General features: G+C 45.7%; 1 long non-coding RNA gene across 1 annotated transcript; it reads right to left on the bottom strand.

Annotated features, from left to right (window-relative positions):
- Positions 1 to 4,303: 4,303 nt before the first annotated feature.
- On the bottom strand, positions 4,304 to 33,371 carry LOC121846112. Its single transcript, XR_006083021.1, has 2 exons — positions 32,648 to 33,371; positions 4,304 to 6,997 (listed from the first exon to the last, which is right to left on the bottom strand). It is a non-coding gene; the product is annotated as an uncharacterized LOC121846112 (long non-coding RNA).
- Between the last annotated feature and the right edge of the window lie 26,629 nt (positions 33,372 to 60,000).

The raw sequence follows: 60,000 nt of genomic DNA, 5'->3' as shown, positions 1-60,000 counted from the left end.
AGCTCGGTCTCTCTCTCTCTCTCTCGTTATGTCTGTCTCGCTCTCTCGTTATGTCTGTCTCTCTCTCTCTCTCTCTCGTTATGTCTGTCTCTCTCTCTCTCGTTATGTCTGTCTCTCTCTCTCGTTATGTCTGTCTCGGTCGGTCTCTCTCTCTCTCGTTATGTCTGTCTCGCTCTCTCGTTATGTCTGTCTCTCTCTCTCGTTATGTCTGTCTCGGTCGGTCTCTCTCTCTCTCGTTATGTCTGTCTCGCTCTCTCGTTATGTCTGTCTCTCTCTCTCTCGTTATGTCTGTCTCGCTCTGTCTCTCTCTCTCTCTCTCTCTCTCGTTATGTCTGTCTCGGTCTGTCTCTCTCTCTCTCGTTATGTCTGTCTCGCTCTGTCTCTCTCTCTCGTTATGTCTGTCTCACTCTGTCTCTCTCGTTATGTCTGTCTCTCTCTCTCTCTCTCTCTCATTATGTCTGTCTCGCTCTGTCTCTCTCTCTCTCGTTATGTCTGTCTCGCTCTGTCTCTCTCGTTATGTCTGTCTCGGTCTGTCTCGTTATGTCTGTCTCGCTCTGTCTCTCTCTCGTTATGTCTGTCTCGCTCTGTCTCTCTCATTATGTCTGTCTCTCTCTCTCTCTCTCATTATGTCTGTCTCGCTCTGTCTCTCTCGTTATGTCTGTCTCTCTCTCTCTCTCTCATTATGTCTGTCTGCTCTGTCTCTCTCTCTCTCGTTATGTCTGTCTCGCTCTGTCTCTCTCGTTATGTCTGTCTCGGTCTGTCTCTCTCTCTCTCGCTCTGTCTCTCTCTCGTTATGTCTGTCTCGCTCTGTCTCTCTCTCGTTATGTCTGTCTCGCTCTGTCTCTCTCGTTATGTCTGTCTCTCTCTCTCTCTCTCTATCATTATGTCTGTCTCGCTCTGTCTCTCTCTCTCTCTCTCTCGTTATGTCTGTCTCGCTCTGTCTCTGTCTCTCTCTCTCTCGTTATGTCTGTCTCGCTCTGTCTCTCTCTCTCGTTATGTCTGTCTCGCTCTGTCTTTCTCTCTCCCGTTATGTCTGTCTCGCTCTGTCTCTCTCTCTCTCTCTTATGTCTGTCTCGCTCTGTCTCTCTCTCTCTCTTATGTCTGTCTCGCTCTGTCTCTCTCTCTCTCGTTATGTCTGTCTCGCTCTGTCTCTCTCTCTCTCTCATTATGTCTGTCTCGCTCTGTCTCTCGTTATGTCTGTCTCTCTCTCGTTATGTCTGTCTCTCTCTCGTTATGTCTGTATCGCTCTGTCTCTCTCTCGTTATGTCTGTCTCGCTCTGTCTCTCTCTCTCTCTCGTTATGTCTGTCTCGCTCTGTCTCTCTCTCTCTCGTTATGTCTGTCTCTCTCTGTCTCTCTCTCGTTATGTCTGTCTCGCTCGGTCTCTCTCGTTATGTCTGTCTCTCTCGTTATGTCTGTATCGCTCTGTCTCTCTCTCTCTCGTTATGTCTGTCTCTCTCTGTCTCTCTCTCGTTATGTCTGTCTCTCTCTGTCTCTCTCGTTATGTCTGTCTCGCTCTGTCTCTCTCTCTCTCGTTATGTCTGTCTCTGTCTCTCTCGTTATGTCTGTCTCTCTCTGTCTCTCTCTCGTTATGTCTGTCTCGCTCTGTCTCTCTCTCGTTATGTCTGTTTCGCTCTGTCTCTCTCTCTCGTTATGTCTGTATCGCTCTGTCTCTCTCTCGTTATGTCTGTATCGCTCTGTCTCTCTCGTTATGTCTGTCTCGCTCTGACTGTCTTTCTCTCGTTATGTCGGTCTCTCTCGTTATGTCGGTCTCTCTCTGTCTCTCTCTGTCTTATGTCTGTCTCTCTCTGTCTCTCTCTCTCTCTCTCTGTCTCTCTCGTTATGTCGGTCTCTCTCTCTCCGTCTCTCGTTATGTCTGTCTCTCTCTGTCTCTCTCTCGTTATGTCTGTATCGCTCTGTCTCTCTCGTTATGTCTGTCTCGCTCTGACTGTCTTTCTCTCGCAATGTCGGTCTCTCTCGTTATGTCGGTCTCTCTCTGTCTCTCGTTATGTCTGTCTCTCTCTGTCTCTCTCTCTCTCTCTCTGTCTCTCTCGTTATGTCGGTCTCTCTCTCTCCGTCTCTCGTTATGTCTGTCTCTCTCTGTCTCTCTCTGTCTCTCTCTCGTTAGGTCTGTCTCTGTCTCTCTCTCTCTCTCGTTATGTCTGTCTCTCTCTCTCTCTCGTTATGTCTGTCTCGCTCTGTCTCTCTCTCTCTCGTTATGTCTGTCTCTCTCTGTCTCTCTCTCGTTATGTCTGTATCGCTCTGTCTCTCTCTCGTTATGTCTGTATCGCTCTGTCTCTCTCGTTATGTCTGTCTCACTCTGACTGTCTCTCTCTCGTTATGTCAGTCTCTGTCTCTCTCGTTATGTCTGTCTCGCTCTGACTGTCTTTCTCTCGTTATGTCGGTCTCTCTCGTTATGTCGGTCTCTCTCTGTCTCTCGTTATGTCTGTCTCTCTCTGTCTCTCTCTCTCTCTCTCTCTCTCTGTCTCTCTCGTTATGTCGGTCTCTCTCTCTCCGTCTCTCGTTATGTCTGTCTCTCTCTGTCTCTCTCTGTCTCTCTCTCGTTAGGTCTGTCTCTGTCTCTCTCTCGTTATGTCTGTCTCTCTCTCTCTCTCGTTATGTCTGTCTCGCTCTGTCTCTCTCTCTCTCGTTATGTCTGTCTCTCTCTGTCTCTCTCTCGTTATGTCTGTCTCGCTCGGTCTCTCTCGTTATGTCTGTCTCGCTCTGTCTCTCTCGTTATGTCTGTATCGCTCTGTCTGTCTCACTCTGACTGTCTCTCTCTCGTTATGTCAGTCTCTGTCTCTCTCGTTATGTCTGTCTCGCTCTGACTGTCTTTCTCTCGTTATGTCGGTCTCTCTCGTTATGTCGGTCTCTCTCTCTCGTTATGTCTGTCTCTCTCGTTATGTCGGTCTCTCTCTGTCTCTCGTTATGTCTGTCTCTGACAATGAATGCAGCCTCCGGATCTCTCTCTCTCTCTGTCTCTCTCGTTATGTCGGTCTCTCTCTCTCCGTCTCTCGTTATGTCTGTCTCTCTCTGTCTCTCTCTCGTTAGGTCTGTCTCTGTCTCTCTCTCTCTCTCGTTATGTCTGTCTCTCTCTCTCTCTCGTTATGTCTGTCTCGCTCTGTCTCTCTCTCTCTCGTTATGTCTGTCTCGCTCGGTCTCTCTCGTTATGTCTGTCTCGCTCTGTCTCTCTCGTTATGTCTGTCTCGCTCGGTCTCTCTCGTTATGTCTGTATCGCTCTGTCTCTCTCTCTCGTTATGTCTGTCTCTCTCTGTCTCTCTCGTTATGTCTGTCTCGCTCTGTCTCTCTCTCTCTCTCGTTATGTCTGTCTCTGTCTCTCTCGTTATGTCTGTCTCTGTCTCTCTCTCGTTATGTCTGTCTCGCTCTGTCTCTCTCTCGTTATGTCTGTTTCGCTCTGTCTCTCTCTCTCGTTAGGTCTGTCTCTGTCTCTCTCTCTCTCTCGTTATGTCTGTCTCTCTCTCTCTCTCGTTATGTCTGTCTCTCTCGTTATGTCGGTCTCTCTCTGTCTCTCGTTATGTCTGTCTCTCTCTGTCTCTCTCTCTCTCTCTCTCTGTCTCTCTCGTTATGTCGGTCTCTCTCTCTCCGTCTCTCGTTATGTCTGTCTCTCTCTGTCTCTCTCGTTAGGTCTGTCTCTCTCTCTCTCTCTCTCTCGTTATGTCTGTCTCGCTCTCTGTCTCTCTCTCTCGTTATGTCGGTCTCGCTCTGTCTGTCTCTCATTATGTCTGTCTCGCTCTCTGTCTCTCTCTCGTTATGTCGGTCTCGCTCTCTGTCTCTCTCTCGTTATGTCGGTCTTGCTCTCGTTATGTCGGTCTCGCTCTGTCTGTCTCTCTGTCTCTCTCTCGTTATGTCGGTCTCGCTCTGTCTGTCTCTCTCTCTCTGTCTCTCTCTCGTTATGTCGGTCTCGCTCTGTCTCTCTCTCGTTACGGCGGTCTCGCTCTGTCTGTCTCTCGTTATGTCGGTCTCACGCTGTCTGTCTCTCTCTCTCTGTCTCTCTCTCTCTCCATCGTTATGTCGGTCTCTCTCTGTCTCTCTCTGTCTCGTTATATCTGTCTCTCTCTGTGTCTTGTTATGTCTGTCTCTGTCTCTCTCTTGTTTGGTCTGTCTCTCTCTCGTTATGTGTCTCTTTCTCTCTCGTTATGTCTCTCTCTCTCGTTATGTCTGTCTCGCTCTCCGTTTCTCTCTCTCTCTCGTTATGTCTCTCTCGTTATGTCCATTTCTCTCTCGTTATGTCTGTCTCTCTCTCGTTATGTCTGTCTCTCTCTCGTTATGTCTGTCTCTCTCTCGTTATGTCCATTTCTCTCTCTCTCATTATGTCTGTCTCTCTCTCGGTTTCTCTCTCTCTCGTTATGTCTGAAGTGCATACGCGGGCCAACAGTAAGCTGGATGCGGGCCAACAGTAAGCCATGCAGAGTTCCCTATTTTCCATGTGTTCCAGCAGGGCACAGAAAATATCCTGCTTCCAACAGACCCAACCTGACTGATCCTGTGCCACAGAAAAATACCCTGCTTCCAACAGACCCAACCTGACTGATCATGTGCCACAGAAAAATACCCTGTTTCCAACAGACCCAACCTGACTGATCCTGTGCCACAGAAAAATACCCTGTTTCCAACAGACCCAACCTGACTGATCCTGTGCCACAGAAAAATACCCTGTTTCCAACAGACCCAACCTGACTGATCCTGTGCCACAGAAAAATACCCTGCTTCCAACAGACCCAACCTGACTGATCTGTGCGACCACACTCACATCCATCTATACCTCTCACCATAGGAGCTGTCTATACAGCACAAACACATCTGGGAGCAGATTATGGCAGAATGGCATTAGTCTCTATAGACAGGAATGATATGAAGCTGACACCGTGACAGATGTACAGAGTGGTAGACTTTATTGTAGTTCACTTGTAGGTTGTGTGTTATCTGTGTGGGTCGGTACACACAGAGGCAGACTACTGCTTTGATCTTCAAAGAGAGATGGGCTTCAACAAAGGGCAATAACAAGATAATAATGATCACCTAGGGTTGTTCTAAATGGCACACTATTCCCTACACTGGCCTATGGGCCCTGGTCACATGGTAGTGCACTACATAGGGAACAGGGCGACTTTTTGAAAAAATACAATGCCAATCTAGAGCCATTACTCCACAGATCACAGAGTTGCGCTGGCCTTATAGCAACGGCAATATCTTACCCTGCCAGAGTGGGTGTTATATCTATTCCATGGTGCCACATTGCCCCCTGGTGGTGAAGCTTGAGATTGTATTGTCGTTTCATAGGAGCGGGTGTGTGAGCACCGAGTAGCTACCTAGTAGTAGCAGTAACTACCTCTCAGAAATACCACATCAGCTAACCACCAAGCTGAGCTCATGTAACTCCAGCTGTTGATAGTCGTTTCTGTAGTTCTCATAACACATTCCTAATGTCTGATCATGTTATGACAACGTCAGTAAAGAGCCTTGGTTTGTTGGAGCCGGGGAGCAGCTTATAGGAGCTGGAGCCCATCTCCTGTTTCTGTAGTGTGAGGCAGCTGTACAGGTTCACCCCTTGGACAGGATGCTAATCTATTGCAGGGCAATGTAAGTAGGTTACAAGTTTTTGGTTAACAATAGAGGTTTGGACATGAAGGAGTGAAGGACTCCAACTGAACATGTTTCCACATGTTGTCACTGTAAACTGTGACAAGATGTATGTCAATAGGTGTGATAAAACATCACAATATCTTATCAACCTGGGTTTTCAGAGGGCTCATCTATGAGAACACGTCAAAGAACACTGTTTCAGAGCAGGGCTCTTTTCTCCAAAATCACGGCTACAGATTGTGAGAAGTCTTAGACAACAGCGCCACCATGTGGTGGAGGTGACACACTTCAACATTCCTGGGTTCTCATGAAATGACTCCACTTGGCTTTGTCTCAATTGCACACACAAAATAAGAAATTGCTGCATTTATAGACTTAATTTCTGTAATACAATTGCAACGATGAAGTAAGTATGTCTGTACCACCTGTAAAAACAGTATGGTGGAAGCTCATCATTACACTTTTACCTGTTCATTGTTTTAGATCAGTGAAATGAAGGAGAGGAGGTGAGGAGGGGACAGAAAACATAGACAGGTGACAAATAGTGATCTTACATTGATCCAATATAACTAGTATAACTAGTATAAAACACATGCAAAGATGTGGCCTATTGTTAACAGTTGTGGCCACGTCCTAAGTGGAGAAGCAAATAAGAGAAGCATTAGACAGCAGAAGTCTCCAGACAACTCTCTATGGAACATGACACAATAGTAGTTAGCAAGCTTCTAGAACTATGGGAAGCAAAAACATTGTGTAATTACATTCCATTCCCAATCAGGTCATGTTAAAAGCACAGTGGTGAAATAGTCGTTGGGTAATATACCTTGTAAAGAACGAGATGTAATTATGCCCCTAGCGGCTGTACCTCGTAAACAACGTCAAAACAGTGTAAACAATGTATTTCACCAGAGGGGGCGCCAAAAACAAGGACACAATGTTGTTCTCATCAATGGCACAAATCATTATACAGTGTCTGGAGAAAGATATGTCATAACCACAAAAATTATGTAGATTAAAAACAGAAACTAAATACGTTCTAAAGCTTTATGGTCAGGCTTAGTATTGCTACACCCGCAATAACATCTGCTCAACATGTGCATGTGACCAATAACAGTTGATTTCATTTGAGATCATTCCAGAATAATTCAACAGGTGTTGAATAAATGTACCATTGTGCTGTCGTTGCAACTGATCAAACATCTGATGGAACAAAGATCCTACTGCTTCGAGATGATCATGCTCTTTCATGTAACCTGCAACGGTAAAGTCCTTAATGAATGCAGTGCTACATACAATCAGTTTCTAGGCTGCGCTGCATTCCAACGTTGTCCCATCCCTTCTGGGAGGCAGGCAACTGGTCGGGTAGGGGTGTGTCCAAACAATATCTCCTTCCTCCTGCCAATCAGCAGATGAAACAATTGCTCAGCATATGTGGGAACTTCAAGACTGTTGGAAAAGCATTCCAAATGAAACTGGTTGAGAGAATGGCAAGTGTGCAAAGCTGTCATCAAGGCAAAGGGTGGCTACTTTGAAGAATCTAAAATATATGTTGATTTGTTTAACACTTTTTTGCTTACTACATGAATCCATACGTGTTATTTCATCGTGTTGATATCCTTACTATTATTCAACAATGTAGAAAATAGTACAACTAAAGAAAAACCCTTGAATAAGTAGGTGTCCAAACTTTAGACTGGTACTGTGGATCCTTCTACCAGTCATTTTCCAGCCCTGTTTACATGTATATTCTACTACCAGTCATTTTCCAGCCCTGTTTACATGTATATTCTACTACCAGTCATTTTCCAGCCCTGTTTACATGTATATTCTACTACCAGTCATTTTCCAGCCCTGTTTACATGTATATTCTACTACCAGTCATTTTCCAGCCCTGTTTACATGTATATTCTACTACCAGTCATTTTCCAGCCCTGTTTACATGTATATTCTACTACCAGTCACTTTCCAGCCCTGTTTACATGTATATTCTACTACCAGTCACTTTCCAGCCCTGTTTACATGTAAATTCTACTACCAGTCATTATCCAGCCCTGTTTACATGTACATTCTACTACCAGTCATTATCCAGCCCTGTTTACATGTATATCCTATTAGTCATATGTACATATCTACCTCAAACTACTCCAATATCACTGCACATTGTACATCTGGTATCAGCACAGACCCTGTATATAGCTTCCTCTCTCTGATTTCTCATTTTCCTTTATTATATATATATATATATATATATATATATATATATATATATATATATATATATATATATTATATATATATACACAGTGCCTTGCAAAAGTATTCGGCCCCCTTGAACTTTGCGACCTTTTGCCACATTTCTTTGCGACCTTTTGCCACATTTCAGGCTTCAAACATAAAGATATAAAATTGTATTTTTTGTGAAGAATCAACAACAAGTGGGACACAATCATGAAGTGGAACAACATTTATTGGATATTTCAAACTTTTTTAACAGATCAAAAACTGAAAAATTGGGCGTGCAAAATTATTCAGCCCCTTTACTTTCAGTGCAGCAAACTCTCTCCAGAAGTTCAGTGAGGATCTCTGAATGATCCAATGTTGACCTAAATGACTAATGATGATAAATACAATCCACCTGTGTGTAATCAAGTCTCCGTATAAATGCACCTGCACTGTGATAGTCTCAGAGGTCCGTTAAAAGCGCAGAGAGCATCATGAAGAACAAGGAACACACCAGGCAGGTCCGAGATACTGTTGTGAAGAAGTTTAAAGCCGGATTTGGATACAAAAAGATTTCCCAAGCTTTAAACATCCGAAGGAGCACTGTGCAAGCGATAATATTGAAATGGAAGGAGTATCAGACCACTGCAAATCTACCAAGACCTGGCCGTCCCTCTAAACTTTCAGCTCATACAAGGAGAAGACTGATCAGAGATGCAGCCAAGAGGCCCATGATCACTCTGGATGAACTGCAGAGATCTACAGCTGAGGTGGGAGACTCTGTCCATAGGACAACAATCAGTCGTATATTGCACAAATCTGGCCTTTATGGAAGAGTGGCAAGAAGAAAGCCATTTCTTAAAGATATCCATAAAAAGTGTTGTTTAAAGTTTGCCACAAGCTACCTGGGAGACACACCAAACATGTGGAAGAAGGTGCTCTGGTCAAATGAAACCAAAATTGAACTTTTTGGCAACAATGCAAAACGTTATGTTTGGTGTAAAAGCAACACAGCTCATCACCCTGAACACACTGTCAAACATGGTGGTGGCAGCATCATGGTTTGGGCCTGCTTTTCTTCAGCAGGGACAGGGAAGATGGTTAAAATTGATGGGAAGATGGATGGAGCCAAATACAGGACCATTCTGGAAGAAAACCTGATGGAGTCTGCAAAAGACCTGAGACTGGGACGGAGATTTGTCTTCCAACAAGACAATGATCCAAAACATAAAGCAAAATCTACAATGGAATGGTTCAAAAATAAACATATCCAGATGTTAGAATGGCCAAGTCAAAGTCCAGACCTGAATCCAATCGAGAATCTGTGGAAAGAACTGAAAACTGATGTTCACAAATGCTCTCCATCCAACCTCACTGAGTTCGAGCTGTTTTGCAAGGAGGAATGGGAAAAAATGTCAGTCTCTCGATGTGCAAAACTGATAGAGACATACCCCAAGCGACTAACAGCTGTAATCGCAGCAAAAGGTGGCGCTACAAAGTATTAACTTAAGGGGGCTGAATAATTTTGCACGCCCAATTTTTCAGTTTTGATTTGTTAAAAAAGTTTGAAAAATCCAATAAATGTCGTTCCACTTTATGATTGTGTCCCACTTGTTGTTGATTCTTCACAAAAAAATACAGTTTTATATCTTTATGTTTGAAGCCTGAAATGTGGCAAAAGGTCGCAAAGTTCAAGGGGGCCGAATACTTTCGCAAGGCACTGTATATATATATATATATACACACACACACACACACACACACACACCATAATAATTATTACTTAAACTATTTTGATATTGATTACTGCACTGTTGTGTACAGCTTGGAAGTTAAGTATTTCACTGTACTTGTGGATGAGATAATTACATTATAACTTCAAATCAAATGTATTTATAAAGCCCTTCGTACATCAGCTGATATCTCAAAGTGCTGTACAGAAATCCAGCCTAAAACCCCAAACAGCAAGCAATGCAGGTGTAGAGGCACAAACTTAATCTTGAACACTACATAAATGCTTAACGAATCATATAAGCCTATGTCACACTCCATAAATGCTTAACGAATCATATAAGCCTATGTCACACTCCATAAATGCTTAACGAATCATATAAGCCTATGTCACACTCCATAAATGGTGTATGAACATACATAGTGCACCTTGTCACTTCTGGGATTTCACCCTACAGTGGACATTGTTGTCAAGCTTTACAAACCGTTTGTATAAATACGCTTACAGAATTGTAAAGAAATGTATGTAGTGCTTATGAAGCTATATGAAGAATTTATAAGTCGTAATTTGTTGAAAGTGGGACTGAAAAAATAATATATTAAATTAATCAGACGCTGAAATGAATCAGATCCAAAAGTGACTTAAAGTTACAAAAACATACATGCGGGTGGAGGCAGAAAGTTAACCCACTATTCATGTGTTGCAAGTGGCATGTTCTACCAACTGGTCTACAGAGGACCATGTTCTACCAACTGATCTACAGAGGACCATGCTCTACCAACTGGTCTACAGAGGACCATGCTCTACCAACTGGTCTACAGAGGACCATGCTCTACCAACTGGTCTACAGAGGACCATGCTCTACCAAATGATCTACAGAGGACCATGTTCTACCAACTGATCTACAGAGGACCATGCTCTACCAACTGATCTACAGAGGACCATGTTCTACCAACTGATCTACAGAGGACCATGTTCTACCAACTGATCTACAGAGGACCATGCTCTACCAACTGATCTACAGAGGACCATGCTCTACCAACTGATCTACAGAGGAGCATGTTCTACCAACTGATCTACAGAGGAGCATGTTCTACCAACTGATCTACAGAGGACCATGCTCTACCAACTGGTCTACAGAGGACCATGCTCTACCAACTGGTCTACAGAGGACCATGCTCTACCAACTGATCTACAGATGACCATGCTCTACCAACTGATCTACAGATGACCATGCTCTACCAACTGATCTACAGAGGACCATGCTCTACCAACTGGTCTACAGAGGACCATGCTCTACCAACTGGTCTACAGAGGACCATGCTCTACCAACTGGTCTACAGAGGACCATGCTCTACCAACTGGTCTCAGAGGACCATGCTCTACCAACTGGTCTACAGAGGACCATGCTCTACCACCACTGGTCTACAGAGGACCATGCTCTACCAACTGGTCTACAGAGGACCATGCTCTACCAACTGGTCTACAGAGGACCATGCTCTACCAACTGGTCTACAGAGGACCATGTTCTACCAACTGATCTACAGAGGACCATGCTCTACCAACTGATCTACAGAGGACCATGTTCTACCAACTGATCTACAGAGGACCATGTTCTACCAACTGATCTACAGAGGACCATGCTCTACCAACTGATCTACAGAGGACCATGTTCTACCAACTGATCTACAGAGGACCATGTTCTACCAACTGATCTACAGAGGACCATGTTCTACCAACTGATGAGGACCATGTTCTACCAACTGAGGACCATGTTCTACCAACTGATCTACAGAGGACCATGCTCTACCAACTGGTCTACAGAGGACCATGTTCTACCAACTGATCTACAGAGGACCATGCCAAACTGGTCTACAGAGGACCATGCTCTACCAACTGGTCTACAGAGGACCATGCTCTACCAACTGGTCTACAGAGGACCATGCCCTACCAACTGGTCTACAGAGGACCATGCTCTACCAACTGGTCTACAGAGGACCATGCTCTACCAACTGGTCTACAGAGGACCATGTTCTACCAACTGATCTACAGAGGACCATGCTCTACCAACTGATCTACAGAGGACCATGTTCTACCAACTGATCTACAGAGGACCATGTTCTACCAACTGATCTACAGAGGACCATGCTCTACCAACTGATCTACAGAGGACCATGTTCTAACAACTGATCTACAGAGGACCATGTTCTACCAACTGATCTACAGAGGACCATGTTCTACCAACTGATCTACAGAGGACCATGCTCTACCAACTGGTCTACAGAGGAGCATGCTCTACCAACTGATCTACAGAGGAGCATGTTCTACCAACTGATCTACAGATGACCATGCTCTACCAACTGATGTACAGAGGACCATGCTCTACCAACTGGTCTACAGAGGACCATGCTCTACCAACTGATCTACAGAGGACCATGTTCTACCAACTGGTCTACAGAGGACCATGCTCTACCAAATGGTCTACAGAGGACCATGTTCTACCAACTGATCTACAGAGGACCATGTTCTACCAACTGGTCTACAGAGGACCATGCTCTACCAACTGATCTAAGGAGGACCATGCTCTACCAACTGGTCTACAGAGGACCATGTTCTACCAACTGATCTACAGAGGACCATGCTCTACCAACTGATCTACAGAGGACCATGTTCTACCAACTGATCTACAGAGGACCATGCTCTACCAACTGGTCTACAGAGGACCATGCTCTACCAACTGGTCTACAGAGGACCATGCTCTACCAACTGGTCTACAGAGGACCATGCTCTACCAACTGATCTACAGAGGACCATGCTCTACCAACTGATCTACAGAGGCCCATGCTCTACCAACTGATCTACAGAGGACCATGCTCTACCAACTGATCTACAGAGGACCATGTTCTACCAACTGGTCTACAGAGGACCATGCTCTACTGACTAAGGAGGACCATGTTCTACCAACTGATCTACAGAGGACCATGTTCTACCAACTGATCTACAGAGGACCATGTTCTACCAACTGATCTACAGAGGACCATGCTCTACCAACTGGTCTACAGAGGACCATGCTCTACCAACTGATCTACAGAGGAGCATGTTCTACCAACTGATCTACAGAGGACCATGCTCTACCAACTGATCTACAGAGGACCATGCTCTACCAACTGGTCTACAGAGGACCATGCTCTACCAACTGATCTACAGAGGACCATGTTCTACCAAGAGGACCATGCTCTACCAACTGGTCTACAGAGGACCATGTTCTACCAACTGATCTACAGAGGACCATGTTCTACCAACTGGTCTACAGAGGACCATGCTCTACCAACTGATCTAAGGAGGACCATGCTCTACCAACTGGTCTACAGAGGACCATGTTCTACCAACTGATCTACAGAGGACCATGCTCTACCAACTGATCTACAGAGGACCATGTTCTACCAACTGATCTACATAGGACCATGCTCTACCAACTGGTCTACAGAGGACCATGCTCTACCAACTGGTCTACAGAGGACCATGCTCTACCAACTGGTCTACAGAGGACCATGCTCTACCAACTGATCTACAGAGGACCATGCTCTACCAACTGATCTACAGAGGCCCATGCTCTACCAACTGATCTACAGAGGACCATGCTCTACCAACTGATCTACAGAGGGCCATGTTCTACCAACTGGTCTACAGAGGACCATGCTCTACCAACTGATCTAAGGAGGACCATGTTCTACCAACTGATCTACAGAGGACCATGTTCTACCAACTGATCTACAGAGGACCATGTTCTACCAACTGATCTACAGAGGACCATGCTCTACCAACTGGTCTACAGAGGAGCATGCTCTACCAACTGATCTACAGAGGAGCATGTTCTACCAACTGATCTACAGATGACCATGCTCTACCAACTGATGTACAGAGGACCATGCTCTACCAACTGGTCTACAGAGGACCATGCTCTACCAACTGATCTACAGAGGACCATGTTCTACCAACTGGTCTACAGAGGACCATGCTCTACCAACTGGTCTACAGAGGACCATGTTCTACCAACTGATCTACAGAGGACCATGTTCTACCAACTGGTCTACAGAGGACCATGCTCTACCAACTGATCTACAGAGGACCATGCTCTACCAACTGGTCTACAGAGGACCATGTTCTACCAACTGATCTACAGAGGACCATGCTCTACCAACTGATCTACAGAGGACCATGTTCTACCAACTGATCTACAGAGGACCATGCTCTACCAACTGGTCTACAGAGGACCATGCTCTACCAACTGGTCTACAGAGGACCATGCTCTACCAACTGGTCTACAGAGGACCATGCTCTACCAACTGATCTACAGAGGACCATGCTCTACCAACTGATCTACAGAGGACCATGCTCTACCAACTGATCTACAGAGGACCATGCTCTACCAACTGATCTACAGAGGACCATGCTCTACCAACTGGTCTACAGAGGACCATGCTCTACCAACTGGTCTACATAGGACCATGCTCTACCAACTGGTCTACAGAGGACCATGCTCTACCAACTGATCTACAGGAGGACCATGCTCTACCAACTGGTCTACAGAGGACCATGCTCTACCAACTGGTCTACAGAGGACCATGCTCTACCAACTGATCTACAGAGGACCATGCTCTACCAACTGATCTACAGAGGCCATGCTCTACCAACTGATCTACAGAGGACCATGCTCTACCAACTGATCTACAGAGGGCCATGTTCTACCAACTGGTCTACAGAGGACCATGCTCTACCAACTGATCTAAGGAGGACCATGCTCTACCAACTGGTCTACAGAGGACCATGCTCTACCAACTGGTCTACAGAGGACCATGTTCTACCAACTGATCTACAGAGGACCATGTTCTACCAACTGATCTACAGAGGACCATGCTCTACCAACTGATCTACAGAGGACCATGTTCTACCAACTGATCTACAGAGGACCATGTTCTACCAACTGATCTACAGAGGACCATGTTCTACCAACTGATCTACAGAGGACCATGTTCTACCAACTGATCTACAGAGGACCATGCTCTACCAACTGATCTACAGAGGACCATGCTCTACCAACTGATCTACAGAGGACCATGCTCTACCAACTGATCTACAGAGGACCATGCTCTACCAACTGGTCTACCATGTTCTACTGATCTACAGAGGACCATGCTCTACCAACTGATCTACAGAGGACCATGCTCTACCAACTGATCTACAGAGGACCATGCTCTACCAACTGGTCTACAGAGGACCATGTTCTACCAACTGATCTACAGAGGACCATGTTCTACCAACTGGTCTACAGAGGACCCTGCTCTACCAACTGATCTAAGGAGGACCATGCTCTACCAACTGGTCTACAGAGGACCATGTTCTACCAACTGATCTACAGAGGACCATGCTCTACCAACTGATCTACAGAGGACCATGTTCTACCAACTGATCTACAGAGGACCATGCTCTACCAACTGATCTACAGAGGACCATGTTCTACCAACTGATCTACAGAGGACCATGTTCTACCAACTGATCTACAGAGGACCATGTTCTACCAACTGATCTACAGAGGACCATGTTCTACCAACTGATCTACAGAGGACCATGCTCTACCAACTGGTCTACAGAGGACCATGCTCTACCAACTGGTCTACAGAGGACCATGCTCTACCAACTGATCTACAGAGGACCATGCTCTACCAACTGATGTACAGAGGACCATGTTCTACCAACTGATGTACAGAGGACCATGTTCTACCAACTGATGTACAGAGGACCATGTTCTACCAACTGATGTACAGAGGACCATGTTCTACCAACTGATGTACAGAGGACCATGTTCTACCAACTGATGTACAGAGGACCATGTTCTACCAACTGATGTACAGAGGACCATGTTCTACCAACTGGTCTACAGAGGACCATGCTCTACCAACTGGTCTACAGAGGACCATGCTCTACCAACAGGTCTACAGAGGACCATGCTCTACCAACTGGTCTACAGAGGACCATGCTCTACCAACTGGTCTACAGAGGACCATGCTCTACCAACTGGTCTACAGAGGACCATGCTCTACCAACTGGTCTACAGAGGACCATGCTCTACCAACTGGTCTACAGAGGACCATGCTCTACCAACTGGTCTACAGAGGACCATGCTCTACCAACTGGTCTACAGAGGACCATGCTCTACCAACTGGTCTACAGAGGACCATGCTCTACCAACTGGTCTACAGAGGACCATGCTCTACCAACTGGTCTACAGAGGACCATGCTCTACCAACTGGTCTACAGAGGACCATGCTCTACCAACTGGTCTACAGAGGTCCATGCTCTACCAACTGAGCTACAGAGGACCATGCTCTTCTAACTGATCTACAGAGGACCATGCTCTACTAACTGATCTACAGAGGACCATGCTCTACCAACTGGTCTACAGAGGGTCACTCAGTAAACCCTGGCCTAAGACATAGGACCCACTCCTGTCATGTCTGTGGAGGGGAGTGAATGACGGAGGACAGAAGGGAGGGAACAACGTTCTGGAGAGAAAAATACATCTGGCCCCAGTGGCCATCACAGCTAATACATGCCAATAAGACCCTGGAGTATAATCAATGGCTAGTTACACTAGAGGGCGGCAGAGACTAACCCAGTAATGCCATGGAAGGACCGACTCCCCTAGTCAGTTGTACAACTGAATGCATTCAACTGAAGTGTGTCTTCCACATTTAACCAAACCCCTCTGAATCAGAGAGGTGTGGGGGGTGCTGCCTTAATCCACTGAATCGACATCCAGTTGATTCAACTGGTTAGGGCTCCAGCCTGGTCACAGATTGTGTGGTCTTGTCAACTCTTATGGTCATAGCAACAGCAAACTACTGGATTCTATGACAGTCACTTGATACATAACACATTGATAATATGCCAATACATGGCCCTGCAAAATATAGTCAACACCTTCTCTTTCCAACATCACGAGTTGCTATAATAACTAACTTTTATTCAGGATATGTTTAAGAGAACAACCTTTGGGATGTGGCCATCTCTACCCCGTGCTGACACTGCAGTCGGAGTAGCTTCACCAGCTGGTGTTGGAGGGGATACAGGACAAAGCAATACAAACGCAATTCACAGACTGCTGGCTGTGGAGACTGCTCACCAAAAGGTCACGCATCCACCCAGTGTCCTCCCCTCTGTCTCTGAGCAGGACCCCTCTCCAACTACAGATTCCACAGCACTTGTGGCTATAACAACCTGAAGAAGTCTGAAAAGGCCAGTTTAACAATCTCAGTCTGTTCAATACACATCCCACACACACACACAGAACTACAGACACACGGATCTAACACACCTCATTGGTGATGTGGCTGCCGTGGTGGTCTGCTCTGTCTCTGGGGGGGGTCACACAGGACATTACACGCTCCTCTTCACACTGAAAATGTCTCCTTTATTCACCCCCAGAAAGAATGAAAAGGAGAGAGAGACGGAGAGGGGGACAGAGAACGAGGGAGCAATTGAGAAAAGGACCTCCCTGAGTGGACATGGGCACTTCTTTATCTAGCTAGGTAATACACACAGACATTGAAATGTGGCCTCAAACACACACACACGTGGCCCCACACACACACATGATCCCGAGGAGTGAAAGAGAGCTAGTTAGTCGGAGGTGGTCACAGGTTTGGTGGAATGTGACATCCTGAAAATGGAACACAATGACACAAAGAGAAGGAGTTTTCCCTCCAAAAAAGGAGGATGAAAAGAGAGGCCACAGAGTGTGAGAGAGAGAGAGATATTGAGAGAGAGAGAGAGGGATCGAGAGAGAGAGAGAGAGAGAGAGGGATCGAGAGAGAGAGAGAGGGAGAGAGAGAGGGATCAAGAGAGATCGAGAGAGAGAGAGGGATCGAGAGAGAGAGGGATCGAGAGAGAGAGAGAGAGATCGAGAGAGAGAGATCGAGAGAGAGAGAGGGATCATGAGGGTGGTCCTTACTTGTGTGCTAATTCTCACCTAATATGACACACACAAAGAGAGACAGACATATGCATACAGACACACAGGGACCTACACACACACAAAAGCATATAAACAGATGTACAGGTGCACACACAGACCTGCCTGAAAAACAACTATTCACACAGACCTCCCTGAAAAACAACTATTCACACAGACCTCCCCGAAAAACAACTATTCACACACAGACCTGCCTGAAAAACAACTATGCACACACAGACCTGCCTGAAAAACAACTATTCACACAGACCTCCCTGAAAAACAACTATTCACACACAGACTTGTCTGAAAAACAACTATTCACACACAGACTTGTCTGAAAAACAACTATTCACACACAGACTTGTCTGAAAAATAACTATTCACACACAGACCTTTCTGAAAAAAACTATTTTGCAGAGCCTCCTAGCTCAAGACATCCAGTCACTCAGATACAACAGTCACTCACTGTTCCAGACTGTCTCTTTCTTCGCTCTCCTCCTGCCCTTGGGACAGCATCTCCCATTGACCAGTGTGTTAGGATCCATAGTATCCCTGTGTGGTGGTGGGAGGTGGGTCCTAGTGGGTGGTGCAGTCTGGCCTTCCTGTTGCTCTGAGCGGATAAAGCAGAGCCTCTGTCCTGACAGAGATGCCCCTGTACTCCACTGGGAGAGTCTATTTGCTCTGTGTGTCTAACTGACTGACTGACTGTGCAGGGGGAGGGAGAGGAGGGAGCTAGACTGGACACATGCCCTCAGGCAACAACTTTACCTCCCTCTAGTCTACTTTCTCTCATTCACCCTTCTCCCTCGTCTCCCTCTTCTCATTCATCTCACTCATCTCTACCCTCTCACTCATCTCTACCCTCTGTCCTCTCACTCATCTCTACCCTCTGTCCTCTCACTCATCTCTACCCTCTCACTCATCTCTATCCTCTCACTCATCTCTATCCTCTCACTCATCTCTATCCTCTCACTCATCTCTATCCTCTCACTCATCTCTACCCTCTCACTCATCTCTACCCTCTCACTCATCTCTACCCTCTCACTCATCTCTACCCTCTCACTCATCTCTACCCTCTCACTCATCTCTACCCTCTCACTCATCTCTACCCTCTCACTCATCTCTACCCTCTCACTCATCTCTACCCTCTCACTCATCTCTACCCTCTCACTCATCTCTACCCTCTCACTCATCTCTACCCTCTCACTCATCTCTACCCTCTGTCCTCTCACTCATCTCTACCCTCTGTCCTCTCACTCATCTCTACCCTCTGTCCTCTCACTTATCTCTATCCTCTCACTCATCTCTATCCTCTCTCTCATCTCTATCCTCTCTCTCATCTCTACCCTCTCTCTCATCTCTCTACCCTCTCTCTCATATCTCTACCCTCTCTCTCATCTCTACCCTCTCTCTCATCTCTACCCTCTCTCTCATCTCTACCCTCTCTCTCATCTCTACCCTCTCTCTCATCTCTACCCTCTCTCTCATCTCTACCCTTTGTCCTGTATCAGAGAGAAATTACCTGTATTGAATACAACAGGTGTAGACCTTACTGTGAAATGCTTACTTACAAGCCCTTAACCAACAATGCAGTTAAGAAAATAGAGTTAGAAAACATTTACTTAATAAACTAAAGTAAAAAAATATATCTATATATAAAAAATAACTATAATGAAGCTATATAGAGAGGGTACTGGTACCGAGTCAGTGTGTAGGGGGTACAGGTTAGTCGAGGTCATTTGTGCATGTAGGGCTAAAGATAATAAACAGTAAGTAGCAGCACTGTAAAAACAAGTGGGGGTCAATGCAAATAGTCTGGGTGGCCATTTGATTAATTGGTCAGCCGTCATGGCTTGGGGGTAGAAGCTGTTAAGGAGCCTTTTGGACATAGACTTAGTTCTCCGGTACCGCTTGCCATGTGGTAGCAGAGAGAACAGTCTAGGACTTGGGTGACTGGAGTCTTTAAGAATTTGTTGGGCCTTCCTCTGACACCGACTAGTATTGAGGTCCTGGATGGCAGGAAGCTTGGCCCCAGTGATGTACTGGGCTGTACGTGGACACCAAAGAACTTCAAACTCTCGACACGCTCCATTACAGCCACGTTGATGTGAATGGGGGCGTGTTCAGCCCTCCTTTTCTTGTAGTCCACAATCATCTCCTATGACCTGTATCTGAGAGATATGACCTGTATCTGAGAGATATCTGAGAGATATGACCTGTATCTGAGAGATATCTGAGAGATATGACCTGCATCTGAGAGATATGACCTGCATCTGAGAGATATGACCTGTATCTGAGAGATATGACCTGTATCTGAGAGATATCTGAGAGATATGACCTGTATCTGAGAGATATGAACTGCATCAAAGAGATATGACCTGTATCTGAGAGATATGACCTGTATCTGAGAGATATGACCTGTATCTGAGAGATATGACCTGTATCTGAGAGATATGACCTGTATCTGAGAGATATCTGAGAGATATGACCTGTATCTGAGAGATATGACCTGTATCTGAGAGATATCTGAGAGATATCTGAGAGATATGACCTGTATCTGAGAGATATGACCTGTATCTGAGAGATATGACCTGTATCTGAGAGATATGACCTGTATCTGAGAGATATCTGAGAGATATGACCTGTATCTGAGAGATATGACCTGTATCTGAGAGGTATCTGAGAGATATCTGAGAGATATGACCTGTATCTGAGAGATATGACCTGTATCTGAGAGATATCTGAGAGATATCTGAGAGATATGACCTGTATCTGAGAGATATGACCTGCATCTGAGAGATATGACCTGTATCTGAGAGATATGACCTGTATCTGAGAGATATGACCTGTATCTGAGAGATATGACCTGTATCTGAGAGATATGACCTGTATCTGAGAGATATGACCTGTATCTGAGAGATATGACCTGTATCTGAGAGATATGACCTGTATCTGAGAGATATCTGAGAGATATGACCTGTATCTGAGAGATATGACCTGTATCTGAGAGATATCTGAGAGATATGACCTGTATCTGAGAGATATGACCTGTATCTGAGAGATATGACCTGTATCTGAGCGATATCTGAGAGATATGACCTGTATCTGAGCGATATCTGAGAGATATGACCTGTATCTGAGCGATATGACTTGTATCTGAGAGATATCTGAGAGATATGACCTGTATCTGAGCGATATCTGAGAGATATGACCTGTATCTGAGAGATATCTGAGAGATATGACCTGTATCTGAGAGATATCTGAGAGATATGACCTGTATCTGAGAGATATCTGAGAGATATGACCTGTATCTGAGAGATATCTGAGAGATATGACCTGTATCAGAGATATGACTTGTATCTGAGAGATATCTGAGAGATATGACCTGTATCTGAGCGATATCTGAGAGATATGACCTGTATCTGAGAGATATCTGAGATATGACCTGTATCTGAGCGATATCTGAGAGATATGACCTGTATCTGAGAGATATCTGAGATATGACCTGTATCTGAGAGATATCTGAGAGATATGACCTGTATCTGAGAGATATGACTTGTATCTGAGAGATATCTGAGAGATATGACCTGTATCTGAGAGATATGACCTGTATCTGAGAGATATCTGAGAGATATGACCTGTATCCGAGAGATATGACCTGTATCTGAGAGATATGACCTGTATCTGAGAGATATGACCTGTATCTGAGAGATATGACCTGTATCTGAGCGATATCTGACAGATATGACCTGTATCTGAGCGATATGACTTGTATCTGAGAGATATCTGAGAGATATGACCTGTATCTGAGAGATATCTGAGATATGACCTGTATCTGAGAGATATCTGAGAGATATGACCTGTATCTGAGAGATATGACTTGTATCTGAGAGATATCTGAGAGATATGACCTGTATCTGAGAGATATCTGAGAGATATGACCTGTATCTGAGAGATATCTGAGAGATATGACCTGTATCTGAGAGATATGACCTGTATCTGAGAGATATCTGAGAGATATGACCTGTATCTGAGAGATATGACTTGTATCTGAGCGATATGACCTGTATCTGAGCAATATGACTTGTATCTGAGAGATATCTGAGAGATATGACCTGTATCTGAGCGATATCTGAGAGATATGACCTGTATCTGAGAGATATCTGAGAGATATGACCTGTATCTGAGAGATATGACCTGTATCTGAGAGATATCTGAGAGATATGACCTGTATCTGAGCGATATCTGACAGATATGACCTGTATCTGAGCGATATGACTTGTATCTGAGAGATATCTGAGAGATATGACCTGTATCTGAGAGATATCTGAGATATGACCTGTATCTGAGAGATATCTGAGAGATATGACCTGTATCTGAGAGATATGACTTGTATCTGAGAGATATCTGAGAGATATGACCTGTATCTGAGCGATATCTGAGAGATATGACCTGTATCTGAGAGATATCTGAGAGATATGACCTGTATCTGAGAGATATGACTTGTATCTGAGCGATATGACCTGTATCTGAGCAATATGACTTGTATCTGAGAGATATCTGAGAGATATGACCTGTATCTGAGCGATATCTGAGAGATATGACCTGTATCTGAGAGATATCTGAGAGATATGACCTGTATCTGAGAGATATCTGAGAGATATGACCTGTATCTGAGAGATATCTGAGAGATATGACCTGTATCTGAGAGATATCTGAGAGATATGACCTGTATCTGAGAGATATCTGAGAGATATGACCTGTATCTGAGAGATATCTGAGAGATATGACCTGTATCTGAGAGATATCTGAGAGATATGACTTGTATCTAAGAGATACATTTTATTTATTTAACCTTTATTTAACTAGGCAAGTTAGTTAAGAACAAATGCTTATTTACAATGACGGCCTACCCCAGACGACATTGGGCCAATTGTGCGCCGCCCTATGGGACTCTCAATCACGGCCAGTTGTGATACAGCCTGGAATCGAACCAGGGTCTGTAGTGACGCCTCTAGCACTGAGATGCAGTGCCTTAGACCACTGTGCCACTCAGGAGCCCACATGACCTGTATCTAAGAGAGAACATAGACATGTTTGAGGAAGAGGTCTGTGAGACATAAGGCTTCATGTGGATGATGGCATTAATTCATCAATGATGAAAGGACCAGGATGAACCACTCAGAGTGGAGGGACACTCTCCAGTATTTCTGTAGCCGTGGTCCCTGGTCTGATGATGACTGCTGTAGCCCTCCTGTAAGAGTGGTCCCTGGTCTGATGATGACTGCTATAGCCGTCCTGTAAGAGTGGTCCCTGGTCTGATGCTGACTCTAGCCGTCCTGTAAGAGTGGTCCCTGGTCTGACGCTGACTGCTATAGCCGTCCTGTAAGAGTGGTCCCTGGTCTGATGCTGACTCTAGCCGTCCTGTAAGAGTGGTCCCTGGTCTGATGCTGACTCTAGCCATCCTGTAAGAGTGGTCCCTGGTCTGATGCTGACTCTAGCCATCCTGTAAGAGTGGTCCCTGGTCTGATGCTGACTCTAGCTGTCCTGTAAGAGTGGTCCCTGGTCTGATGCTGACTCTAGCTGTCCTGTAAGAGTGGTCCCTGGTCTGATGCTGACTCTAGCTGTCCTGTAAGAGTGGTCCCTGGTCTGATGCTGACTCTAGCTGTCCTGTAAGAGTGGTGTGGTGTTCAGATTGTTCAAAGGAGACTAAAGGTAAAGCTTGAATGACCACACATGGACTTGAAACCAACTGCTTGAAACTAACAGAGGGCAGACGACAGTGGGTGGTAGTAGACTAACATTACAGAGGGCAGACGACAGTGGGTGGTAGTAGACTAACATTTACAGAGGGCAGACGACAGTGGGTGGTAGTAGACTAACATTACAGAGGGCAGACGACAGTGGGTGGTAGTAGACTAACATTACAGGGGAGAGGACAGTGGGTGGTGGTAGACTAACATTACAGGGGAGAGGACAGTGGGTGGTGGTACACTAACATTACAGAGGGCAGACGACAGTGGGTGGTAGTAGACTAACATTACAGGGGAGAGGACAGTGGGTGGTAGTAGACTAACATTACAGGGGAGAGGACAGTGGGTGGTAGTAGACTAACAGAGGGGAGAGGACAGTGGGTGGTGGTACACTAACATTAGAAGGGAGAGGACAGTGGGTGGTGGTGGCCTAACAGAGGGGAGAGGACAGTGGTGGTAGTAGACTAACATTAGAGGGGAGAGGACAGTGGGTGGTGGTAGACTAACATTAGAGGGGAGAGGACAGTGGGTGGTGGTGGCCTAACAGAGGGGAGAGGACAGTGGTGGTAGTAGACTAACATTAGAGGGGAGAGGACAGTGGGTGGTAGTACACTAACATTAGAAGGGAGAGGACAGTGGGTGGTGGTGGCCTAACAGAGGGGAGAGGACAGTGGTGGTAGTAGACTAACATTAGAGGGGAGAGGACAGTGGGTGGTGGTAGACTAACAGAGGGGAGAGGACAGTGGGTGGTGGTAGACTAACATTAGAGGGAGAGAACAGTGGGTGGTGGTAGACTAACATTAGAGGGAGAGGACAGTGGGTGGTGGTAGACTAACATTAGAGGGAGAGGACAGTGGGTGGTGGTAGACTAACAGAGGGGAGAGGACAGTGGGTGGTGGTAGACTAATATTAGAGGGAGAGGACAGTGGGTGGTGGTAGACTAATATTAGAGGGAGAGGACAGTGGGTGGTGGTAGACTAATATTAGAGGGAGAGGACAGTGGGTGGTGGTAGACTAATATTAGAGGGAGGGACAGTGGGTGGTGGTAGACTAATATTAGAGGGAGAGGACAGTGGGTGGTGGTAGACTAACAGAGGGGAGAGGACAGTGGGTGGTAGTAGACTAACATTAGAGGGAGAGGATAGTGGGTGGTGGTAGACTAACAGAAGGGGAGAGGACAGTGGGTGGTGGTAGACTAACAGAGAGGAGAGGACAGTGGGTGGTGGTAGACTAATATTAGAGGGGAGAGGACAGTGGGTGGTGGTAGACTAACATTAGAGGGAGAGGACAGTGGGTGGTGGTAGACTAATATTAGAGGGAGAGGACAGTGGGTGGTGGTAGACTAACAGAGGGGAGAGGACAGTGGGTGGTAGTAGACTAACATTAGAGGGAGAGGATAGTGGGTGGTGGTAGACTAACAGAGGGGAGAGGACAGTGGGTGGTGGTAGACTAACAGAGAGGAGAGGACAGTGGGTGGTGGTAGACTAATATTAGAGGGGAGAGGACAGTGGGTGGTGGTAGACTAACATTAGAGGGAGAGGACAGTGGGTGGTGGTAGACTAATATTAGAGGGGAGAGGACAGTGGGTGGTGGTAGACTAACAGAGGGGAGAGGACAGTGGGTGGTGGTAGACTAACATTAGAGGGGAGAGGACAGTGGGTGGTGGTAGACTAACATTAGAGGGAGAGGACAGTGGGTGGTGGTAGACTAACATTAGAGGGAGAGGACAGTGGGTGGTGGTAGACTAACAGAGGGGAGAGGACAGTGGGTGGTGGTAGACTAACATTAGAGGGAGAGGACAGTGGGTGGTGGTAGACTAACATTAGAGGGGAGAGGACAGTGGGTGGTGGTAGACTAACATTAGAGGGGAGAGGACAGTGGGTGGTGGTAGACTAACATTAGAGGGAGAGGACAGTGGGTGGTGGTAGACTAACATTAGAGGGGAGAGGACAGTGGGTGGTGGTAGACTAACAGAGAGGAGAGGACAGTGGGTGGTGGTAGACTAACATTAGAGGGAGAGGACAGTGGGTGGTGGTAGACTAACATTAGAGGGAGAGGACAGTGGGTGGTGGTAGACTAACATTAGAGGGGAGAGGACAGTGGGTGGTGGTAGACTAACATTAGAGGGAGAGGACAGTGGGTGGTGGTAGACTAACAGGACAACAGGAGAGAATCACCAACAGAGGAAAAATCCCCAAAGCGCTGAGAAAAACCATCTTGCTTAAAATCAGACACACACTTTCTCCCTCCCTCCCCCCCACTCACACACAGACACACACTTTCTCCCTCCCTCCCCCACTCACACACAGACACACACTTTCTCCCTCCCTCCCTCACTCACACCAGACACACACTTTCTCCCTCCCCCCTCCCACTCACACACAGACACACACTTTCTCCCTCCCTCCCCCCACTCACACACAGACACACACTTTCTCCCTCCCTCCCCCACTCACACACAGACACACACTTTCTCCCTCCCTCCCCCACTCACACACAGACAGACACACTTTCCCTCCCTCCCCCACTCACACACAGACAGACACACTTTCTCCCTCCCTCCCTCCCCCACTCCCACAGACACACACTTTCTCCCTCCCTCCCCCACTCACACACAGACACACACTTTCTCCCTCCCTCCCCCCCACTCACACACAGACACACACTTTCTCCCTCCCTCCCCCCACTCACACACAGACACACACTTTCTCCCTCCCTCCCCCACTCACACACAGACACACACTTTCTCCCTCCCTCCCCCACTCACACACACACACTTTCTCCCTCCCTCCCCCTCACACACAGACACACACTTTCTCCCTCCCTCCCCCCACTCACACACAGACACACACTTTCTCCCTCCCTCCCCCCACTCACACACAGACAGACACACTTTCTCCCTCCCTCCCCCACTCACACACAGACAGACACACACTTTCTCCCTCCCTCCCCCACTCACACACAGACAGACACACACTTTCTCCCTCCCTCCCCCACTCACACACAGACACACACTTTCTCCCTCCCTCCCCCACTCACACACAGACACACACTTTCTCCCTCCCTCCCCCACTCAGACAGACACACACTTTCTCCCTCCCTCCCCCACTCCCCCTTTCTCCCTGCCTCCCCCCACTCACACAGACACACACTTTCTCCCTCCCTCCCCCCACTCACACACAGACACACACAGACACACACTTTCTCCCTCCTCCCCCACTCACACAGACACACACTTTCTCCCTCCCCCCCCCACTCACACAGACACACACTTTCTCCCTCCCTCCCCCCACTCACACACAGACACACACTTTCTCCCTCCCTCCCCCCCTCACTCACACACAGACACACACTTTCTCCCTCCCTCCCCCCTCACACACAGACACACACTTTCTCCCTCCCTCCCCCACTCACACACAGACAGACACACTTTCTCCCTCCCTCCCCCCACTCACACAGACACACACAGACACACACTTTCTCCCTCCCTCCCCCACTCCCCCACTTTCTCCCTCCCTCCCCCCACTCACACACAGACACACACTTTCTCCCTCCCTCCCCCACCACACAGACACACTTTCTCCCTCCCTCCCCCCACTCACACACAGACACACACTTTCTCCCTCCCTCCCCCCACTCACACACAGACAGACACACTTTCTCCCTCCCTCCCCACTCACTCACACAGACACACACTTTCTCCCTCCCTCCCCCCCCACAGACACACACTTTCTCCCTCCCTCCCCTCACACACAGACACACACTTTCTCCCTCCCTCCCCCACTCACACACAGACACACACTTTCTCCCTCCCTCCCCCCACTCACACACAGACAGACACACACTTTCTCCCTCCCTCCCCCACTCACACACAGACACACACTTTCTCCCTCCCTCCCCCACTCACACACACAGACACACACTTTCTCCCTCCCTCCCCCCCTCACTCACACACAGACACACACTTTCTCCCTCCCTCCCCCCACTCACACACAGACACACACTTTCTCCCTCCCTCCCCCTCACACACAGACACACACACACACACTTTCTCCCTCCCTCCCCCACTCACACACAGACACACACTTTCTTCCCTCCCCCACTCCCTCCCCCCCTCCCCCACTCACACACAGACACACACTTTCTCCCTCCCTCCCCCACTCACTCACACACAGACACACACTTTCTCCCTCCCTCCCCCACTCACACACAGACACACACTTTCTCCCTCCCTCCCCCACTCACACACAGACACACACTTTCTCCCTCCCTCCCCCCACTCACACACAGACACACACTTTCTCCCTCCCTCCCCCACTCACACACAGACACACACTTTCTCCCTCCCTCCCCACTCACTCACTCACACAGACACACACAAACATATACACCTCCGAACAAAGGTACCATTTTTCTCAGGAAGGGTCAGCAGTTCCCTCCATCAGACAGGGGCTTGTTCTTGGTCAGAGGGAGCTAGGAGCTGGGCTGCCCAATCTCAGGCCACCCTCCCCTAGATCCCCTGGCTCCGACTGGCCCCCTCCAACACCGGCCCCCTCCCACCCCAGAGACAAGCTCCCCATTGTTCCTGCACTACTAATAAGTGACAGTTCTCCTGGTCAGAACCAACTTTAGAGCCATTCTAAACACACACACACACACACACACACAAGGTTTTTGAAAAGTCATGGGACAGTTATTTCTGGTATGGTTGATGATGTCAATGGGAATACAAGTATTTCCTCACAGAGCAGTTAGTTTCCAGGGTCCGTGGGAAACCAGAGTCCCGTCTTTATATTAAGTCAAGATGTACAAACCACACATTTACTATGAACATGCACAATTATGTCATAAATTAATCACTCATCTCCTATTCAATTTCCCTTCAGTCAATTCAGAAGGCCATGACATCCTCCACTCTAATGTTCACCTGGAGGTCATGTCCACCAGGGTGCCATCTGCGCGCGCACACACACACACACACACAGTGTTAGCAGACCAGAGACAGCACAGTGCACTACCCAAGGTGAACCTTCAGTCAGTTTGGACATGATAAATCCCCACTGAGCCTAAGCCTGTAAACACACCATTAACCCTCTGCTCCACCGCAGCAACATGGTCTGTTCACCTTCAAACACCATTCATCACGGGGACTATGACACTCCTCCTGCTGCAGGTCTGTATGGGCACGCCAGCACACGGCAGGTCCTGGTGCACGGATTCTGTCACGAGACCCGTAGTGCCCTGTGAGTAGATTACACACACCCAATGGTTCCTAACGTTTGGTGAATGTTCCCTGGGTGTTGTTGGACTATCACAGCCCCTCCTGCAGGCCTGTATTATTTATCAGGCTTCGGGTCCTGTCTGGAGCAGGAGTCTGGCTCGGTCTCTGTCATTGAAGCAGGTACAACAGGGTAAACTAGGGCCAGGGCAGCAATGTTGTCTAATCACACAGGATCCCTCCTGCAGGCCGCCTGTCTGGGCTAATATCCACAAAGTGTCTCAACGTTGGAGTGCTACTACAATAAGATTATATTGACAGGGGAACCTGATCCTAGATCAGCGCTCCTTTGATTGGCTTTGTGAATAGACAAACACTTTGTGAGGCAGATACAGGTCTGTGAGTAGAGTACAGAGTACACAACTCCCTGTTGTCTGAACGCTGCCCGAGTGTTGTGCAAACTGAGGTAATGTCCCATGACCGCAGCGCATCAAAGGCTTTCACATACAGAACAAGACAAACGCTACAGAAACACCAGGACGGCGACAGGGGAGTGTCCGTCCTGTCTGACGAACCAAGTGTCGTTTCTGTGAGCGATTTCCTGTCCTCTCAATGTTTCAGTGGAAAATAATCTGGCAGGACTTTGTGTAGAAATCTCTCACAGCAGCGTTATAAATGGATACTGTACGTCTAGATATTACCATGTTACAACTGTTGATCCTATTTAGAGGGTTAGGCTTTGCAATGAGGCCAAGAAATACAGAAAAATCTACAGACAACGCCACACTCCATAAGTAAAATAAACTCCATAATATATGTTGCCTGCAGTTATGGCAAATGTCTCCATTGGGCTTGGAGGTTGTGTTGCCAAAATACCTCAGACTTTCAGTAATGAGAGAATGACTTGTAGCAAAACATCAGTGAAGTAAATGTCGACTTCCTAACTGAGTCTGACCTTGTTGTGGATACCTCTCACCGCTGTGGTTCACCACAAGCCTATCGTATCACACTGCAGCCAGCTCCTTCAACTCTGCAAGAAAGCTGCTTCCTCATTTACTGCTCGCAGACTCATTTTAAGCAGCTATAAGCTGAGTCCAAAAAATGAAAGAAACTCAACAATCTAAAATATGATTTCCTGGAATGTTCTGTGTTGTGACAGGCAGGCCTGGTTGGGGAGTGTGGTGTGGTGTGCTGTGCAGACAGTGTACCTCTCCAGGCCTGGCTGGGGAGTGTGGTGTGGTGTGCTGTGCAGACAGTGTACCTCTCCAGGCCTGGCTGGGGAGTGTGGTGTGTTGTGCTGTGCAGACAGTGTACCTCTCCAGGCCTGGCTGGGGAGTGTGGTGTGTTGTGCTGTGCAGACAGTGTACCTCTCCAGGCCTGGCTGGGGAGTGTGGTGTGTTGTGCTGTGCAGACAGTGTACCTCTCCAGGCCTGGCTGGGGAGTGTGGTGTGTTGTGCTGTGCAGTGTGGCCTGGCTGTGTGTGCTGTGCAGACAGTGTACCTCTCCAGGCCTGGCTGGGGAGTGTGGTGTGTTGTGCTGTGCAGACAGTGTACCTCTCCAGGCCTGGCTGGGGAGTGTGGTGTGTTGTGCTGTGCAGACAGTGTACCTCTCCAGGCCTGGCTGGGGAGTGTGGTGTGTTGTGCTGTGCAGAGACAGTGTACCTCTCCAGGCCTGGCTGGGGAGTGTGGTGTGTTGTGCTGTGCAGACAGTGTACCTCTCCAGGCCTGGCTGGGGTGTGTGTGTTGTGCTGTGTGCTCTGTGGCTGTGCTGTGCAGACAGTGTACCTCTCCAGGCCTGGCTGGGGTGTGTGTGTTGTGTGTGTGTACCTCTCCAGGCCTGGCTGTGCTGTGCAGACAGTGTACCTCTCCAGGCCTGGCTGGGGAGTGTGTTGTGTTGTGCTCTGTTGTGCTGTGCAGACAGTGTACCTCTCCAGGCCTGGCTGGGGAGTGTGTTGTGTTGTGCTCTGTTGTGCTGTGCAGACAGTGTACCTCTCCAGGCCTGCACCACACAGGTCCAGGTCAGCCTAGCCGTGTGCAGGACAGATGCCGGGTGTGAGACGGGTCCCGTAAACAGAACCCCGACACACATCCCTCCCGGAAGAAGACGAGGCTCAATCGAAGAAGGGAGCGGAATAAAAACGACATTAAAAACACCCAGTGTTTTGTCAAGGTCCGCTCGTTGACACAAAGTCTGTCTCTGTGTCCCTCTCGCGGTGCCCTGATAAAGGAATGATTGTGTGTCGGGGGCTCTGACTGAGTTTATTTGACACTCCAGCTCCTTTTGTGAAGGCAAGTGTCCCACCGCCTATGGCCTCCATGAGAGTCACTTGGCGTTGGACAGAGGGTCCCTCTTCAGAGGAGAAAGGACTCTTGTTTGGGGAAGATTTTAATGGGGGAGGGGTTGTAGGGGTTGGAGGGGTGGATGGGGGTGCTGCTCTGCCCTCTGTGGTGTAAACAGGCAGGCATATAGTGGGGTCTCTGTCCCCGGACCTCAACAATAGACTGAATTCTTTACTGCTAAGGAACTGGAGGTGGAGAAAGAGAGGGATGGAGGGTGAGGAGAGGAGATGCTTCTTAAGGGCCGAGGAGGCATTGAGAGAGAGAGAGAGAGAGAGAGAGAGAGAAAAACTGTCTTAACCCATGTAATTTATGTGCAGACCAGAGCTCCCAGGGACGCAGAGTAAACAGTCTTAACAGCTTTGAAATGACAAACCATTCAAAGTGACAGAGGACTCATAATGAGTTGCTCATAATGAGTTGTGAGCATCTATCCTCATGGCAGGAGTGCTGCAGTACACCATGGTAAACAGCATATCCAGTTACCAAGCTGTAGTCTGCTGGTGAGAAGTCCATGGGACACACAGATCTACACAGGAAACACAGTGCTTCAACCCCAGATAATGTCCAATGTCTATCATCATGTAAACAGGCACACACACAAAACAGCATTCATCTCACATGGTCCTTAATGACAATGGGGAAAAGTGAGAGCAATACTTTGGTACGGTGATCACTTAGACCCAAATCAAATGGATGAAATCATTGGACCACAGCAGGTCATATCCATATGAAAGAGAGTGAATAGACTGCATTTCATATAGTCTGTAACCATGCAATTACCCATGTTTACCCATTGCATGTGTAGGCCTAAACTGTCTGCATGACAGCATTAGCATGTGATGATGACAGTTGCATTGAAAGGCTTCCCTGTGTCATAGCAACCACTCCCAAGTTATTTAGTCACAGCTGAGTAGAGTGATATGGGAGAGGTGACAAGCCTGTACACTGAGTGTACAAAACATGAAGAATACCTGGCCTTTCCATGACATTGACTGACCAGGTGAATCCAGGTGAAAGACATGATTCCTCATTGATGTCCCTTAAGGATGTCTCTTGTTAAATCCACGTCAATCAGTATAGATGAAGAGGAGACAGGTTAAAGAAGGATGTTTAAGCCTTGAGACAATTGAGAAATGGATTGTGTGTGTGTCATTCACAGGGTGAATGGCCAATACAACATATTTAAGTGCCTTTAAACGGGGTAGTAGGTAGTAGTAGTCCTAAATCATAGCACAACTGGGTAGTGGCACGCACCTCTCCGAGCGCAGACGACTGGGTCAAACGCTGTGAGAATATTCCCGTTAAGCGCTTGAACGCTCGCTCATGACAGGTTTTCAACTCAAGGGGGCTTCAAAGATCTATTCCTCTTCTGAATTATACGACACTGCAAACCAGTTGTAATATGTGTTACATACAGGCGTAACGTCACAGAGGCATTTGCATGGAGACTTGGCATGCTTGGCGCGCGCTGGCAGCAAGCATGCACCATAACCGGGAGGGTGTAGCCGTTCCAGGGAACCGACGAACAGCTGAACTATTAGGAGATGTTAGGTAAAGTCAACAATATTCAAAACCTCCTTACTCGGTATCTATGAAACATCCCATGACATTCGGTATCATCTCCTGCATTTACAAGAAGCTATGTCATTTATATGAGGTCTCTGAGCTTTCCCCACAACGTTACACTAGGAAACACTATACTGAGATAAAATTGTAAAACGTTTGAAATACCGGAACAGCAATAAAGAGGACTAAGAATTCCACTGTACCTGTCAGGTAATAATCCATTTAGTTGTGCGTAATGGGATAATCCATTCCGTGTAGATGTCCAAAACATGGGTACAAATTCCCCCAATATGTACCACAAAAACATACTATCCAATCCCATTGCACTGTTCAAACCATCCCGCAAATCATCCAACATCGTAGTGATCCAGCATTGTGCGTGTTATTTCCATCGGTAACCGCTGAACTTTAGCCATCGGTCACTGCGAATAAGATATCCTCAAGAGACCCATTGACCGGCGTGTCTGTGCCCGACCATAGGAGTCCCTGCACCGGACCTCTCTGGTCCTGTAGTTGGGTGTCAATGCGAACGCTGTAGCTTGACACACGTTCCGCGTAAAAGACGTCAAGACACAGTTATCCAGTAGAACAATTACTAAAGGTTGTATTGAATCCAGAAAAATGTATCCTTATAAATTCCAGTTTTCAAAATAACAATAATTCCCTCGTGTAATGAATCCTCTCTCTGCGCGACTCCTGAGAAGACCGGGTTTCAAAATTCTCCACTGATGAAGGGAACAGACAAATCCATGTGATCAATTGTAAATGTGACATCCTTGTAATGCTGAATGATAAGTAATATCCAGAGTAGGACCACAGCACACTGGCTGGATCGCAGCCGCTCCTAATCCACACACCCACGTCAAGCGTCCTCCCCGAGAGCCGAAGCTGCACTGAGCCATGCTTAGTGTAGTACAGCACACTGCATTCCAGGCTCACCTGACGTGGTGAAGCAATGCGCGATGGGAAATGTAGTGTAAAACTGTTAGTAGTTTGTTACCCTTCTGTGAAGTGTGACTTACAGCTAGCTACATTAAGATAGTTTCTTATAATTTGTAATTTGTTAACCACAAACAGATTCAGGGTGAAATCATAGATCCAAGCGATAGGATACTGAAAATGACTAGATGATTGGTTGACATTATTGATGCACGCACTGAATTTGTTACACGCTGGTTGTCACGTTCGTCGTAACGAGGAGACCAAGGCGCAGCGTGATGGGTATACATTCCTCTTTATTAAAGGAAGACCACTTAAACAAACTAACAAAACGAACGTGAAGCTATAAACACTGGTGCTGACACAGGCAACTAATACATAGACAATAACCCACGAAATACCCCAGGAATATGGCTACCTAAATATGGTCCCCAATCAGAGACAATGACAAACAGCTGCCTCTGATTGAGAACCAATCTAGGCAACCATAGACATAAAAACACCTAGACCTAGGTAAACCCCATAAACATACAAAAACCCTAGACAGGTCAAAAACACATATATCACCCTCGTCACACCCTGACCGAACCAAAATAATAAAGAAAACAAAGAATACTAAGGTCAGGGTGTGACACTGGTACATTATTTTTTGCCCTTTCATTTATATGTTTTGGCATTTAAGAATCTCTCTGGGGATGGACTTCAGCCACATGTCTAGTCTAGTATATGGTTCAGAAATGACCTATTTACATGAGCAAGATACTGTATATACCCATGATATAGTTTGCCTACAACTATAAGGATACCTGTGGTATATGAACAATACAGCCAACATTAAAGACATCATTTGACGTAAGTAATTAGCAACGATTCTCCCATTTAAGCTTCAATTATAAATATGTGGCTACTCCAGACCAGTTCCACTCCTCAACCTGAAGTGACATATTGTTGTGACCTAGCCTAGCGTGTGACCTAGCCTAGCGTGTGACCTAGCCTAGCGTGTGACCTAGCCTAGCGTGTGACCTAGCCTAGCGTGTGACATAGCCTAGCGTGTGACCTAGCCTAGCGTGTGACATAGCGTGTGACCTAGCCTAGCCATAGCGTGTGAGCTGCTAAGGTCAGTAGAGTGAGTAATAGTGTTCTGCAGTCATTCCAGGGAGATATGAGGGTTGTCGGTGCCTTGAACCACCTTCCTATGAATGAACCACTTGTCTTCCTTAGTTACCTCACTACCTACTTTAATGTCTTAATCACCTCCAGGATATAACTTTTATTTCTGGAATCAGGAGTTCTAACGCTGGAAAATAAGGAGTGGATTCCATGGGAATGGATAAAGGGCTGTATTTCCCCCTCATGGAAAATGATATGAGGTGCTGATCTAGGATCAGTTTTGCCTTTTAGATCCATATTAAATAAGAACTATAGCTACTTTAACTGTTGCCTATTTCTCCCAGAAGTGTTGTGTATAGGGTAATGATCACTGACTGTGTCCAATTGCCCAACAACATAGAGACTGAAACTACTGGTTGTGCCAATCTCACCATTTCTATGATGTAGCCTGCTCTGAAAGTGAGGCTAGTAAATGAACAATGACAATAACTGATATTGAGGAGGGAGTTGGGGGGGGGGGACAATAGATCATTTTGGAAACACTTTATAATACATTTCGTGAATTAGTGTTACGATATTTCTAAATGTTTTATTATCTCTATTAATAAGCATTTATAATGGCTTACTCATTACAGGCATTATAAAGTGTTAGCAACACTTCTTCTAAGCATCCTTAAGTGTCCATAATAAAAGAGAATAGAAACATTTCAACGGGAGCGACTGACAAAAAGATCTGCTCCAGATTTCCCCGCACACCCAGTCTGCATGCCTCTCCAAACCAAAGCAATCCTGCTGTAACTCAAATGCACGCGAATCTGTCAATTGCAGGTACTTGATCGTTTTCTTGTGTGCCGGGTTGAAAAGTTGTCGGTCTCTTGCACACACAGCATTGCGTGACTATAGCCCTGGATGAAAACACAAAGACATTGTTTTCAGTGATCTAACTCCCTTTATAGTAACTCAACAGCATTCCTGTCTCGCATTCCTTAGCCACCACTGCTGTGAAGGTCTTTTTTCCTTCCTTTGGAGGAGGAAAAATAGTATTGGAAATGTTTTGGTGCTCCAGAATATAATATAATAGCCTACTTAAAATAATAAGCCTTGTCAATTTTGTGAGAAACTGACTTTTGCCTATCAGAACATCCACCGTGTCATACATAAAGTGAAGAGCAATAAGATAAGACATGTAACGTTATGTAAGAAATGAGTTGTGGTGCTGTCAACTATGTACAATAATTAACACCCATAATGATTTCATTTGTTTTCATTGTGGTCTTGAGATTACATATCCTTGTAGTTGCTCATCAGGGAAGTAGGAATGGCATTTGTTAAGTCTTCCCCTGGCTGTCATAAAACATTAAGGAACTCTATCATGGTGAGCACGCACTAGAAACAGTCATTAGGAACAGCTGCATATACAGCACTTCCTTTTGAAACGCTGTTTGTCTGTCAGGAACATTACATCAACACATTCCAGAGGGAGAGTGACAATGAGGCCTGATGATAAAGCCTGTAATGGAAGCATGCATGGAATACAATTGCCCCCCCCCACACATCATTCTACACACAATTGCCCCCCACACATCATTCTACACACAATTGCCCCCCCATCATTCTACACACAATTGCCCCCCCCACACATCATTCTACACACAATTGCCCCCCCATCATTCTACACACAATTGCCCCCCCACACATCATTCTACACACAATTGCCCCCCCCACACATCATTCTACACACAATTGCCCCCCCACACATCATTCTACACACAATTGCCCCCCACACATCATTCTACACACAATTGCCCCCCACACATCATTCTACACACAATTGCCCCCCCCACACACATCATTCTACACACAATTGCCCCCCACACATCATTCTACACACAATTGCCCCCCACACACATCATTCTACACACAATTGCCCCCCCACACACACATCATTCTACACATAATTGCCCCCCCCACACACACATCATTCTACACACAATTGCCCCCCCACACACATCATTCTACACACAATTTCCCCCCACACACACATCATTCTACACACAATTGCCCCCCCACACACACACATCATTCTACACACAATTGCCCCCCCCACACACATCATTCTACACACAATTTCCCCCCACACACACATCATTCTACACACAATTGCCCCCCCCACACACACATCATTCTACACACAATTGCCCCCCACACACACACATCATTCTACACACAATTGCCCCCCCCACACACACATCATTCTACACACAATTGCCCCCCCCAACACACATCATTCTACACACAATAACCCATAATGACATAGCAAAAAGTGTTTTTTTGAATATTAGAAACTGTATAAGAAATAGAAAGCTGAAATACCACACTTACATAAGTATTCAACACCTTTAACTCGGTTGAAGCACCTTTGGCAGCGATTGCAGCATCAAGTCTAACCACTAGGTAGCCTAGTGTTTAGAGCGTTGGACTTGTAACTGAAATGTTGCATGATCGAATCCCTGAGCTGACAAGGTAAAAAAAAAAAATGGAAATCTGTAGTTCTGCCCCTGAACAAGGCAGATAACCCACTCTTCCTAGGCTGTCATTGAAAATAAGAATTTGCTCTTAACTGACTTGTTAAATAGTTAAATAAAGGTAAAAATAAATAGAAAGTATTCTATGACGCTACAAGCTTGGCACACCTGTATTTGGGGAGTTTTTCCCATGCAGATGCTATCAAGCTCTGTCAGGTTGGATGGGGAAAGTTGCTGCTCAGTTATTTTCAGGTCTGTCCAGAGTTGATAGATTGGGTTCAAGTCCAGGCTCTGGCTGGGCCACTGAAAGACATTCAGTGACTTGTCCCAAAGCTACTCGTACGTTTTCTTGGCTGTGTGCTTAGGGTCGATGTCCTGTTGGAAGGTGAACCTTCGCCCCAGTCTGAGGTCCTGAGCGCTATGGAGTAGGTTTTCATCAAGGATCTCTCTGTACTTTGCTCCGTTCATCTTTCCCTCGATCCTGACTGGTCTCCCAGTCCCTACTACTGAAAATCATCCCCACAGCATGATGCTGCCACCACCATACTTCACCGTAGGGATGGTGCCAGGTTTCTTCCAGATGTCACGCTTGGCATTCAGGCCAAAAAGTTCAATCTTGGTTTCATCAGACCAGAGAATCGTATTTCTCATGGTCTGATAGTCCTTTAGGTGATTTTTGGCAAACTCCAAGCGGGCTGTCATGTGCCTTTTACTGAGGAGTGGCTTCAGTCTGGCCACTCTACCATAAAGACCTGATTAGTGGAGTGTTGCAGAGGTGGTTGTTCTTCTTGAAGGATCTATGTCAGAGTAACCATCGGATTCTTGGTCACCTCTCTGACCAAGGCCCTTCTCCCCCGATTGCTCAGTCTGGCCGGGCGGCCAGCTCTAGGAAGATTCTTGGTGGTTCCAAACTTCTTCCATTTAAGAATGATGCTCTGACATGTACTGTAAACTGTGGGACCTTATAAAGACAGGTGTGTGCCTTTCCAAATCATGTCCAATCAATTGAATTTACCCAAGGTGGAGTCCAATCAAGTTGTAGAAACATCTCAAGAATGTAATCAATGGAAACAAGATCCACCTGGGCTCAATTTCGCGTCTCATAGCAAAGGGTCTGAATACTGAATACCTATGTAAATAAGGTATTTCTGTTGTTATTTTAATTATACATTTGCAAAAAAATCTTCAAATCTGTTTTCACTTTGTCATTATGGGGTAATGTGTGTAGATTGATGAGGAACCCAAAAATATTGAATCAATTTCAGAATAAGGCTGGAACGTAACAAAATGTGGAAAAATTCAAGGGGTCTGAATACTTTCCGAATGCACTATCTTTATACTGTATCTGAAAGCCAGACCTCCAATAAGCAACACCTCCAATCTGATAGGCTGCCACCTCTACAATATATTATTTAATTGGTACCTCCAGAAAACCTTTTTGAACTGGAAACTTTCCTCCAGTGTGGCAACCCAAAAGGTTCTTCCAGGCACCTTTACTTCTAAGAGTGTAGAGTCCAGCACATCTCCCACTAAGAGTGTACTGTAGTCCTGGCTAAGAGTGTAGAGTCCAGCACATCTCCCACTAAGAGTGTACTGTAGTCCTGTGATTCAATAACAGTAGCGGACTAGAGGACATTCAGTATACCCCTGGCTCACACAGAGGGGCTTCATCGTGTGTGTTTGTGTGTGTGTTTGTGTGCCTGTGTGTGTGTATTCGTGTGTGTGCGGGGGGCGAGAGAGAGTGAGACAGACAGAGTAACAGAGGGGATTCACACAGCTCTTGTTTTGGACTATCCCAGAACCTTGTATCTCATTGGCTACTTCCTCTAACACAAGGCTCCATTCAACACCACGGGAACAAATGTTGCCTTATGTAGTATGGTGGGTCAGAGTGCCTAGCACACTAGCCTTAGTGACAGAGGACCATGAGAGAGAGAGAGGCTAGATTACTATTAGCACACTAGCCTTAGTGACAGGGGACCATGAGAGAGAGAGCAAGAGAGAGAGAGAGAGGCTAAATTACTATTAGCACACTAGCCTTAGTGACAGGGGATCATGACAGAGAGAGAGGCTAGATTACTATTAGCACACTAGCCTTAGTGACAGGGGACCATGAGAGAGAGAGAGGCTAGATGCTTCAGTCTGGTTTTAGACCCCATCATAGCACTGAGACGGCACTTGTGAAGGTGGTAAATGACATTTTAATGGCATCGGACCGAGGCTCTGCATCTGTCCTCGTGCTCCTAGACCTTAGTGCCGCTTTTGATACCATCGATCACCACATTCTTTTGGAGAGATTGGAAACCCAAATTGGTCTACACGGACAAGTTCTGGCCTGGTTTAGATCTTATCTGTCGGAAAGATATCAGTTTGTCTCTGTGAATGGTTTGTCCTCTGACAAATCAACTGTAAATTCGGTGTTCCTCAAGGTTCCGTTTTAGGACCACTATTGTTCTCACTATATATTTTACCTCTTGGGGATGTTATTCTAAAACATAATGTAAACTTTCACTGCTATGCGGATGACACACAGCTGTACATTTCAATGAAACATGGTGAAGCCCCAAAATTGCCCAGATGGGTTAGAAGCATGTGTTTCAGACATAAGGAAGTGGATGGCTGCAAACTTTCTACTATTAAACTCGGACAAAACAGAGATGCTTGTTCTAGGTCCCAAGAAACAAAGAGATATTCTGTTGAATCTGACAATTAATCTTAATGGTTGTACAGTCGTCTCAAATAAAACTGTGAAGGACCTCTTACTCTGGACCCTGATCTCTCTTTTTGAAGAACATATCAAGACCATTTCAAGGACATCTTTTTTGCCATCTACTAACATTGCAAAAATCAGAAACTTTCTGGGCAAAAATGATGCAGAAAAATTAATCCATGCTTTTGTCACTTCTAGGTTAGACTACTGCAATGCTCTATTTTCCGTTGCAGGCCGGATAAAGCACTAAATAAACTTCAGTTAGTGCTAAATACGTTATTTAGTCTGACTAGAACCAAAAAATTTGATCATATTACTCCAGTGCTAGCCTCTCTTTGGCTTCCTGTCAAAGCAAGGGCTGATTTCAAGGTTTTACTGCTAACCTACAAAGCATTACATGGGCTTGCTCCTACCTATCTCTCTGATTTGGTCCTGCCGTACATACCTACACGTACGCTATGGTCACAAGACGCAGGCCTCCTAATTGTCCCTAGAATTTCTAAGCAAACAGCTGGAGCCAGGGCTTTCTCCTATAGAGCTCCATTTTTATGGAACACTCTGCCTACCCATGTCAGAGACGCAATTCGGTCTCAACCTTTAAGTCTTTACTGAAGACTCATCTCTTCAGTGGGTCATATGATTGAGTGTAGTCTGGCCCAGGAATGGGAGGGTGAACGGAAACTCTGGATCCACCTGGGCCCTTGCTGTCTCTGCCTGGCAAAGGTTCCCCTACTTTCCACTGGGATTCTCTGCCTCTAACCCTATTACAGGGGCTGGGTCACTGGCTTACTGGGGCTCTTCATTTGTCCCTGGAGGGGTAATGTGCGTCACCTGAGTGGGTTGATTCACTGTTGTGGTCATCCTGTCTGGGCTGGCGCCCCCCTGTGGGTTGTGCCGTGGCGGAGATCTTTGTGGGCTATACTCAGCCTTGTCTCAGGATGGTAAGTTGGTGGTTGAAGATATCCCTCTAGTGGTGTGGGGGCTTGGATGAGAAACAAAATATTGAATAAGGCTGGAACGTAACAAAATGTGGAAAAATTCAAGGGGTCTGCTTTGGCAAAGTGGGTGGGGTTATATCCTTCCTGTTTGGCCCTGTCCTGGAAACCTCGGATGGGGCCACCCAAAAGTGTTCTTCCAGACCCCTCCTGTCTCAGCCTCCAGTATTTATGCTGCAGTAGTTTATGTGTCCTGGCTGGGGTCAGTTTGTTATATCTGGAGCACTTCTCCTGTCACTATTCGGTGTCCTGTGTGAATCTAAGTGATTCAATTCTCAGTCTCTCTTTCTTTCTCTCAGTAGGACCTGAGCCCTAGGACCTGAGCTCCAGGACTACCTGACATGATGACTCCTTGCTGTCCCCAGTCCACCTGGCCATGCTGCTGTTCCAGTTTCAACTGACCTGAGCCCTAGGACCATGCCCCAGGACTACCTGACATGATGACTCCTTGCTGTCCCCAGTCCACCTGGCCATGCTGCTGCTCCAGTTTCAACTTCCACCTGACTGTGCTGCTGCTCCAGTTTCAACTGTTCTGCCTTATTTTCGACCATGCTGGTCATTTATGAACATTTGAACATCTTGGCCATGTTCTGTTATAATCTCCACCCGGCACAGCCAGAAGAGGACTGGACACCCCACATAGCCTGGTTCCTCTCTAGGTTTCTTCCTAGGTTTTGGCCTTTCTAGGGAGTTTTTCCTAGCCACCGTGCTTCTACACCTGCATTGCTTGCTGTTTGGGGTTTTAGGCTGGGTTTCTGTACAGCACTTTGAGATATCAGCTGATGTACGAAGGGCTATATAAATAAATTTGATTTGATTTGATTTAGATTACTATTAGCACACTAGCCTTAGTGACAGGGGACCATGAGAGAGAGAGGCTAGATTACTATTAGCACACTAGCCTTAGTGACAGAGGACCATGAGAGAGAGAGGCTAGATTACTATTAGCACACTAGCCTTAGTGATAGGGGACCATGACAGAGAGAGAGGCTAGATTACTATTAGCACACTAGCCTTAGTGACAGGGGACCATGAGAGAGAGAGCGAGAGAGAGAGAGGCTAGATTACTATTAGCACACTAGCCTTAGTGACAGAGGACCATGAGAGAGAGAGGCTAGATTACTATTAGCACACTAGCCTTAGTGACAGGGGACCATGACAGAGAGAGAGGCTAGATTACTATTAGGACACTAGCCTTAGTGACAGGGGACCATGACAGAGAGAGAGGCTAGATTACTATTAGCACACTAGCCTTAGTGACAGGGGACCATGACAGAGAGAGAGGCTAGATTACTATTAGCACACTAGCCTTAGTGACAGGGGACCATGAGAGAGAGAGAGAGGCTAGATTACTATTAGCACACTAGCCTTAGTGACAGGGGACCATGAGAGAGAGAGAGAGGCTAGATTACTATTAGCACACTAGCCTTAGTGACAGGGGACCATGAGAGAGAGAGCAAGAGAGAGAGAGAGAGGCTAGATTACTATTAACACACTAGAGTTATTCACCAGCTATCAGTAGTTGTGGAAACCAAGGGTTCACCCTGGGAAGTACCCCATTAAAAATCCCAATAATTCCCCTTAAAAGTCTTTTTTTGATGTCAAAATGATTTTGCTTGAATAACTCTGTTCCCCTGCATTCACCCCTACTCTACCCCTGACTACCCCACCGTCTCAGACAGCAAGGAGGCTGCGTAGGAAGGACTCGTGACAGGACTAGTGGTCCCCCTCTCCCTCCTGACCCCTCTCTCTCTGTAGACACTAACTCCCTGTGGCTGTACGGACATGTTTTCCTCTCCTTATTATCCCACTGCTCTTTTAAAGATGTTGTTATTTCTACATCCGTCTGGGAGTTACTTTGTAAATATCAGCCAGGAAGCCTGAGGTTGTGTTCCATGTTGGCAGTGCATGGAACCCCTTGTTCAGCCAATATACAGACTTCCGCAAGGTTTTTTGGGGGCCTTTCATTGGAAACTGTCAGCTGGGTTAAGTTGTGCGTGAAGAAGTTAAAGGTCACACAGAGGTTTCTAAATCATATTTTTCTAATATTTTGTGAAGTTGACCAAGGTGACCTTTGTTGCTTGGACCAGGAGTTTTTCTTAATTGTGATAACACTACTCTTGGTTTGTTATTGCCCAGTGTACAGAGCAATGTACTCTACCTGTGGATAGGTTCAGGTTCTGGAGAAGACTACAGCTGCTGGTCTATGAGACTGAAAGGCTTTTCACACTACTGAGCTGAACCGAGCCAAACCAAGCTGTACTGAGCTGGTCTGGTTATGCTCCCATCATAGTTGCCAGAACCATGCTGAAAAGGACCATGCGAAAAGAAAATATCCAAGCCAGGACAGTCTGGCTCAGGTCTGCACAATGGTGTGAAAAGGGTATGAGACTGATGCAGTTGGAGTGTTTTCAGAGCCATAAGGACCAGGTTCCCAGAGGACAACCAGAAACAACACAACCAATGAGCCCCATTACCTAGGTATTCTTCACATGTAGTTACCTCCATTATCTAGGTATTCTTCACATGTAGTTACCCCCATTACCTAGGTATTCTTCACATGTAGTTACCCCCATTACCTAGGTATTCTTCACATGTAGTTACCTCCCCATTACCTAGGTATTCTTCACATGTAGTTACCCCCATTATCTAGGTATTCTTCACATGTAGTTATCCCCATTACCTAGGTATTCTTCACATGTAGTTACCTCCATTATCTAGGTATTCTTCACATGTAGTTATCCCCATTACCTAGGTATTCTTCACATGTAGTTACCCCCATTATCTAGGTATTCTTCACATGTAGTTATCCCCATTATCTAGGTATTCTTCACATGTAGTTACCCCCATTACCTAGGTATTCTTCACATGTAGTTACCCCATTACCTAGGTATTCTTCATTACCTAGGTATTCTTCACATGTAGTTACCCCCATTACCTAGGTATTCTTCACATGTAGTTATCCCCATTACCTAGGTATTCTTCACATGTAGTTACCCCCATTACCTAGGTATTCTTCACATGTAGTTACCCCCATTACCTAGGTATTCTTCACATGTAGTTATCCCCATTACCTAGGTATTCTTCACATGTAGTTACCCCCATTACCTAGGTATTCTTCACATGTATTACCCCATTACCCCATAGGTATTCTTCACATGTAGTTACCCCCATTACCTAGGTATTCTTCACATGTAGTTACCCCCATTACCTAGGTATTCTTCACATGTAGTTATCCCCATTACCTAGGTATTCTTCACATGTAGTTACCCCATTACCTAGGTATTCTACACATGTAGTTATCCCCATTACCTAGGTATTCTTCACATGTAGTTACCCCCATTACCTAGGTATTCTTCACATGTAGTTACCCCCATTACCTAGGTATTCTTCACATGTAGTTATCCCCATTACCTAGGTATTCTTCACATGTAGTTATCCCCATTACCTAGGTATTCTTCACATGTAGTTATCCCCATTACCTAGGTATTCTTCACATGTAGTTATCCCCATTACCTAGGTATTCTTCACATGTAGTTATCCCCATTACCTAGGTATTCTTCACATGTAGTTACCCCCATTACCTAGGTATTCTTCACATGTAGTTACCCCATTACCTAGGTATTCTTCACATGTAGTTACCCCCATTACCTAGGTATTCTTCACATGTAGTTATCCCCATTACCTAGGTATTCTTCACATGTAGTTACCCCATTACCTAGGTATTCTTCACATGTAGTTATCCCCATTACCTAGGTATTCTTCACATGTAGTTACCCCCATTACCTAGGTATTCTTCACATGTAGTTACCCCCATTACCTAGGTATTCTTCACATGTAGTTATCCCCATTACCTAGGTATTCTTCACATGTAGTTACCCCTGTAACCATGGTATTCTTCACATGTAATGACCCCTGTAACCATGGTATTCTTCACATGTAATGACCCCTGTAACCATGGTATTCTTCACATGTAATGACCCCTGTTACCATGTTATTCTTCACATGTGATCAACATTAACCACACTGGTTAAAAATCACTTCCTCCCCCTCCCTTCCCTCCTCTCTCACACATTGAGGCTAAGTTCAGCTACCTGTATAGGGTTTACTTAAACATGTTTTCAATGCACTTAGTAGACAGTAGACTAACGTTTGGCCTAAACTGTCAGAACTGAGTCTTAATAAATGCTGAGCTGTCAGTGGGTTGGCCGGTGAGCGCAAAGCAAGGCATATATTGACGTCCTCAGGACCTTCTCAAATGTCTGAAAAGAATGGCTGTTTCTAGTGACCAGGGTGTTGACTTAGCCTGCCCACGAACACAGTCAAACCTGGAAAGGAGAACGCTCAATTATTATGATTTGTATTCATTAAAAAGTTAATTATTTACAGTAAAATGTTCAGACTTGGAGTTTTGACACGTTACTGCACTATGTGCCCATGTTATAGTCCCTGATCCAAGCACCCCTCCAGGCTCATCAGTTTACTGGGGTTTCATGTCAATACGATTCAGCCATACTCCCAGAAGCAGTTTGTCTATTGTAGCAGGCAGGCTTGGGCTAGGTGTCAGTCAGCCAACTGGGAGGGCGGGAAGGAGGAAGGGGGGAAAGGAGGGAGGGCAGGGAGGAGGGAGGGGGGAAAGGAGGAGGGCGGGGAGGAGGGAGTGTGGCTGTGCGTGACTAGAAGAAATACACCTGTCTCTGTGCTCAGGTAGAGCGGTGGGAGTCGGCACGCAAGGACCTGCCTGGAGAACAATGTTCCTATTGTACCTGCCTTCTGACTGCAGACGCTCACTGGGAGAGGAAACCCTGAGCTATGTGTGTGAAGTGTGGAGCTGCGCCACACACACTCACAGACACACATACACACACACACACATTATTTATAGTACACATATTGTGATGACCGCAGGCGACCTGCAGGCTAAATCCAATAAGTCACGCAATCTGCCAATCACGACCATAATTGACAGCCGGTACCTCCAATCACAAGACCGACACAGGCTGGCAGTAAAAAGGCTCATTTCTGTGTTTGGTTACAGTTGCTTTTTGTCTGTGGGAGAACTTGACGAACATGTCATTATTAGGTAATAACACCCAGGTCCTCTGTGTGGCAAGTAAATTATATCTCTTACTCTTGCTTTATGCTCAGTACTCCTCACTGTAAAGAAGTTGGAACGCCTCACATACAATGTTTTATTTTACTTAAGGAAAGCTAAATTATATCCGTTATTCTATCTAACCTGTTGGACATTTAAAGTGTAAGTACAAAGTCTCCAGGGTTGGAGTCAATTCCATTTAAATCTAGTCAATTCAGGAGGTACACTGACATTCCAATTCTACGTCTCTTCAATGTTTTTCAATCGGGAAAATGTGGAATTGGAATTTGGTTGACTTTCTGAATTGACTGGATTTGAAATGGAATTGACCCCAACCCTGAAAGTCTTACACTCCTCTTCCCTTGAAGTTACCACCAATGTTTCAGATGAGAAACCTGCATCACTGAGTTACCATGGGGACCTTTTATGACATTATACAACGGGTGGGTCTAGTCCTGAATGCTGATTGGTTAAAACCGCAATCCAGCAGGTGTCTATTCCACAAGTTGCCACCGACTAAATCTATGACATTAAAATACCTATTTACTCTGTTCCATTTGACTGCGTAATCCACCCTCTCATCAGCACAGCCAAACAATTTATCAACTGATCTCCACTATAAAAAGCATCTAGACATTATCTCACATTTCTTTTAGACTAACATTTAGTTTTCAACACTGAAGATTTGTAAAAACCTTGCTGTCTGTCTCTCCGACATTTGCAACATTGTTTCAATATTCAAATTCAATCTTGTGCTGTCCCATAGTAATGAATGTGTCATCAGTCTAGACGAGACAGACAGGCAGGCAGCGTTTCTCAGACAGTCGAAATCATGATTCAGCTGGCATCATTTTTATGGATATATACAATGCAGATAATTGGCAGTCTTCCTGCTTCAGTTTGAAGTGATTGTGCTCTTGTAGCTGTGTTGATGGCTAGCTCCTCTGAACAACAGTGTTCTGACAAGTGAGCACATTTTCTATGTCAGGCTCAATTGCTCCTCATCAGCTTATTGCTATGGATGTCTCCAAGTAAATGTCACTAGAAACCAGCTTAAAAAAATGTAAATGCAGCTACCTTTCTGTTATTCTGGCTGCTTTGTGACCTGACTGTAAGTTAGTCATAGTTTGCTAGCTAGCAACCAAAGGATAATAACGTTGCCAGCCAGTACGGCAATGGAACATTTATTATGAACTACTGGGATAGATACAGAACAAAAAGACTGAACGACTGGGTCGTGTCTCTAGCCACCTAGATTTGTGTCGGAACTATATCTTGTGGAAGGATGAAATAGAATGAATAAACTAATCAAAATAAAGTTTTTAATGAAAATATGTCAATCATTATTTGAATATGTTGGTAACCCGTTGTATAAAAGTGATAATGCCAGAGAAGCCGGTGTTTGGAGGATATATTGACAAGGTTTGCCTGCCCTCGACTACGTCTCAGGCCTGACAACACCCGTGCCAATATATCCTCCAAACACCAGCTTCTCTGGCATTATCACTTATTAAATGACATAGCACAGCACACTAAAGATAACACACAGGCCTTACTGTAAATGTCCCACGATGACACCATGACGATACAGCAGCTGGCCTCATATTCACAAAGGGTCTCAGAGTAGGAGTGCGGATCTAGGATCAGGTCCATCCTCTTATTCATTATGATTTAAAAGGCAAAACTGATCCTAGGTCAGCACTCCTATAGATGATTTTTTAATTCTGGCCCTGATCTGTGATCAATGCCACAACCAGCCCAGGGTTGTGAAAGCCAGAAAGATGACTGTTGTGTGCTGATCTGTGATCAGTGTCACAGCCAGCCCAGGTTTTTCAATATGCCTATTGTTCTCCAGGCAGATAACCATGGGCCAGAGATGAAGGGTTGAGATATGGAGGCCTGATACAGGCTGCTTTTCTCGATCCTAAAGCGTGTGTGTGTGTGTGTGTGTGTGTGCCCCAATCGCCTCCACTACATAGGCACTCTAATTCATTTTGCCTATATTTGTGGGTCCATTACAACAACCAACGGGCTGACAAGTCAGAGCGAGGGTTGAGGAGACAGGAACACTACTTCAGCTCATCTGCTTCAGATGGGTCCAATACAGTGTGGTGAGATTGGACACAACACAAGACACACTCAGACAACAACTCCAGCTGTTCTACAAGGGAATGATCACTGGCACAATTTGTGCGTAACATTTTGAGAACACTTTGTAATAATGTTCACCAATAATCAACTACCAATAACTAAATGTAAATAATGTATAAGTATTTATAATGGCTTATCCATTAAATAATGATAAACAGTTATCTGCAACTCTATCAAATAATACTTTCAAATATAACTTCCCTCTAACTAACTGGATAAACAAAAGTGATTCACACCTATTGGCCACAGAACTATAGAGTAAGCCCTGCAATTCAGTTACCAGGCATTGTGTGCGTGAGCGCACACACCTGTGTAAGCGTGTGTGTAGAGTCTCTGTCTGTGTGAGTGTGCTCACCGGGCTAACGCAATACAGCCCTCATAAAGGTGGTATTGTTAAGTTGCGTGCGAAGCTTTAGGCTTTGGGGCCCCGCCCACCCCTGTAAACCACAGCAGTTTTTTTCTCTCCTTGTTCCCCCCTCTACACCTTCCCCTTTTTTTTGTTACAGGTAAACATTTGATGTCTGCACGCAATCCCAGGGGAGGCCCCGCCCCCTTGTTCTCTCATTTGGTTCTTGGCTGCCAGACAGCGTTACTCACTTTCTCTCTCTCACACACACACACACACACACACACACACACACACACACACACACACACACACACACACACACACACACACACACACACACACACACACACAGGCGTGAACACACACACACACACACACACACACAGACAGGCGTGAACACACACACACACACACACACACACACACACACACACACACACACACACACACACACACACACACACACACACACAGGCGTGAACACACACACACACACACACACACACACACACACACACACAGACAGGCGTGAACACACACACACACACACACACTCTCTCTCTGTCTCTCTCTCTCTCTCACGCACACACACACAGACAGGCGTGAACACACACACACACTATCTCTCTCTCTCTCTCTCTCTCTCTCTCACGCACACACACGTTCACCCTCCATTCTTTTCTCCCATTCTTCTCCTCCCTGACTCAGCACCTGCTCCCTATGAAAGTATTTATTACTACACTATACATACAAAAGTATGTGGACACCCCTTCAAATTAGTGGATTCGGCTATTTCCGCCAAACCCCTTGCTGACAGGTGTATAAAATTGAGCCATGCAGTCTCCATAGACAAACCTTGGCAGTAGAAGGACCATACTGAAGAGCACAGTGACGTGGCACCGTCATAGGATGCCACCTTTCCAACAAGTCAGTTCGTCAAATTTCTGCCCTGCTAGAGCTGCCCCGGTCAATAGTAAGTGCTGTTATTGTGGAATTGTCAATGGTTCAGCCGTGAAGTGGTAGGCCACACAAGCTCACAGAACGGGACCGCCGAGTGATGAAGCACGTAGAGCGTAAAAATCATCTGTCCTCAGTTGCAACACTCACTAATGAGTTCCAAACTGCCTCTGGAAGCAACGTCAGCACAAGAACTGTTAGTCGGGAGCTTCATGAAATGGGTTTCCATGGCCGAGCAGCCGCACACAAGCCTAAGATCACCATGTGCAATGCCAAGCGTCGGCTGGAGTGGTGTAAAGCTCACCGCCATTGGACTCTGGAGCAGTGGAAATGCGTTATTTGGAGGGATGAATCACGCTTCACCATCTGGCAGTCCGACAGACAAATCTAGGTTTGGCCAATGTCAGGAGAACGCTACCTCCCCCAATGCATAGTACCAACTGTAAAGTTTGGTGGAGGAGGAATAATGGTCTGGGGCTGTTTTTCATGGTTTGGGCTAGGCCCATTAGTTCCACTGAAGGGAAATTTTAATTTGTTATTATTTTGTATTTTTCTCCCCAATTTCCAATTACAGTCTTGTCCCATCGCTGCAACTCACAAACAGACTTGGGAGATGCAAAGGTCGAGAGCCATGTGTCCTCCAAAACTGCTTCTTGACACACTGTTCGCTTAACCCAGAAGCACCAATATGTCAGAGGAAATACCGTCCAGCTGGCAACCGAAGTCCCAGCACAAGGAGTCACTACAGCTTAATGGGACAAGGACTATGGGTCTCCCAGTCACGGACAACTGTGACACAGCCTGGGATCAAACCCGGGTCTGTAGTGATGCCTTAAGCACTGCGAAGTAGTGCCTTTAACCGCTGCGCCATTCGGGAGGCCCCGTGAAGGGACATTTTAATGCTACGGGATACAATGACATTCTAGACCATTCTGTGTTTCCAACTTTGTGGCAACAGTGGCAACAGTTTGGGGAAGGCCCTTTCCTGTTTCAGCATGACAATACCCCCGTGCACAAAGAGAGGTCCATACAGAAATGGTTTGTCGAAATCGGTGTGGAAGAACTTGACTGGTCTGCACAGAGCCCTGACCTCAAGCCCATTGAACACATTTGGGATGAATTGGAACACCAACTGTGAGCCAGGCCTAATCGCCCAACATCAGTGCCTGACCTCATCAATGCTCTTGTGGCTGAATGGAAGCAAGTCCCCGCAGCAATGTTCCAACATCTGGTGGAAAGCCTTCACAGAAGAGTGGCTGTTATAGCAGCAAAGGGGGTGCCAAGTCCGTATTAATGCTCATAATTTTGGAATGAGATGTTCGACGAGCAGGTGTCCACATACTTTTGGTCATGTCGTGTATAATATAATCTTATTTTTATTCTTTCACCCAAACTTCAGCACTTAAAAAAACGACTTATTTACTAAAAATAACTGTCTATAAATGAATGACGAAATATTTGACCACTCGCACGCGCTCACAATAGCCATAAAACCGTCAACACTATCCTATTGACCTTTCACAGCGTTAAAGACCATGCTGTCACCGCTATGGTATTTTGAGTGTACTAACCAGGCCTACAGGGTATCACTGCCGACCCACCCAAGACATCATGGCTGAATAATCATACAAACATTTATTAGTGTGTGTGAATGATTGTGATCGTCCAGATGTCAAACACTGAGGGAAAGTAATAAAACAACTCCTAGTCTGCATCCCAAATGGCACTCTATTCCAAATGTAGTGCGTTACTTTTGACCAGGGTCCATGGGCTAGTGCACTAGGGTAGTCAAAAGTAATGCACTATATAGGGAATAGAGTACCATATAGGACACACAGCAAATCAAGCTTATGGAGCGAAACACAACCGCTCCTGCCAATCCCTGTCACGCACATCCCTCATACTGCTGTTACCATGAGGGGAGGGTGAGTGGAGAATGAGTGTGTAAGTGTGTGCGTGCGTAGTGTGTGTTTGTGTGTGTGTGTATATGTGTGTGTATCTGTGTACACGTGTATGTGAGTGTGCGTATGTGTATGTGAGCTCTAACCCACTGAGTGTTTCTGACACCACATGAGTGATCGTCATGACCAAACACACAATAACACAAACCCTACAACCAGTATTACCAGAACCACATACGATATCAATCATTGATAATGAAGGAATGGGCAGAGGAGAAGCCTTAAGCGCCCCTCCAATAACACAAACCCTACAACCAGTATTACAAGAACCACATACGATTTCAATGCAAACAGTCCGGGTGGCCATTTGATTAATTGTTCATCAGTCTTATGGCTTGGTGGTAGAAGCTGTTAATGAGCCTTTTGGACATGGACTTAGTTCTCTGGTACCGCTTGCCGATCAGTCCATGACTGGATGACTGGAGTCTTTGACAATTTTTAGGGCCTTCCTCTGACACCGCTTAGTATATAGGTCCTGGATGCCAGGAAGCTTAGCCACAGTGTTGTATTGGGCTGTACGCACTATCGCCTTACGGTCAGATGCCGAGCAATTGCCATACCAGGCGGTGATGCAACCGGTCAGGATGCTCTCCATGGTGCAGCTGTAGAACCTTTTTGAGGATCTGGGGACCCATGCCAAATGTTTTCAATCTCCTGAGAGGGAAAAGGAGTTGCCGTGCCCTCAACTTTCTTGGTGTGTTTGGACCATGATAGTTTGTTGGTGATGTGAACACCAAGGAACTTAAAACTCTCGACCTGCTCCACTACAGCCCCGTCAATGTAAATGGGGGTGTGTTCGGTCCTCCTTTTCCTGTAGTCCACAATCATCTATTTTGTCTTGCTCACATTGAGGGAGAGGTTGTTGTCCTGGCATCACACTGCCAGGTTTCTGACCTCCTCCCTATAGGCTGTCTCATCGTTGTCGATAATCGGGCCTGCCACCGCTGTTTCGTCAGTAAATAAAGTTAAATAAAAAATTTTTTAAAATTTATACAGCTCCTTGAGTGTGGTGTTAGTGCCAGCATCGGTTTGTGGTGGTAAATAGATGGCAATGAAAAATATAGATGAAAACTCTCTTGGTAGATAGTGTGGTCTACAGCTTAACATGAGGTACTCTACCTCAGGTGAGCAATACCTCGAGACTACCTTAATATTAAACATCGCGCACCAGCTGTTATTGACAAATGAACACATACCTCCCACCCCTCGTCTTACCTACTGTATTTTATCTGTGTAGTCGTTCAGCCTTGACTCGGTGAAAGATATTACAGTTTTTAATGTCCCATTGGTAGGATAGTCTCCAACGGAGCTCATCCAGTTTATTCTCCAGTGACTGCATGTTGTCCAATAGAACAGATAGAGGTGGGTTATCCACTCGCTAATTCTCACAAGTCACCCTGCTCTGCGCCCCCTGTATTTCCTTCTTTTCTTCATGTGAATGATGGGGATTTGGGCCTTGTCTGGGAGCAACATTAGATCCCTTGTGTCCGACTCATTAAATATATATTTTTTCCCAGTTGGAGGTGAATAAACGCTGTTCTGATATCCAGAAGCTCTTTTCGGTCATAAGAGATGGTAGCATAAACATTATGTACAAAATTAAGTTACAATGCTACAAAATAGCACAATTGGCTAGGAGCCCGTAATATGGCAGCCATCCCCTCCGGCGTCACTTTTCTTCCATTCCTGATGACAAACTCTGCCCGACCACAATGGTGCATTTTGGTTTGAGTTAGCACAAAGAACCAGACCTGGTTGTCAGTCATTGTACTGAAGGCCTATAGAGCCAGGAGTTGATCTTACAGTACATGAACACTTAAGCTGACCAGGAAGAACTATGTTCCCCATATTATGAATGCCGATAGTGATAGCATCATTGCATGAAGAGATGTATGGATCCTGAAGTACTTGAAACGTATTTGACTGTATTGCCACAGCTGTTGGTGGTCTAGGGAAAAGAGGGCTGGCCTGTAGCCCACTCTTCTGCACAGCCAGCTGGTTCCCAGAAGTTCCCAGTCTCAGACACATAGGACCCCAGTAGATGACTTTCACTACAGTATTGGAGCTGGAGAACATTTCAAAGCCTCACAAGGAGCTGCTGCCTCCAGGATAAAATAATGATGTGATTGTTGTTTCCTGTGGTAATGGTATGGGGCTGCTCTCTTCCAACCAGGGATTTGGGAGCCTCTCCTAGCAGCACCAATTAGTGAAACAACACACTGAAGAATACTGGATATTATGCAAATACAAAAACAGTTAAAGTAGAAGCATGAGCCACTGGGGCGGTGGGGCCCAGTGGGTAGCCAACTAGCCGTCCTAGCCCAGCAGCCCCCAACAAGAATATGCTAACTAAATATTAGATTTGTTTTGCCTACAACAAGTTACCTATTGTTGTGTTGGCCTTTCTGCTACTCTGGAAAAGCCATTCAAACAAGATAATCTGTCTGCGTCTAGTCAATGCTGCACACTGTTCCTGGGGCTCCGACGCAACACTGAGACAATGGGCCTGTTTGATTGGGGAATATGAAGCAATTGGTATGAGAGAATAAAGGGATACTTCTTCCGCTGGAGCTCTGTGTGTTATTGCACGACCCGGTTGCTACAGGAACCAACAGTCTTGCATGGTTGTAATGTGGAAAGCAGGATTTGTCCTCTCTCTTTTCTCCTTCCCTCTCAGCTTCCCTCATTTTTTCCCTCAGCCTCCCTCCCTCCCTCCCTCCCTCCCTCCCTCCCTCCCTCCCTCCCTCCCTCCCTCCCTCCCTCCCTCCCTCCCTCCCTCCCTCCCTCCCTCCCTCCCTCCCTCCCTCCCTCCCTCCCTCCCTCCCTCCCTCCCTCCCTCCCTCCCTCCCTCCACTGTGTCTGTCTGTCTCTCTCTCTCTCTCTCTCTTCTCTCACTTCTCTCTCTTCTCTCTCTCGTTAAGTTAGTTAGTTAGTTAGTTAGGGCCGCGGCACTGACAGAAACTCATTGTCCTTCTCTACTGGCATCATCTAAAAGTTATCTCTCATTCCCTGACTCTCCCCCCTACTGCCTGTTGAATAGATTACATTTTAATGGCTCCTACATCAACTATTACACGTATTGTGGTGGCACCAGCAGGGACTGGGGTGTTTGTTAGGATCAAAATAAATAATTACGAAATGAGCAAATTCGGCTAAAGCTAGAGGACAACCCTCCTCAGTCTTCTGAAAACCGAACCCTGGGATAGAGTTATATTTTTTTCTGCGGGACAATTGAACAAATTATAATACCTTAGACACACCAGAATTGGTTTCCAAAGGGTGATGACTATTCCTGTATGGTCCAGTCTCAGTCCTGACTTAAATCTGCTCAAAAAAAATCAGAGAGAAGGTTTGAATGTTGCTGTCCTTCAATGATTCCTAACCAAATTTACTGGCAGACAAAAGTGCTTCCACCAGGTATTAACTCAGGGGTGTGAAGTAGAGGGCCACCGATTAATCGGAATGGCCGATTAATTAGGGCCGATTTCCGAACAATCGGAAATCTGTATTTTTGGATGCAGATTTTGCAGATTTTTTAAATATATTTTTTTACAACTTTATTTAACTCGGCAAGTCAGTTAAGAACACATTCTTATTTTCAATGAAGGCCTAGGAACGGTGGGTTAACTGCCTGTTCAGGGGCAGAATGACAGATTTTGACCTTGTCAGCTCAGGGATTCAATCTTACAACCTTACGGTTAACTAGTCGAACGCTCTAACCACCTGCCTCACGAGGAGACTGCCTGTTACGCAAATGCAGTAAGAAGCTAAGGTAAGATGCTAGCTAGCATTAAACTTATCTTATAAAAAACAACCAATCAATCATAATCCGTTGTTATAACCACACATGGTTGATGATATTACTAGTTTATCTAGCGTGTCCTGCGTTCCATATATTCGATGCGGTGCGCATTCGTGAAAAAGGACTGTCGTTGCTCCAACGTGTACCTAACCATAAACATCAATGAATTTCTTAAAATCAATTCACAGAAGTATATATTTTTAAACCTGCATATTTAGCTAAAAGAAAGGTTAGTAGGCAATATTAACCAGGTGAAATTGTAAAACTTCTCTTGAGTTCATTGCACGCAGAGTCTGGGTATATGCAACAGTTTGGGCCGCCTGGCTCTAATTTGCCAGAATTGTACGTAATTATGGCATAACATTGAAGGTTGTGCAATGTAACAGCAATATTGTCACTCCCTGACCTGAGAGCTTTTTATATCTCTGTGTTAGTTTGGTCATGGTGTGATTTGGATGGGCATTCTATGCTCCTTTTTCTATGTTTTTGTATTTCTTTGGTATGGTTCTCAATCAGGGACAGCTGTCTATTGTTGTCTCTGATTGGGAACCATACTTAGGTAGCTAAACATGTTTTTTGTGGGTAGTTATTTTCTGTTTTGTGTTTCTGCACCTGACAGGACTGTTCTGGTTTTTGTTCATTCTCTTTGTGATTTTTGTTATTGAGTGTTCAGTTGAAAGAAGAGTATGAACACTTACCACGCTGCGCTTTGGTCCAGACCTTCTTCAACAGACGATCGTTACAGAATGAACACTTACCACGCTGCGATTTGGTCCACACCTTCTGCAACAGACGATCGTTACAGAATGCACACTTACCACGCTGTGCTTTGGTCCATACCTTCTTCAACAGACGATCGTTACAGAATGAACACTTACCACGCTGTGCTTTGGTCCACACCTTCTTCAACAGACGATCGTTACAGAATGAACACTTACCACGCTGTGCTTTGGTCCATACCTTCTTCAACAGACGATCGTTACAGAATGAACACTTACCACGCTGTGCTTTGGTCCACACCTTCTTCAACAGACGATCGTTACAAATATTTAGACTTAGGGATGCCATCCTTTAGATAAAATACATAACGGTTCCGTATTTCACTGAAAGAATAAACGTTTTGTTTTTTCAAAATGATAGTTTCCGGATTCGACCATATTAATGCCCTGAGGCTCGTATTTGTGTGTGTTATTATGTTAGAATTAAGTCTATGATTTGATAGAGCAGTCTGACTGAGCGGTGGTAGAAAGCAGCAGGCTCGTAAGCATTCTTTCAAACAGCACTTTCGTGCATTTTGCCAGCAGCTCTTCGCAATGCTTCAAGCATTACGCTGTTTATGACTTCAAGCCTATCAACTCCCGAGATTAGGCTGGTATAACCGATGTGAAATGGCTAGCTAGTTAGCGGGGTGCGCACTAATAGCGTTTCAAATGTCACTCGCTCTGAGACTTGGAGTAGTTGTTCCCCTTGCTCTGCGTGGGTAACGCTGCTTCGAGGGTGGCTGTTGTCGATGTGTTCTTGGTTCGAGCCCAGGGAGGAGCGAGGAGAGGGAAGGAAGCTATACTGTTACACTGGCAATACTAAAATGCCTATAAGAACATCCAATAGTCAACAGTATATGAAATACAAATGGTATAGAGAGAAATAGTCCTATAATAACTACAACCTAAAACTTCTTACCTGGGAATATTGAAGACTCATGTAAAAGGAACTTTCATATGTTCTCATGTTCTGAGCAAGGAACTTAAACGTTAGCTTTCTTACATGACACATATTGCACTTTTAGTTTCTTCTCCAACACTTTGTTTTTGCATTATTTAAACCAAATTGAACGTTTCATTATTTATTTGAGGCTAAATTGATTTTATTGACGTATTCTATTAAGATAAAATAAGTGTTAATTCAGTATTGTTGTAATTGTCAGTATTACAAATAAAAAATACAAATTGTCCAATTAATCAGTATCGGCTTTTTTTGGTTCTCCAATAATCAGTATCGGAGCTGAAAAATCATAATCGGTCTACCTCTAGCGTGAAGATATACGCAATCAATACATTGTCATTTTGTATATCTTAGTAACTTGGAAAATGTTCTAGAACTTTTCTTTCATTTTGAAAATGTGGAGTATTTTGAATAGATTGATACGAACACAATCTAATTTAGCCCTTTAATGATTTCATTTTAAGGCGGCAAAATGTGAAGACTGTGCAAGGGGTGCTTTCACTAGCAACTGTCCATACAGAGGAACCAGCATAACAGAGCAAAGCATAGCCTCAAATCAAATCAAAGTTAATTTGTCACGTGCGCCGAATACAACAGTGAAATGCTTACTTACAGGCTCTAACCAATAGTGCAAAAAAGGTATTAGGTGAACAATAGGTAGGTAAAGAAATAAAAACAACAGTAAGAAGACCGGCTATATACAGTAGCGAGTCTATAAAAGTAGCAAGGCTACATACAGACACAGACATTAGTCAGACTGATTGAGGTAGTATGTACATGTAGATATGGTTAAAGTGACTATGCAGATATGATGAACATAGAGGAGCAGTAGCGTAAAAGAGGGTACCCCGGTGTGCGGGGGCAGTGGTTGGTCGGGCTAATTGAGGTAGTATGTACATGAGTGTATAGTTAAAGTGACTATGCATATAAGATAAACAGAGAGTAGCAGCAGCGTAAAAAGAGGGGTCTCACAATGCAAATAGTCTGGGTAGCCATTTGATTACCTGTTCAGGAGTCTTATTGCTTGGGGGTCAAAACTATTGAGAAGCCGTTTTGTTCTAGACTTCGCACTCCAGTACCGCTTGCCATGAGGTAGTAGAGAGAACAGTCTATGACTGGGGTGGCTGGGGTCTTTGACAATTTTTAGGGTCTTCCTCTGACACCGCCTGGTGTAGAGGTCCTGGATGGCAGGCAGCTTAGCCCCAGTGATGTACTGGGCCGTACGCACTACCCTTTGTAGTGCCTTGCGGTCAGAGGCCGAGCAAATGCTGTACCAGGCAGTGATGAAACCGATGCTCTCGGTGTTGCAGCTGTAGAAACTTTTTGAGGATCTCAGGAGCGCCGCCTCTGGGTGAGTGGTTTCCTGTTTGCTTATTTCCTTATACAGCTGACTGAGTGCAGTCTTAGTGCCAGCATCTTTTTGTGGTGGTAAATAAACAGCCACAAAAAAGTAGAGCTGAAAACTCTAGGCAAGTAGTGTGGCCTGCAATTTATCACAATATACTCTACTTCAGGCGAGCAAAATCTAGAGACTTCCTTAGACTTCGTACACCAGCTCTTGTTTACAAATATGCACAGACCACCCCCTCGTCTTACCGGAGTGTGCTGATCTATCTTGCAGGTGCTAGCTGAATATCCATGTCATCATTCAGCCACGATTCCGTGAAACATAGGATATTACAGTTTTTGATGTCCTGTTGGTAGGATATTCATGATTGTACCTTGTCTAGTTTAATGTCCAAAGATTGCACGTTTGCGAGTAGTATTGACGGTAATGGTAGCTTTCACACTCACCTTTTCCGGGTCCTGACCAGGCATCCGGCTCTTTGTCCTCTGTACCTGCGTCGCCCCCTCTTGCAAATAACGGGGATGATGGTCCTGTTGGGTGTTCGTAGAATGTCTTGTGCTTCCTCCTTCTTGAATAAAAAATCTTTGTCTAATCCGAGGTGAGTGATCGCTGTCCTGATATCCAGAAGCTCTTTGTCTAATCCGAGGTGAGTGATCGCTGTCCTGATATCCAGAAGCTCTTTGTCTAATCCGAGGTGACTGATCGCTGTCCTGATATCTAGAAGCTCTTTGTCTAATCCAAGGTGAGTGATCGCTGTCCTGATATCCAGAAGCTCTTTGTCTAATCCGAGGTGAGCGATCGCTGTCCTGATATCCAGAAGCTCTTTGTCTAATCCGAGGTGAGTGATCGCTGTCCTGATATCCAGAAGCTCTTTGTCTAATTCGAGGTGACTGATCGCTGTCCTGATATCTAGAAGCTCTTTGTCTAATCCGAGGTGACTGATCGCTGTCCTGATATCTAGAAGCTCTTTGTCTAATCCAAGGTGAGTGATCGCTGTCCTGATATCTAGAAGCTCTTTGTCTAATCCAAGGTGAGTGATCGCTGTCCTGATATCCAGAAGCTCTTTGTCTAATCCGAGGTGAGTGATCGCTGTCCTGATATCCAGAAGCTCTTTGTCTAATCCGAGGTGAGTGATCGCTGTCCTGATATCCGAAGCTCTTTGTCTAATCCGAGGTGAGTGATCGCTGTCCTGATATCCAGAAGCTCTTTGTCTAATCCGAGGTGAGTGATCGCTGTCCTGATATCTAGAAGCTCTTTGTCTAATCCGAGGTGAGTGATCGCTGTCCTGATATCCAGAAGCTCTTTGTCTAATCCGAGGTGAGTGATCGCTGTCCTGATATCCAGAAGCTCTTTGTCTAATCCGAGGTGAGTGATCGCTGTCCTGATATCCAGAAGCTCTTTGTCTAATCCGAGGTGAGTGATCGCTGTCCTGATATCCAGAAGCTCTTTGTCTAATCCGAGGTGAGTGATCGCTGTCCTGATATCTAGAAGCTCTTTTTTTGCCGTAAGATACGGTTGCAGAAAACCCCACACATAATGGCACAATTTGTTGGGCGCCCGTAAAACTGCTGCCATTTCTTCCAGCACCATTTTAACCTTAGTCTACTACTGCTATGATGGTTTACAACCATTTTCCACTTTACAACCAGGATTCACATCATCAGATACAGTGAGCACATTTATGAGTATTATAAAAACACCAAGCTTTTCTCAAATCTTGCTGATAGGAATGACTACATGCTTTGGTATCCACAGTAGTTACAAGAGTGGATATTTAGAAGTGTTAGAAAAATATACAACTTTTCTCAAATCTGGAATATTTGGGAATGCCGATTGTCCTTTGCTTTCTGGGTGCTTATACAACCAAGGCACGCATGTTATTCACAGCATTT

This window comes from Oncorhynchus tshawytscha, unplaced genomic scaffold (genome assembly GCF_018296145.1).
Source record: "Oncorhynchus tshawytscha isolate Ot180627B unplaced genomic scaffold, Otsh_v2.0 Un_scaffold_12182_pilon_pilon, whole genome shotgun sequence".
NCBI classification, from domain to species: domain Eukaryota; kingdom Metazoa; phylum Chordata; class Actinopteri; order Salmoniformes; family Salmonidae; genus Oncorhynchus; species Oncorhynchus tshawytscha.
The sequence above is the reverse complement of the archived record's forward strand: the minus strand, read 5'-3'. Positions and strand labels throughout refer to the sequence as shown.